Source organism: Dipodomys spectabilis, unplaced genomic scaffold (genome assembly GCF_019054845.1).
Source record: "Dipodomys spectabilis isolate Male_0828 unplaced genomic scaffold, ASM1905484v1 ptg000207l, whole genome shotgun sequence".
Classification (NCBI taxonomy): domain Eukaryota; kingdom Metazoa; phylum Chordata; class Mammalia; order Rodentia; family Heteromyidae; genus Dipodomys; species Dipodomys spectabilis.
Window position 1 is genome coordinate 8082118 of NW_024870884.1, and position 72089 is coordinate 8154206.

Below are 72089 nucleotides of genomic sequence, written 5' to 3' on the forward strand. Positions count from 1 at the left end.
TGACAAAAACAAACAAACAAACAAACAAAAAACATGTATTATACTACTCATGAGATTCCTTGGGACAAAAGTCAAATTTCCTATTTGGAAACATTTGGCAACACCATTGTTTGGATTAAGGGACCAAAAAAAAAAATCAGTAAGCACAAAAGTTGTCATGATATATCTATTATTGAAACCAGAGTTTTAGATAGAAGACCCAAACTCCAGGAGTCTACTTTAGTTCTAGCCACTCCTCCTCTCATGCCATGATAAAGGGTAGAAAGAGGAGATTCACTACCTGCTAACCATAGGAAGACAGCAATTCAGTGTTTTCAGCCCGCTTCAGTAGTAGAGACATTGGCCTCAGTTTGAACGGGGAGAAATAGGGGCAATGGATGAAAAGGGTTATGTATAATTAAAGCAGTCCCAGGTCATAATAGGCATGGCCTGGTTGAGCATTAGCTCAGTGTGTCTCTGGAGGAGTTCCAGAGTTGTTATTACTTTACCTTTGGGATAGAGTAGGAATGCATTGCCTGGTGGGTAAGCTCCTGAATTTTTGGCTATTCTCATTAAGGTGAAAAGAAGAAAACATTCATTGATTGTTAGGAGTAGTTTGTTTCCATCCAAGATATTACTGAATTTTCTTTCTCTTTCTTGGAGCCCAAGGTCATTGGAAGTGACTGCAGCAGAGAGTAGTTCAGGTCAACGGGCGCAGATACAAAATTTCAGGACTTTTAGTCCTTCTTTTAGTGAGTTATCATAGGGCTCAGTGAAAGCAACTTTTTTAGTATTATTGTGAAAATACCATACAGAGGGATTACAATTACATGGACAAGGTAATGAGTACATTTCTTATCAAGCATTGTTGCCTCCTCCTTTGTTTCCCCTTCCCATCCCTTCCCATCTCCCCTCTACCCCCCAGCTCCCCTCCCCCCTTCCCTACCACCGCCCATCCCCTGCCAAAGTTGTAAAGCTCATTTTTTTGACATAATGTCTTGTACATCTCATTGTTCCAATGGGTGTACCTGTATCCCTATTTAAACAATTTGCTTTTTCCCTTCCCCTCCACAAATTATACCAACATCAAATACAGTGAAAACAAGGGTTATACTGTGGGGGAGGGACATACAAAGCAACAAAGAAATCATCTTATAAATATGTTAGAAACAATTGCAAGAAAGAAAAAAACATTTGAATCCTTATCTTGGGGTTTAAAAATAATAAATAGTGCTATGATGTAGCTTAGTGGCAAATCTCTTGCCTAGCAAGTACAACATCCTGGGTTCGATCCCAGTACCAAAATAGAAAAAAAAACAGTTAAAAATAATAAACACCACCCATTTTGGCCACCTAGACTTCTTGACTCTAATAAGTAGATGTTGCTAGTCAACATTACCATGATATTTCCCCAGATGAGAGAATATAAAACCTATAAAGACTACCACATTTGAGTTCATCTCTGACCCCTGAACTTCAAAAGTTCGTACTTTTTCTTCTTACTTTGTTCCATTTCTCCTTACCTTATTTTGTTACACTAAAATAAATCCTTCTAACTGTAGATTTTAAGTTTTTAAAAATGATTTTGAATAGAAACTGGGGTGTTGAGAAATATGACATTCTTCATCTAGTAGCAGGATTTTCTGTAATTTTGTGGACTAACAGAGAGCCATTTGCCCAAAGATTGTAATGTTTCCCCCCCCCCCGCAAAAAAAATATTGAACCTGAGTATATCCCTAGTCAGGGTCTTTGTTAAATGCTTAACACCTTGTTACATGTATAAAGAAAACCTAGTCTCTGTCTTTACAGAAAACGTATCCAAGTAATCCTTGTTCTTTTGCAAATGAACATTCATGCGTTATTCTTCCAATATTCATCTACAGAAAGAGTATCATGTAAGCTCTTTTCATTTCCCCTAGAGGCTGCTATGGAAACGAGACCTGATGCATGACAGGGGAGGAAAGCTAGCTTGACTCTGCTGAAACAAAGAAGGGAACTTTCCAGAAGATTTCCAAGTGTACCAGAAGCCAATAAAGCAGTGAGTGGGAATTACACCACAGAGCACACATAAGGAGGAAATGGCTGATTCCTTTTGCTAGTTACATTTTCTCAAGGTGTATAATTAAAAGTAGCTTCAGAAGGGCGGTCACCAAAAGACCAGATTTGCTTTGTGCCTGAGGGGCTTATAAATTGGCTGCTTTTGCAAACAACTTTTGCTCTTTTAGGTCAAGGAGGGAAGAATTAATGTATTTGTGTGTTCGAATAAATGATCCCCTTGTGGTCGGAAAGAAGGGATTTGCTTCTCTAAAATTGCAAGGTAACTGAAAATGGAAGAATTGGCCTTGGGAAAGTTAAGGTTTGCTATGAATTTGCAGTTCTATCAGATTACAGCAGTTTGCTTTTCATTTGAGTCACCTGACTCCAGGTTTACATTTCAGGTGTATAAAAAAAATCACACTCACCCATGCAAGCTCAAAGAATGGACTTGGAGCAGAACTGTAGCAAAAGTAAGACTTCAATGGTTGCTCTTGCAAGATCCATTGTCTAATGCGGAAGTATACCCTAGGCAGTTACAGCAAGGAATTTATCACTAGTGCACAATGCCTCTCCCAAGTTCTTTATTGGTTGGAGTACTATGGGGTTTACATTATATTCCTGATGACACCTAAGTTACATTACTTTCTAGATGATTGGAAAACAGGCACCTCTTGAGATTGGTAGAATTTTAGAAGCAGGCTTTTGTCTCCTCCATCCCTACCCCTTGTATTTGTGTGGGATGGCAATTCTGGGTATATGCTTCCTGGCATATGCAAAGTTTCTATCCATTTTCTCATTTTATAACAATCCATTGTTCCCCTTGCTAATCAGCCTCCTCCTTGTAATCAGGTCTGTTTGTCTATGGACTTACCTCAGCATGAACTTGTCATATCAGCCAGCCACTATTCAATCAAGCTACTAGTAGTGTTCTACTTAGATTGAAATGCCTTGTCTTGAAAATGAACCACTGCCAGCTTTATTTCTAATGCAGGTGCCAAGGGTTTCATTCCTCTCTAATTGAGGGAAATCTCTAGCCTTAAGTACTTCTATACCTGTGCTAATAAACAATACCTGTAAATTTGCACAGAAAGTTCAAAATGAGTCTCACTAGTATTTGCTTTATGCTGATATGGGGCCTAGAATTGAAATCCTACATACCTAGCTTTCATCTTTGCTGAGAGCTACACTTATCCTTCAGAGCCTCTAGATGGCAAAGGACAGTTGAGAAGAATGTGGTGTGGTGAAACTTCATCATGACCCATACAAAAGTGAGGACAAGGTTCTTCTCTGCCTCAAATAATACTTATATACAAAGGAATGCATAGTCTTGTATGGTTGTGGCTTTTACTTTTCCTCCCTTCAGAGATCTTGGGTTAGAACGATGAAGTGCTTCCTGCTTTTGTCTAAGTCATCTTTCTGTTTTTCTGAGCTTTTTCTTTTTTCTTCTTTAACTATCATGTTATGACTTGCTCTTCTTCTCCTTATACTACCTGTCCTTTGTTTCCCTGCCTGCTCTCCTTCACAAAGCACAGAGGAAATGTAAAATCCCACAACTTTACCCAAAAGCCAAGAAGTCACTTTTTCATTTGGCAGAATTTCAGGCAATGGTGAAAAAACAGACTTTCATAAAGTTGGGAGTCATGCCTTCTGAGAATTCCTTTTCCCGATAACAATATTTGACTTAGTCTACTGTGAGCTATAAACTAGTCTAGGAGGTGGTAGAAACTTGTTAGGATAGGAAAGAGTGCCTTTACAAAACCTATGTAACTCTCTGAGGATGGTTTTGAAGAACTGCACTTCAATAATGCCAGGTAATAGAACTGGGATGAGAATCCAAATGATCAAATTCTGTATCTAGCATATTCTTCATTGAACTACTATAGTGTTACATAGTCAAGCCAAAAATTAGTGAATGATGGTATTTCTAAAAGGAAATATTATGGGGGAGATGATTACTTTTGAGCATTAAAGCAAATAATCAGGGCAAGTTCCTTTCCTTCTCCCTTTAATTAATAAATAAATAGCTGTTCACTCAGTTACTAAAGGATTATTTGCTCAAAAAAAAGAAATAACATTCTGATATGATTAGCTAGAATTGATTCAACATCCTCTTAGGAAACTTGGTCACTGTAGCTGTTCATTTTCTTACTGCTTAGAATCACACTTTAACCTACAGCTCAAAAGGCATACGTATTTTTCAAGTCAACTTTCAGTGTATGTTCTATTATTAGGGCATGCTGCGTATTAAACAATTGGGCATTTAAAAAAAAGTGAAATGTTTTGTTCTAATCAGCTTTATGCATCACCATAGATCAATTTTTAAATGTTTCCAAATTCAATTTATTTAGATGTAAAATAGCTTATACCTGTACCATATCTATGGTTGTCACATGATAACAAACGTATGAATCAGTTTGGGAGCCTTGCTAACATATGAATTCTGAGGACTTGTATATTGTTTTTGATTGTCTGATTATCTAGGTTTTTTCCCCATATATCTGCTGATAAAATATGCTTCTTAACAATAGCATCTCAAAGTGTCTAAGAGCAATGTTTCAAAAATACTGCACAAGACATTCCCAGAAAGTCTTCCCTAGCTCTAAAATGTGATTTCATTCCCCACAAAGAACAAAGCATTGAGAATGAATCAGTAATACAGTATATAATTAAAGCTTCATTGAAATTCCATTAATAAATTTCTCAATGCACCAGACTTTAGAAATATGTTTGAATTTTTTACACATTGGCATTGAAACAGTGAACTCTGGAAAGTTAGTTCTGTGTTTTAAAGTTATGTAAGAAGTTGATAATATGGACTAGCTACATTATCTCTTATCATTTAATAATGACATGTAGAAGTAACATCAGATGAACTCAGTTCAATAGATGTAATAAATTAGCTACATGTCATTTTAAATACATTTTCTGTGAACATCTGAACTACCACTAAGGAGAACCACTGTCATGTTTGGCTCAGGTATCCCTTGCTGTCACTGTACTTGATTTTGGTACCCTGAATCTTAGTGGGGAGGGGGATAAGGTGGAGTGAGGGAGATGGGGAAGGGAAGGAATAGTAGGAGAACAACAAGGGAAGGGGTAACAATGTTCGACAAGGTATGTACTCATTCCCTTACTCGAGAAACTGTAACCCCTCTGTACAGCATCCTTACAATAAATATTTATTTTTAAAAAGTAAGAATATGAGGACAGAAAGGAAAAACTGGGAGAGAGCAAGGAATTGCACTCCTTACACGACTCAAGTAACAGTAATTTCTCTGTATAGCACTTCTATTATAACAATAAAATACAAGTAAAAATGAAAAGTCCTTGAAATATTCTAAAAAATATCACCCTAGTATTTTTAAAGAAATTACATTGAGGTTACTTGTACTGATCATTGAAAAGCTAAAGTAGCTTAAAGTTTGTTAAGTTTGAAGTTTGAAACTCTCCCATGCTTTGCACAAATTTCTTCAGTGACTTTACCATGGTCTTGCTACTGAACAGACAGAGCTAATGCATACTGAAAAATCCACAGTTTAAGTTCTTTTTGCACTTGGGATGGATGATTAAATCCAGAGCCTAGTTCATACTACACAAACACTTTACCAACTCGGGCTATTCCCCAGTGTATTTTTCATTTTGTTATATTTTTTGCATATTTTTTGTTTATAGTTTGTCTTCTAATAAGGGCTTGCTAACTTTGTCCAGACAGTTTTAAACTTGACCTTCTTGTCTCTAGCAGCTGATACAATAGGGATGACCCACTGTATATGGACCCTAAAATCATTTCTCATTCTCTTGATTATATTACATAAATTGTTAAAATATCAATCTTGAAGTGGCAAAATTGTCTTTCACAACTTCCTCTTTGTCACATTTAAATATAGATCTTTTGTTCATCTGACTTTCTCGTTGTCATGCGGTCACACATGTTCATATTGTTTTACTTAAGGATGCTAAAGATACTCAGAGCTTTGTTTTAGATATTTTTGAAGTGTAAACGCCTAGGGTTTCATGTGTTGGAAGTCTGGTTCTTACAGCAGTAGTGGTGGAAGGTGGAGCAACCTTTATAGAGTGGAGACCAGTGCTTGGGTCACTCAAAACACATTATTTGGAATGGTCAGTTCCAGAATTATCTAAGTTGCTCTCATTTCTTGGTTCTATTGCTTAATTGCTTTGTTTGCTGCAGTAAGGTACATCAATAATGTTTGCTGGTTTCTCACAAATATAAAAGATATCACAATAGTCTTTATTTTTAAGCACCTCTTGATATTAAATTAATACACATAATCCTACCAGTTATAAACTTGTATCAGCTATTTCTAATATTTCTAAGTGATCGAGAGTTAAATGGACAGAATTTTCTGTCCTACAAGGTTTAATGCTTCAGGTTGCAATTTGACCTTGATGTTTTATTCATAACTTAAGTATAGGACATGGATATCTTCAGATGAAAGTTATAACAAAATTGTTAATTTTAGAGGATCACTAAAGGCATTTGTGATGTGTGAAGTAGCATATTATCAGCTCTATTCTGATCTTCAGTATCAGCTCCAAGCACTCTAAAGGAAGTTGAAGCCTTTTGTTTATCCCCTTCCCCTCCACAAATTATACCGACATCAAATACAGTGAAAACAAGTGTTATACCGTGGGGCAGGGACATACAAAGCAACAAAGAAAACATCTTATAAATATGTTAGAATCAATAGCAAGAAAGAAAACCCATTTGAGTCCTTATCTTGGGGAAGGGAAAAAACAAATTGTTTAAATAGGGATACAGGTGGGCCCATTGCAACAATGAGATGTACAAGATGTTAAGCAGAAAAGGTCAGATAAGGTGATGTTAGGGAAATGAACCCTAAGATATGTATTCAAATGTTTCTTTTCTTTCATGCGATTGTTTCTAACACATTTATAAGATTATTTCTTTGTTGCTTTGTATGTCCCTCCCCCACAGTATAACCCCTGCTTTCACTGTATTTGATGTCGGTATAATTTGTGGAGGGGAAAGGGAAAAACAAATCGTTTAAATAGGGATACAGATAGACCCATTGCAACAATGAGATGTACAAGTCGTTATGTCGAAAACGAACTTTACAACTTTGGTGCAGGGGAGGGGGGATTGGAGGGGGGGAGGATGGGAAGGGATGGGAAGGGGAAAACAAAGAGGAGGCTACAATGCTTGATAAGAAATGTACTCATTATCTTGCCCATGTAATTGTAACCTCTCTGTACAGTATTTTCACAATAAAAAAAAAAGACTTAAAGAGAAACTTCTCTGAAGAGGAAAGAAGGATGGGCAATAGACACATGAAGAAATGCTCAACCTCACTAGCCATAAAAGAAATGCAAATCAAAACAACTTTGAGATACCACCTCATCCCAGGGCTATAATCAAGAATTCTAATAACAACAGATGCTGGAGGGGATGTGGCCAGAAGGGAACATTACTGCATTGTTGGTGGGAGTGTAAACTTGTTCAACCACTTTGGAAAGTAGTATGGAGGTTCCTCAAAAGACTCCACATAGAGCTCCCCTATAATCCAGCAATCCCACTTTTGGGCATTTACCCAAATGATCACAAACAAGGCCATACTAAAGCTACCAGCACAACTATGTTTATTATAGCATTATTTACCATAGTTAAGATATGGAACCAACCCAGATGCCCCTCAATAGATGAATGGATCAAGAAAATTATATATATACAATGGAATTCTATGCCTCCATCAGAAAGAATGACATTGCCCCATTTGTTAGGAAATGGAAAGACTTAGAAAAAATTATATTAAGTGAAGTAAGCCAGGCCCAAAGAAACATAGGTCCCATGGTTTCCCTTATTTGTAATAACTAGTATATGTCTGAGACAGGCAGAAAAGGTCAGAGAAGTTGATGTTAAGTGAAATGAACCCCAAGTTAAGGACTCAAATGCTTTTTACTTTCTTGCTATTGTGTCTAACAAATTATATTTCTTTATTGCTTTGTATGTCCATCCCCCAAGGTATAATCCCTGTTTTCACTGTATTTGATGTTGCTATAATTTGTGGAGGAGAAGGGAAAAAATAAATTGTTTAAATAGGGATACAGGTGGACCCATTGCACCAATGAGATGTACAAGATGTTATGTCCAAAATGAACTATACATCCTTGGCGTGGCGGGGGCTGGGAGGGGGGTGGAGGGTGAATGGGAGGTGAGGGGGGTGGTGAGGGGGAGGGGAGATGGGAAGGGATGGGAAGTAGAAACAAAGGAGGAGGCAACAATGCTTGATAAGAAATGCACTCATTACCTTGCCCATGTAATTGTAACCCCTCTGTACGGTATTTTCACAATTTAACAAAAATGAAAAAAAAGAAAGAAAGTTGAAGGCAGCCTTTATTTTAAAAATGTTTGAAACAGTTTGCAGAAATAATTGAATGTATTGGTATAATGGGACTCTCATGACATGGCAGAATAAATGGGTGGTACAGAATACTGAAAGAATTAGGGAGCAGTGAATTTAAAACACTACCTTCAACTCCTCTCAGACATTATAAATGTAACCATTAACATATAGTTTCCTACAAAAGTACAGCATATGTGAAAGATCTTTTTTCCTCCTTTTATGATTTAGGAATGGTAGTTATAATATACTGCAAGAATAAATTTTATGTGTATGAAGCACTACAAAATCATAACAGGTAATTTTTCCTATAGTCCAAAATTACTGGTTTAATACAAGATTTTTTGCAATGGCATGTGGATGTCTAGACTTATCAGCAATGTTCTGGTATACTTCCAATATGTAATTAGTAGGCATAAAATAGAGTGCTTTGGAAAGCAGGACATTAAAACTTACCTCATAGCAATAAATTTATCAACTATAGACTGCATGTGACATCTTCCATTTTAATTTCATTTAATATCTCAATAATCATTGCTGAATTGTGCCATAAAATTGATAGCAGCAACAATGCTTCTAAGTATTGCTCTGTTTAAAACAACAACAACAACAACAACAACAAAAACTAGGAGCTGAGTTGCTCTGGTCCCTGATCAGGGCAAGACAACCGTGACAGTGAAACATTATAGATTTATGAATGCAGGAAAATCTATACTGGGATCCAAACAGGAAAAAAAAACAAACACCTATTTTTAAGGACAGATAGGACATGAGGAAAAAACATTGCCTATGCATATATATTGTACTTAATTTTTTAATCTTTTTAAATCAAAGCCTTACTAAGATATTAGTCTAAAACCAATACAGTTCATCTAGCCATATAATCATTTGATGTTTAGTTTATTCCCTGCCTGGTGCAACCAAAACTACAATCAGTTTTAGAACGGTTCATCACTCTTAAAACCAAAACAGAAGAAAAAATAAAATAAACATCCTTAACATTAACAATTGCTCCGATTTTCATTTCTACTTCCCCCAGCCAAACCTAGGCAATTTCTTTCCTTCTTCCTTTTTCCTTCCTTCCTTCCCTCCTTCCCTCCCTCCCTTCCTCCCTTCCTTCCTTCCTTCCTTTCAATCTTTCTTTCTTTCCTTCTGTCGGTTGCGGGGCTTGAACTCTGGTCTTGGAACTGTCCCTCAGCTCTTCAGCTCAAGGCTAGTGCTCAACCACTTGAGCCGCAGCGCCACTTCCAATCTTGGGCAATTTCTTACCTATTTTCTGATTCTGCATATTTCATATAAGTAGAATTAAATAATGTATGGCCTTCTGGGGTTATACTGCTTTGGAGTTCCACCTGTGTTCTACTATCTATTGCTACCTTAATGTTTTTTCTCTTTATTTATTTATTTATTCATTTATTTATTTATTCATTCATTCATTCATTTATTTTGGTCAGTAATGGGGCTTGAACTCTAGGCCTGGGCGCTGAACTTAAGCTCTTCAGCTCAAGGCTAGTGCTCTACTAATTGAGACACAGCATCATTTCTGAGTTTCTGGTGGTTAATTGGAGGTTAGAATCTCATGGGCTTTCCTGCCTGGGCTGGCTTTGAATAGTGATTCCCAGATCTCAGCCTCCTGAGTAGCTAGGATAACAAGTGTGAGCCACCAGTGTTCTGCTCTTTCTCTTTATTTTTTAAAGGAAAGTTTTAGACTCACAACTAAATTGAGAGAAGGGTAAACAAACTGCCACATACAGAGCCTCTGCTCCCACACATGTGGAGTTTCCCCTGCAATTGACAAACCTACTCTGATCTCATTATCACCATGGTTTAACAGGAGGTTCACTTGTACTTTTACACACTCTACTGGTTGTGGTCAAGGTATGATGCATGGATCAGTCATCACAGTGTCATGCAGAGTGTGTGTTCTAAAAATCCTATTTTCTACTCAAGCCTTACCCCAGCCTAATCTTGTGGCGAACACTGATCCTCTTGCCTTTTCTAGAAAGTCACATAGAATCATACCATGTTCAGCCATTTCACATTGGCTTGCTTTACTAAGTAGTATATACTTAAGATCCCTCTGTGTGCACTCATAGCTCACTTGATTTTAACAAATGAATAGATTTCTATTGTACGTGAGTGTTCCTCCATTTGCCCAGGAACCTAATGAAGGAGATTTCAGTTACTTCCAACTTTTGGCAATGATGAATAAAGCTACAATATGCATCAGATTGAAGGGTGCCTGGGTGTTGTACCTTATCTTCTTTTGCTAGCACTAAATCACTTGAACCATAGCGCCACTTCTGGCTTTTTCTGCTTATGTGGTGCTGAGGAATTGAACCCAGGGACTCATGCATGCGAGGCAAGCACTCTACCACTGAGCCACCTTCCCAGCATGATCATTGGATCTTATGGGAAAAACATGTAAATTATTTTGGAAGAAATTGTCACACAGTTTTTCAAGGTGGCTATACATTTACTCATTCTCAGCGAGGAGAGTTTCTGCAGTCCCAAGCCTTTACAATAGTCTGTGCAGAGAGTGTTCTGGTTTGGGGGTAATTCTAATAGTTATGCATCTTGTTTTGATTTGCATTTCCCTGATGACCTAAGTCTTTTTACATGCTTTTTCGGTCATCCATATTTTTCTTTCGTAAGAGGTCTGTTAAGGTCTTTGATCCATTTTTAATTGGATATTTTAATATTGCAGAATTTAAGATTCTTTGTATATTTTTTATAATAGTCCTTTATCAAAAGTGTCTTTTGTAAATATTTTCCCCATTGTAGCTTATTTTCTCATTTTCTCAACAGTATGTTTTGAGGTTTTAATTTCACTATAGTTTTAATATTTTTCTTTTGTGAGTGTGTCTTTGCTGTTGTATTTAAATGATTATCAATATACCTAAAGAAATGTAGACTACCTCTTTTGACATCTTCCAAAAGTTATACTGATTTGCCTGTAACTTTAGCTCTGTGATCTATTACAAGATATTTCTGCAAATATTATGTCTATGTCTGATTTCTTTTTTTAATGTTTTTATTGTGAAAATACTGTACAGAGGGATTACAGTTACATGAACAAGGTAATGAGTACATTTCTTATCAAACATTGTTGCCTCCTCTTCTGTTTTTCCCCTACCCTCACTTCCCTCTCACCTCCTCAATTACATTCCCCCCACTCCCCACCTAAATTGTGAAGTTCATTTTTCGACATAGCGTCTTGTACATCTCATTGATGCAATGGGTCTACCTATATCTCTATTTAAATAATGTTTTTTCCTTTCCCTCCACAAATTATACCAACATCAAATACAGTGAAAACAGGGTTTATACCATGGGGGAGGGACATGCAAAGCAACAAAAAAATAACATGGTACCTTATAACTACGTTAGAAACAACAGCAAGGAAGAAAACAAAAACAACTTGTGTCCCTATTTTGGGGTTCATTCACTTAACATCATCTTATCTGATCTTTTCTGTTTGTTCTAATATTTTTACCTAATATACATCATTTTTCTGTACCTGAAAACAATCTATATGTTTCATCAATATCATTTATTTCAACATTTATAAATCTTTTCTTCTGTATGTGTTTTTTTAGGATTCTAAAGTTTTAGGTTAAAAGCATTTGGTGATTTCCTACCTTAAATGTGATTATTTTTAATTCAACTGCAAGAAGATTGAAGAGTATGCTTTGTATGATTTCATTATCAATGTTTCACAGTATGAAGTATTTTAATATTTGACTTAAGGGCCAGTATTTAAGTTAGAAAAGACCTCATATGTGTCTGAAATGAAATATACTGCATATTTTGCAACTTTTATTATTTAAATTTTCTTGCTCTGCCACTTTTTCATCAGTGACTTGAATATGCTATCAAATAATCATTAAATACTGCCTGTCACCGTAATTATTAATTTATCTGCACTATCATAGTCCTATCTACTTGTGTTTTATATAACTTGAAGTCTTATTTGGATGTATATATAGATCTATTTGATGTGTTTTCCTGATAAACTAACCCTAGTATATTCTGTGCAATAAACCTCATTATCTCTCAATAGTTTTCATTTCTTAAAGGAAAATATAATCTAGAGCTGATCTCTTTAAACAACGTGGGATCTGACCCTCCCTCTCTTTAGGAAATTTCCTCCTCTAAACTCTATTCTATCCCAGACAGCTTCCCACAGGTAGTTATCTTCTTATGTTGCTCCTTCTCATTTTTGACACTGAGTAGAACACTTCTATGTGTTAGTAACAAAATTATTCGAAAGTAGCAAGCATGCAGGGCATACAAACCAGAGAAGCTCCTGATTTTAGGTTGTCCTTATGATTAAACCAGGGCTGAGAAATTAGTAATTAGTCTCTTGAGAATAAACATAAAAAGTTCTGTTTCATATGATGCTCAGTGATAATTTTGGAGGTGGGAGGGAAGGGAGAGTAGGGGAAAAACAAACGAGGAGGTAAAAATGCTTGGTAAGAAATGTACTCATTACCTTGCTCATGTAACTGTAACCTCTCTGTACAGTATTTTTACAATAAAATGTATTTAAAAATATCCAAATATTCAAAGATAAAAAACGTGACTGAGTGCTTGTTGTTCATGCAGACAATCCTAGCTACTCAAGAGGTTGTGATGTGAGGATCACTAATTGGAGGCAGTCTGGGCAGACAAATCTGAGAGACTGTTATTTCATTTCCAACTAAAGACAAAGATCCAGAAGTGGAGTCAAGGCTTAAGCAGTAAAGTACCAGTTATGAGTGAAAAAGCCTAGCCAAGAGTGTATGAGTTTAAGCCCAATACTATCACTATCTCTCTCTTCCTGTCTATAGGTCTGTGTGTCTGTCTGTGTGTCTGTGTATGTGTGTCTATGTGTGTGTCTGTGTGTGTGTCTGTGTGTGTCTGTTTCTCTCTCTCTCTCTCTCTCTCTCTCTCTCTCTCACACACACACACACACACACACACACACACACACACTGTTCTCCACAGATAAAAATCATGTTACTACTTGGACTGGATTTTATTACCTAATTATAAATAAACAATATCGCTGCAATTTTTAAAAAGACTCCTAGATCTACAAAATCAACTCTCTATATGTATTCAGCATGTGGATTTGCTGATGATTTTATATAGCCTGATTTTAACCTAATGGAAAAGTGTTTTTGAATGCCACTAGAATTCAAATTAAAAAAAATTACAATCAGTAACAGCTCTTGTAATTGGAAAATAAATTAGTATCACTTGCTTCTAAAAGGTGAGCTAAAAATATGAAACACACAGATATCGCCTTAATATCTTTGAGGCTTCATGAGGCAGAGCCTCCCTTTAATTTCTTTCATGCTGTAATTCTTTTATGCACTGGTAACTATTCCTCCTGCCCCCAGACTTTGTCAACACTTTTTTAAGATTTGAAATGAAGAGTTAGTGGGAGGAAATGCTGAATTTCTATGACTTGGTATTTAGCAATCACGACTCTGCCTGCTTCACTGATTTGAGGTAATTTAAATGTATATAAATCAGGATGTACAGCTGACATGAATCGGAGAAATTTTTTTAGAAACCTGCAGAGCGATCCTTATTAAGTTTAAGAATTCATAGAAAACATGAAATGTTGAAATTGTGTACATGTTGAACACAGAAATGGCCTGTGCAGATTGCATTTATCTTGTCACTGACTTGTGACATTAGTTTCTTTAAACTAATCTAAAATGTGACGCAAAATACTTCTTCAAAAATTGTTATCGCAGTGATTATATTTGTTAAAAAATACATAAAATAAAGTCACTGAAATATAAAGAAAAAAATCACTGTAAGTACTCTTGGTGATATTTTCACCTGTTTTTGTTCAGTATCTCTCCTATAGACACATACTTGGAATCACATCTGAAGCTTCAAACTTTTTCTTCTCACGGTATCAGACTTAGTGACTTTATCTGAAGTATTTTTAACAGCTCTCACAATATGTTTCCACTGTTTTGGCCATAATATATAATATTGAAATGTAGTTTTGGCTTTGTATGTACATTCTTAACTTGATGATTTTAAGTATTTCCTTTTGAATTTGTTATGAATTGCTTTACCTTCCTTTTCTAATCTAAAACCATCAAGAACTTCAGTGAAACCATAAAGATAAATCTTGTTAATAAGATATGTTTCTTTGGTAGTACAGGAATGGGAACTTGAGGCTTTGATCTTGTAACCACTCAACTCCTTGGGGCACACCCTAGCCCTATTTTGTTTTAGTTATTTTTCAGTTAGGAACTCACATATTTTTTGAATTTTCATGTAGACCAAAACACTCTCAACCGATATGTTTCACATAGTTGGGATAACAGGCAGGATCCATCATGCCTAAGTTGTTTGATGAAATAAAGTCTGGATAACTTTTTCCTCAGTACTATCCCATAACTGTGATCCTTCCAATAACTGTCTTCTGAGTAAAAGTGGGATTACAGTGCATAGCTCTATGTCTGGTGTTAATGTTCATCAGGGTGATGTCTCAGTCAGTGTGGTTTCTGGAAAAAATTGAACCAAATTTCACACACACTTCCAATATCTAGCTGTATAGTTCCATCCCTGTTTTGTAGGCTAGAATTTAATGATTTTTTTATTGTGAAAATACTGTACAGAGGGTTTACAATTACATGGGCAAGATAATGAGTACATTTCTTATCAAGCATTGTAGCCTCCTTCTTTGTTTCCCCTCCCCACCCCATCCTCCCCCCCACCCCAGTCTCCCCACCCAATCCTCCTCCCCCCAAAGTTTTCGACATAACGACTTGTATATCTCATTTATTTTTTGTTCTATCATATAGAAATAACATTTCACTTTATATGTAGATAAAATTTTTATTGACTTTTAATTAAATGTCTATTAAGGTTTGGACAGGGCACAAAAAGTACAAAGAGTAAATTATGCAGTTCTGAATCTTGTTATCAAAGGTGAATTGTGGACAGGAATAAAACAATCGCAGTGATACTAGGAATACTACAACGGGGCTCAGTGCCATGACAAACAACAAAGTAACATGAGAAATCATAAGATGAAATTTAACATCACAATATATGTGAAACTTAAGAAAGTGTGACCACCATCAGATCTAGAGATAGAATTGTTCAAGGGCACAAAATAATCGCCAAGATTTTAAACTAAGATCAATAACCAATGGATGTACGCGTCTTAGTTTATCAGAGAGGTTAGTTGATTTTTGGTACTTTCTTTTGGATATGTGTGATGTTCAGTCAGATAAGCACAGTTTCCCATATACTTCCATATTATTCAAGTAGAATGAGCTTTTTCATGTTTATAAATATTTCAAATTTCACATATGTTTCTATATTCATTTGAAGCAGAAAGTAATTAATGCTGATGAGAACAGGTCCACAAAATAATGAAAATGACTAGCTTACCATAGCCTTCAATCTCATACAAACCACGGAGTCCATTGGTACCCAGGGGTTCTTTGGCTCCAAGAAGAGCCCTGTTGAGGGTTTATGTTCAGGATATATGAAGTTTAGGTCTGTACAACAGGTGTATGATTTACTTTTCCCTAACGCTGCCCAATATCTGTTAAAGACATGCCTCCTTTCAACAAACCTAAAATTTTCACTTTATACCTAAAATTGAACACATTCACATTTATCTTGCATTTGGGTACCATTTGCCTTTTCACAAGGTATATTTTCACAGAATATAAAGGCAAGGAAACAGTCAGCAGATCACATAATTTAAACACAACTGACAGGAACTCTAGACTGACTGAGAGCTTCTCAGCAACAACTGAACTCCATAAATGTACACATGAGAATGTAACATTCTTTTGTATGTATGAAATTACTTTTGACTTATTTATTTATTTATTTATTTTCCTGTGCTTGGTCAATGCTGTGTGTAATAAATCCATGACTGAGGCTGGTTTACTGTAGGTGCTTTTTCTTTTCTTTCATAATCCAAGTATTTTTCCCAAATTCAGCACTATAGTAAAGAATAGAGCTTTGATTGTTGTATTCTATTGTTTATTATAATATCTAGGCCATGCTGTCATCAAAACTCTTAAGGACAAGGAATTCCCACAGTATATTATTTCTTTTCATGACTATAGCCTTGAAGATTCTTTTCTGAATTACTTGGAAGAAATATATCATTGAAAAGGAATATTTTTTTCTTTAAACAGTCCTAAGAGTTAGATTTGGTGGGTCAGTGGTGGCTAGGAAAGTCTTTGCAAAGTTATTATCACAGTTGCCATTGTCCACAAGACTCTAACAAGTGTTTTTTGGGAGCATTCTGTGAGTGAATCAAAACTTGAAAATAAAAACTTGCTAACAAAAGTACTCTGCTTAAGGGACAAAATTAAGGATTAAACAAAAAAACATTATGAGGTTGCTTTCTAACAATACTCATATATATATATATATATATATATATATATACACACACACACACATATATATATATACATGTATATATGTATATGTATACACATATATATGTGTGTGTATACATATACATATGAGTATATATGTATACATATACATAAATACATATATATGTGTATATATATGTATATACATATACATATATATGTATATATACACACACACATATGTGTGTGTGTGTGTGTGTGTGTGTGTGTGTGTGTGTGTCTTTCGTGGAGCTTGAACTCAGGGCCTGAGCACTTCCCTTGATCTCTTTTGCTGAAGGCTAGCATTTTACCAGTTTGAACCACAGCGTTACTTCATGTTTTAGAGTGGTTAATTGGAGATAAGAGTCTCATGGAGACTTTTCTGCCTGATTGACTCTGAACTGTGATCTTCAGATCTTAGCCTTCTGAGAGGCTAGGATTACAGGCGTGAGCCACTGGCATCCAGCTGATAGCAGAAAATTTTAATGTCAGCCTTCTCAATCGAGTGCGTTGACTAATACAAGCATTGAGAGTTCATCATGAATCTCTTAAATTAGGTTTTATGACAGTGAGTCCCAGGTGCCTAGAATTTCTTTAAAACCTCTAGAAAGACAACTTTAGCTCTGGGCACTAACTAAAAGGAAAAAAAAAATAATAACACAACATAGCCAAGAAGGCTACTTCCAACTCTTTTGTGTCATTGAAAATGACTTATTATTTCATTTAAAACATTTCTTCACAATAATTTTTCAAAGTGAGTATGAATATATAGATATTACAGTATACAATGATATATACATTCTAGCATATAATCATATATATATATATATACACACATATGCACATATGTGGGCATGGGTATGTATATGTGTTTATGTATTTTTCATCACTATAATGCTGTTTATTTTTCTGTAATTCTTTGGCAATGTCCTTGTTTATGCATTTATTTCTTCTCTTCATTTTGGTAGCAGAAGTGCTTGAGGCAATTTTAGGACTCATGTTCAATATGCTATACTCTCACCAGCAAATAGGAACACAATTTTTAATGTCCTTTCTAACTGTTCTGATTTGGGCTTTATGTTCAGTCCTGTGGCTGGGAGAATTGCAATCAATATCTTGATCAACTTTGAAAGAATAACATGCCATGTCCTTTAAGACAGGACTGAATTCAGCCTCTCTAGAACCATGAAGATGATTACAGAGGTGTCTACAGCTCCTGGGAAGGTAATGTAAACATTTAATATAAGGAAAGCAAGCACCTGTCTGCTATAATCAGTGCATGTTTCTGTTTGTTGCTTGGTCTTTTAGTGTCACAGCTAAGACTCTTGGGACGGGGGCGGGGGGGGGGGGGGAGGAATCAAGTATTCATTACATGTAACTAACCTAAAAGTTTTCCAAAATGTTCAGGTTTGATGTGAGTTTCACACTCAAAATTTCAAGATTTCACATCTATTTATGCTTGTTGAAGAAGAGCACATCTAGACACTGCTTGTTGCTGCTGGAAGCCTGCAAAGCTGTATAAAAACCACAGTAAATGCTTTGACTTTTGGATGAAATGTCTCAACATTGTGGGCTAATACTTCTTACAAGAATCGACATCAATATCGATGTAGACAAAATGCTGTCAATTTTATCCAAACTCACTGGTTTTTCTGACAAGTCTGGTCTAGTGTACTTGAGGTTGGCTCCAAATTAAATAGTTTAACCTATGGGTATTATAAGGAAATATCACTTTGTGTGACTGTTTGGGTACCACAGAGTTTATATCCAACCAGGTAAAGACTAAATCCCACATGCTGGTTTGTTTTTTTTTAATTCAATAACATTTCCTCTGTTCACTTCTCTAGAGAGCTCTTTTTCAATCAACCCAGTGAATGAGAATCTGTATCACAGCATCTAAGTAACTCTTGCCTCTTGTGTTCCTCCTGGTGCTCGAGCACCAGGAGGTTCTCAGGTAAGATCTGCTCCTCAAACATCAAAAAGTAGAACTTCCACATGCACTGAATATTTTCCCTTTAGCCACATCCTTCCCTTCCCACCAAAATTTTCCAGGTATTTCCAAATGTCTTTGTCTTTGGGTTATATATTATCATCTTATTTTTACTTTGTGTCATGTGTGGGACACAGGGAATGGTTTTTGATTTGAGAACATTTTTTTCAGAAAATTTAAAATCCAATATGCTATTTTGGGCAATTTCTATGGCATTACTATAGAAGTAGTTGTAGATATACAAATAAGACACAGATATTTACACTTGGGGATAGACTAGACTGCTGTCTTTACATTCATTAATCTTTTTTCTCCATTTATATACCACATATTTTTGTCCCTATACGGACTATAAGGGTGACATGCATCCTATATCCTTGTGTTTTATTGACAAGCTAAATTGCAAATCTTGTTATTATCTACTGCCTCATGTGTACAGGAATCCATGAAGCAAGTGAGGAGATCCATGCAATGTTCCATATGTGTGTAGGTTCACAGCACTATGAAAAATGCTTTTTTAGAGTTGGCTCTTTATGATAGTTAAACATGTATGATACTTGTTAAGTTCATAGTTTCAGTGTTTGACAATCAATAGGCAGTATACAAATGCTTTCTGAAACCATCATTAGCACTCACAGTCATCATAATTCATTATGTTACCACCGATAATAGCAAGTAGGTAAAAGTGACTACGTATGATGCTCATCTATTCAAATCCAGGGATAATGTTCTTTTCTATCTCTGAAATATTTTACAACAAAAATCTTGAAGCATATGAATCTTACTATAGATATAGTTATTATATATAGCTATGGTTACTATATAAGGCTTTATATATGCTATATATATGATTACTATATACATATAGCTGTGTATATGTATGTATGTGTATATGTATGTGTGTGTGTGTATATATATATATATATATATATATATTTATAACTTATATATTTGCTCTTGGAAATCTGGCAGTGATGCATTAGCAGTACGTTGAGATAGTAAATGCCCAGACAAAAATTCAAAATAATATCTTCAATGAGCCCTCTAGTTCAGTCCCAGAGAAATCAATAATAATGCATTAAAATAAGTTATAAAATAATATAAAATGCATTCACTCTCTACTGCAAAATTCTTTTTCTCTGTTTGCTTACTTTGGGTATTTAGACTATTAGGCTAAGATCATTCTGGAATATTCTCTCTTAGCAATGCAACTTTGGGCAGATTCACTTAAAAATATTCCCTAGTTATAAGATGATTTCTTTATTGCTTTGCATATACCTCCCCCAGAGTAGAAGCCCTGTTTTCACTGTATTTGATGTTGATATAGTTAGTGGAGGGGAAGGAAAAAACAAAATGTTTAAATTTGGTTACAGGAGGGACCCATTACAACAATGAGATGTACAGACATTATGTCGATAAATGAACTTTATAATTTAGGGAAATGTGGGGATGTGGGGGGTGGAGAGGGGAAGGGATGGTATGGGGAAACAGAGGAAGAGGCAACGATGCTTGATAAGAAATATACTCACTATCTTGCCCATGTAATTGTAACCCCTCTGTACAGTATTTTCACAATAATAAAAAAATTTTTAAAAATATTCCCTAGTTAGATACTCATCATTGACTTAATTTCTTAAACTTTCCTATAAGCATGACAAGATGCCCTCTAGTTCTCTCAGCATGCGAGCATTCTCAGATCCCATAACAATACACACTCCTCATATCAATGCCAACTATATCTATGGCAACTGCACATTCCATCCTCACAGATTCAAGTCCAAAGCTATGAATAATCCTTGCTAATTGCTCCCTTCTTTACTTGCTTTCAGATTCAAAGTTCTACTAAGAGTCTTATTGAAAGATCAGCAACTTTTCTTCCAATTTATTTAATTGAATACAAAGGAAAAGTATTGTATATTGTGTAGTGAGTACAGGGCCCATAATCACAAAGTAGAACTTATTAATACTTGTTCTTATTATGAATTAAATTTTCTCATCTTTTAACAAAACTTTAATTGGTATCTTCATAAAAGTAGCCCATAAAGCAACTTCATGGTAAAGAAGACAATGGCAAACAGGATGCCTCATTGTTAAAGATTCTTTTTAGTCATCTGAAAGGGGAAAAGGCTTAAAATACATTCATTCTTAAATGCTACTTTTGTACCTTTGAAGCCAGTTGTAAAATTAGCTTTTCATGGATGCTGCAGACCAAGAAGTCATTGACAATGTGACCTCTAATTAGCACACTAGACCTAAGTCCGAACGAGGAATGAATAAGGTTGTTTTATTCTTTTATATCTCTACTTCTTTTCCTCAGAAACTCATTTCTGTTTTAATCACATAATCAACTGTCTACTCCCATCAGTATGAGATGATTGGATGATTAAATGTACATGTTCCTTTGACTGCTTACTAGTTCTGTAACTGGCAGATAACTTTGCCTGAATAAAAGTTACATTACATTTGATGGGATATGGACATAGGCCCTAGCCATTGTCTTGTGCAGTTCCAAAGACCAGTAAATAATCTACTGAAAATACATTGCACAGAACTGAAGAGAGAGGTTCCAGTGTTTATGCAAAAACCTAGACAGTCCACTGTACACGAGGAAAAGTAGTTCAACTTCTTTGAGCTTTACAAGGACCTTTCTCCTCAAAGAAAAGCACTGGACTATTGGAAATCAGTGTGAGAAAGAAGTGTGAGGAGCCAGAAGTAGTGATAGAGTAAAATGTCTCACATGTAATGCACTCATGTGGAAAATTAACTGTTCACTCATCTAGGTCATTAGATGACTTGGGAAGGCTCAGGTAGGATTAGTGATTAGGCTGCTCGAGTAGAAATTCAGAAACCTCAATTTGGTCACCTACTTTCTACCTTTTGACCTTTTGAAAAAGTAATTTCAGATCTCATCTTCTCTGGCTCTTAAATGGAATCATACTTGTCCATAAGGCAATTTTAAGATACTCAGATGAATGATGTTACACGTGTTTAAATATAATTCCCTACGGGTTCACTATATGACCTATATTTCTTTATTTGGAGAGTGTCTTCTCTCTTTTATTAGCCTTTACCATAAAACCTTGAAATAAGCTACTCATACAATCTTCATTTTGCCATTATACAAACTGAATGATATACAAGGTAAAGAAACGAAAGTCAAATTTCAGAAATCAGAGTTACCCCTTCAAAATTGTGAAGAACAAAGAACCTTAATAAATTCCAATATGCAACCTAATAAAGTATACTAAATATAACTTGGTTAAAAGTAACAGGTAGCGTAGAGTGAGGAATTATATATATATGTATATGTAAATATATATATATATACATACATAATATTGTACTTAGACATTACATTATATAATTATATAATAATCTCACTAAAAAGTGAGATTGCTGGACCCTCTGGTAATTCTATTTTTATTTGTGAGGGACCTCCATCTTGTTTTCCACAAGGGTTATTCTAATTAACATTACCACCCAACCACACGCAAAAATTCCCTGTTTCACATAATTCTCCAGTGTTACTTTTAGTGTTTTTGATAGTAGCCATTCTTCCTGGAGTGAGAAAGTATCGCAGTCTGGTCTTGATTTGCTTTTCCCCCCTGACAATGAGTGATGCTAAATATTCTTTTCATGTACATGTTAGCCATTCCAATGGCATATTTTGAGAAATATCTATTTTGATCTATAATGCATTTTAAAGCTTCTTTTGCTTTACTAAGAGAGATCTTTTAGAGTTCCTTATATATTCCAGATATAAACAATTTTTCAGATGCAAGTTTGTAAAAAAAATTGTTTTTTGTTTTAGCCAGTCCTGAGGCTTGAACTCAGGGGCTGGCCACTGTCCCTGAGCTTTTGCGCAAGGCTAGCACTCTACTACTTGAGCCACAGCAGCACTTCTGGCTTTTTCTGTTTATATGGTACTGAGGAATCAGACCCAAGTCCTCATGCATACTAGGCAAGCACTCTACCACTAAGCCACATTCCCAGCCTACAAAATTGTTTTTAAAGGACAATATATTTAAGATAATTTATATATTTGAAATTATGCTGTTTAGATTTTTCTTATTAAAATCTTCAAGGTATAGAGAAAAAAGTTATCCTACTTACTAAACTTCACTAATTACAGGCAGTTATTTACTTGACATTATTGTCCACTCACAAGAAATAAAGTATGAACAAGATAATTAACAAAAATTATGTGGATACTTGGCTGCCAAATGCCACAATTTGTGTTTATATTAATACTTGTTCAGTTTGGACACACTTTAAACACTGAGTATCACGATTTTACGGAATTTAAGTTTCAACTTGAGACATTCACTTTCTATATTAATAATATACCATATGGTAGATGTTCAGTTAGTGTCTTACTTGAATTATAGATTATTCTATAAAGTATAATGCAGTGTAAATGAAAGGCTTTGTTTCCAGAAGATAACTCCTTCATGACACTACAGATTAGAGAGACTGAGCTCCATAATACAAAAGTAAAAATCAGATAAGTAATATCATATCTGTTTTTTTTCATAAGTACACATTTAGAGAAACAAAAGTGGCATACAATAAATACTTAGTGACCATAAATATACTAAACTAACAGCACAGGAATATTAGCCATCATAATGTAATTTTAATAGATAAGAACAGCTGCTTAGAAGACATGAGTGATTGGTTATATTTTGCAAAGAATGAATGAGAAAAACAAGTAAACAATATTGCAGCACAAAATAAAATAGCTATGGGATTTAAGTTCCCTAAAGAGACTTCCACAAATTAAATATATTTCCACTCTGTGAATAAGGACATATCAGAGCTCCAATGGTATTTCTAGGACAATTGGCATACATGTTCACTGTCATTAGAAGTTACAACTTCATGACAGTGGGACAGAGGTGCTATTCTGAGCTTCTTTCAGAAGACAGGATTTATTTTTTTCTGTAAAAACAGTAACATCAAAGTTCAAGTCATATTTTAATGATCACTGTTTCTCCTCTCACAATTCAATAATCTTTTACTTTTTAAATGAGCAATTGACGGTCATTGAAAGGCAATACACCCATATTCCTACTCTGCCCTGTGAATGGATATATTGAATAGAGTTCCACCCTGAGGGAATAAACCACCAATTTATATACACATATGATTGACTCTTTGGAAGGAGCTTGCCAATATGACCATTGATAGACCTCATGCTTCTTTGCTGCACAAGTACTGGATTTTTATATCATTTTTTGAAATTACAATAAAAGTAGCTTGTTATACTTCAACTATAGCTTCACACAGATCATGCATATACAGTACATCATGTTAATTTTTTTTTTTGGGTCCGGTCGTGGGGCCTGAATTCTGAGCCTGGGCGCTGCCCCTCAGCTCTTCAGTTCAAGGCTAGCGCACTACCACTTGAGCCACAGCGCCACTTCCGGCTTTTTTCTTTTTGCTTATGTGGTGCTGAGGAATCGAACCCAGGGCCTTAGGCATGCAAGGCAAGCACTCTACCACTGAGCCACCTTCGCAGTCCAATTTTTTTTTATTTTGATTCAGAAAAACTGCAGGAAATGGAAACATCTGTGTTCAAATCCAGTGATACCAGTTTACTGATGAAATACAGATTCACTATTCCCATTTATATAAAATAAGATATTGATATTTAAGCAGTTTGCTATAATGCTTAAGTATGATAGTCAAAAGGAAAATGCATAGCTAATTTTCAAGTCCTTTATAAACATATAAAGTTGTTATTTAGTTGTGTGTATGTACGTATGTGTCGACTCATTTATCTATCTTTAGTTAAAAATCCACAAGTGTAAACTTGTTCAACCGCTTTCTCAAAAGACGACACATAGAGCTCCCCTATGATCCAGCAATCCCACTTTTGGGCATTTACCCAAATGATCACAAACAAGACCATACTAAAGCTACCAGCACAACTATGTTTATTGCAGCATTATTTACCATAGCTAAGATATGGAACCAACCCTGATGCCCCTCAGTAGATGAATGGATCAAGAAAATGTGGTATATATACACAATGGAATTCTATGACTCCATCAGAAAGAATAACATTGCCCCATTTGTTAGGAAATGGAAAGACTTGGAAAAAATTATATTAAGTGAAGTAAGCCAGGCCCAAAAAACATAGGTCCCATGGTTTCCCATATTTTAAAAAATTCTTTGTACTGGTCTAAATTATTTTTTATATTTACTGTTGCTATTCATTTGCAAATAAAATTTCAAGAGCACTAAAGCTTAATTATTTAATATTTAACCAACACCAGATTCCTACAATTTCACTAAAATGGAAACCAATGAATTACATGAATTCATTTTTTTGGCATCAACTTTTTCTGCGAAAAAATTGTGATCTTTATCAAGATTATTTATCTGTGTCTGTCAAGGCTCAACTATTAAATGAATTGTTTTCACAGCTTCAAATGTCCTCCAAAACAGTGTCTGTAAATTGGTTTCTCCTAGAAGAAAAGAAGCAAGATTAACAAGGCAGAATCTCCTGAAACACATTCTATCACAAAGAATTAAATCTTTCATCACCTAACAACTATTAGCACCTTCAGCTCAAAGTCTTTGGCTATTTAAAGGTCCATGACAGAGTAGTCTAACAAGTGGATACAATTATTTGCTGCACTTTTTTCCTGTGTTTCAGGTAAATGAGACATTCACCACTTGAGTGTTTTTTCTTGAAACTGCAAGTAGAAACAGAGTCCATTTCCTACTCTACTCAGTGGTGGTATTAACTGTAAAAACTACCTGACTTGGAAAACAGGAATTGAACTACTCAATTAGCTAGAACTTAGTGCTTTTTCAATTTAACACTAAAGAAATTCATTCATGCAGAAAGCCAATTTAGGACTTCTAGTATCTTAACCTTAGAACTAATGGACTTATAGTTTGAAGTCAATTTCTGATTTTTTGCATTTTAACGAATACACCATAGAAACACGAATACAAAAACGTGCTGTTGTATACCTTTAACTTAGCTCTCTGACATTCTGCATACATTTAAGATTAAATTCTCAAGCAAATCAATAGTTAGAAAGCAATTATATTCTCAATTACACCTTTATTTGGTAAACAGTTTTTCTTCTCACTTTTATGCTACTTTTGACTCTTTGGGATACCTGGCTCTACTTAAAAGTTTTGGATAGTCTTCCAACAGAAATATCACTTTAGTAAAGTTTTCCTACCCTGACCATCATTGCCTCCCCAATAATTTTTATTCTTTGTATAAAAACAAAAAATAATATGGCATAAATATCTAAATAATAAATTTATTATACTATTGTAGCAGAATAGATTTTTTAAAACTTTAAAGATTTTTCCAGAAAAAAAGCAGTGTAGAATTTTGATAATATGTTAGACAAAACAAGGAGATATTCTTGAGGAAAATGATCTCTGTACTTTTTATCTTAACATATGTTTTAATATATGCAAAGAATCAGTTTAATTTCTCTTTCTCACCAAAGAATAATGAGCTATTGATGATAATTTATTCCTTCTGGAGAAAGACTTACATAAACATGATTTGTCAAATAACGTAAGCTTAGTAATTCTGAAAATCACATATTATACTTAAAATTGAGAGTAATTTTCCATCTTTTTTTTATTATTGCATTTTTTCTTACCTCTGAGACTTCTACTACTTCAGAAGATAGGAAGTTTGGTTTTATCTCACATTGACAAGTATTATCTATGACTGATTAGTTTGACAAGATTACACTGAAAATGTCCAAAAGAAATTCATGTTTTCCCTTTGTACATATATTACAATAGCATTTCTTTCCTTGTGATCTCTCCCAGACTATTTACAACTGTAAACAGTGCATGTAGAAAAACGAATATGGTAGAGATTTAAAGGGTATTTACTCTGCAGAGAAAAATTAGGAGGGATGTATTCAAGGTTGTTTCTGATACTATGATCAATTTTATTGTGTGATTTGATTCACCATTATAGGATGCAGGTGGAAAGCATGGCAGAAGAATTTAATTACTTTTAATATGATAACCTTTTAGTTATGTAAACTTATTAAAACTTATTTTAATTGTTGTGTCAACTCCAAAGCAAACCAGCTAACTTATAGTTGTTCCATTTGCAGGCCTAGAGTGAAAATTCCTTTATTATTTTTTGGAGGGGGTGGTGCTGGAGATGGAATCCAAGGTCTCACATTTTGGACAAGTGTTCTACTACTGAACTACAACCCAACTGTGTTCCTATATTTAGTAAGTCAGATGTGAGATTTGAAGCTCAGGCCTCCATAGCTAAGAATCTTTCTCCATGGCTCTGCAATATATCATTCCTAAGTAATCTGATTTTACAATGCTTTACAGAACCAGAGAGTAAGACATAGAAAGTATTTCTGGCAGATTAACTCTGGAACCAAACCAACCTAATTAATTACCTTATAACTGGCACATTTAAACAGCATTGTTATACCTACAATTCAATTTCATACCTACATTTCTGAGGGTCCCCTGAGCCAAAGCTGTTCTAAAATGACCAAGGAAAATAATGACTACGTACTTTTTCAGTGTGAATTGAGTTTTGCACATCATCACTAACAGCTTAAAAGGCAAGAGATAAGGAGCAGAGAGAAAGCCCAGGGAGACATGTGATGAAAAATGCAAACAATATCATGTCCTACCCTTCTCCTAAAAGATAATCTTTGTTGATGGTTTACTGCAATATTACCTTCAGGAAAAGGGTAGCGTTGTATGGTATCTCAGACACGTAAAACACAGTAGTCTCATTCTGACAGGTCAAACTGGAAGTCTTTACTAGAAAGCTGTCATCTGCAAGTGGACTCCTGACACAAAGACCTGTAATCCCGCAAAGACCGTTAGCACGGTCAGAGAGCAGAAGAGAGCGCAGAAAACAATACAAAAGCAAAAACAATAGCAACAAATATCAGAACAATTCCACTGGAGAATTGAAATGGGACACCATAGTTACGGAAGGAGAGCCAAGAGATCGGAAACACAGGAGACAAGAGGCATGATGTAATGGCGCTTGACTGGTTTGGGACTATAAAGTCAGGTTCAGTGGTCAGGGTCACAGGAAACTCAAATCTCCCGAGTTCAAAGCACAGGACTGACCAGTCCAGTAACCTATCTTACTAGTCCCCACCCTGACTCTTGGAATTCAGGCATGCCTATCACCTGGGAGGTGGGATTTCATTTTCCTCCACCATGAAGACAAGATGGCACCAGTTAAACCCAATTCCCACCCAGCACATGACCACGACAGCACTAGGTAGACCCAGCCTCCCCGTTTCAGAACTCCTAGAGTACTGAAAACTTAATGCAAAGGTCCAACTGCTTGTTTCAGTGTGTGTGTGTGTGTGTGTGTGTGTGTGCGCGCGCGCGCGCGCGCTCTAAAAAGCTAAACAATAATAATGTGACACGTGACAAAACCAACAGGATGGTTCACTTCTTCCTGATCTGCGTGGCAAGGCAAGGGCTCATAATTGGGGAAATCTGGAAATTCAACCCGAAGCCAAGGAAGAAAACTGGGGAGCATTTTCAATGCATAGATGGTGAAAGAAACCGCAGAGCCTGTTATTCTGTTTTTACGAGGAAACAATTGTCTTGGCAAGTTTCAGTGCCCTACAAGACAGGAAAGATGGGGCAAGATCGGGGCTTAGTGGATCAATGCTAAGAAGAGCAGGGATTCCCCACATAATATAGGTCCGAGGGAAGTTCTGTGTGTTTTCTCTGTCAGTTGTCGGAGAAGATACAGATAAGAGCTTGGTAAAATGGACACTGAAACTGCAACATGGATGTACTGCGGGGAACACCAAGCACACTTTCTTACTAATTGCATTTCAAGTCTTTGCAAAATAAGACCCCATGGATCTCCCAGAGTCAAGTATGCCTCTGAGCTTGGTCTATTGCTGCAAACAGTGGGAGTCCTGTATATGTGCTTAGATTATTATTCACCAATATTAAATACACACACACAGACACATACAAGATATGAGAAAACAGGATGACACACTCCTCCATTGTAGAGAGCTGCGAGAGGCCACACCTGGAAGACGGCGCCGGCTTCCGCCCTCCGCCTTCCCAATGGCAGTGCTCTCTGTGGTAAACAACTCCTTATATGGCTAAGGCAAAGAATCTGGCTTGCTTCCGCGCACCTGAGCCTATTGGTGGATCCCACAGTGGCATATCAGGGTTGGCTACCCAGCGGGTACTTAAGGCTGTGGGGAATTCTCCCCGGGGTTGGGGTCAGAAGATTACTCAAAGGTCCTGAATAAACTGCAGAGAGAAGAGCTCGGTGTCGGTGTCCCGTCTTCCTTGCTGGTCGAGGCAGTCGTCATCTTCCAGGTGCGGCCTCTCGCAGCTCTCTACACTCCATGGCATGTGTTCATTCGAGGTACCGCCTCATATGGAAAGTGATGGAACTTTTCTTTGCAAGTGTGCTGTGACCAGACACCTCACTTCATCAGCGCTTACTTACTCATCCCTCAGCCTTGTGCCCCAATTTCTGAAAGCAGAAAGTGGTTCTCCCTGAAGATACATGATAAGAGTTCAAGAAATAAATGGGAAGCAAAATAATAGGCATCCAATAGATGATTCTTCTAGATTGCAGATGAGTTGACTGATGTGGTTGGTTGGTTTTGCTCAATGGAAGACAACGTGGATAAGGAAACAAACGATAGAATAAAGTAGTTCTTTCTCTGTGGGCTACAGGGCCTTCTCTCCACCAAGGGCTGGTTGACATCTGGAGCATAGCTCTTTTGAATTCCAGTAACTTACACAGGGTTATTAACAACATTTGTTTTTTTCTCATCCTACTGGCATCCCTTCATGTTGTCCATTAATTTATCAAAAGTCTTTGAACATCTCAGGATGGAAAGTGGTAGAGGGCTTTGCTTGCATGCATGAGGACCTGGGTCCGATTCATCAGCACACACAAGCAGAAAAAGCTGGAAGTGACACTGTGGCTCAAATGGTAGGGCGCTAGCTTTGAGCTGACGAGCCCAGGTCCAGAGTTCAGGCCCCACAAACAACGGGGAAAAAAGTCTTTGAACATCTCTTCATTGAAGTCTGCTACTTGTTACCATGATACTAGCTAAATAGCAGGGGTTTCGACATAACAACAACAAAAAAATCAGAGAACCATGAAATAACAAGAAAAACATTTTTAATCTATCACGAAAAGTTTCTAAACATCATTACTTACATATTTTAAATTTGTCTCTGTATATTTTTTTAGTTAAAAATGAGAATGGCATACACATTGTTAATGCCACAGGATTTGAATTTATGAGGTTAAAAAGTGAAGATGGCATCTAATTACCTGCATTCTAATAACATCCAACTTCACTCTGGTAATCTTTACACTCCAGAAAAGCGTTGTTATTACAACATTTTGTGGCTTTTCTATGCTTGATTTCTGTTGCTGACTAATGCATTAGCATAAACTTAGTGGCTAAGACACCCATTTTTCAGTGTCAGACGTATAGTCTGGGGTTTCCAGTCAGGGTTTCAAATCTGTGAAAACAAGGTGTCAGCAAAGTTGCAATCTCACCCTGAGGATCAAGTAGAGGAGCATGTGACTTTCTTTGGCTATTGATAGAAATCATCTTGGAAATACAGAAATTCACAGAATCTTTCTTCTCCAAAGTTAAGGAGTGAGAGATAGGAGACAGAGCGAGAGACAGACAGACAGACAGACAGACAGAGACCCAAAGAGACACATACACAGAGAGGGAGAGAGAGGGAGAGGGAGAGGTTGTGATTTTTGCATCTACTTAAACAGTTCACAAATTATTTCAGGCCCATAAAGGATATAAAGGATGAGGATAATCCATTTTTGATTATCTTAAGGTCATGAAGAATAATTCACTTTTCATGACCTTTATTTTTCTTTTTGCGCTGGGACATGTCATTTTGTGCTTGAACTCAGGACATCCCATTCTTTCAATAGCTTTCTTAGTAGTGCTCTACCACTTTGAGCCCGAACTCTAGTTAAGAATTTTGCTAGTTAATTGGAGAAAGAATCTTGCATACTTTTCTGCCTGGGAAAGCTTTGAATGTTGATACTGCAGGTCTCAGCCTTTTGATATTTAGGATTACAGGTGTGAGCCACCAACACCCAGATATTTCTTATTATCTTAACATAGTACATAGTTAGGGTTATATTTGTTATTCAGTTATAGACTCCCTGCCTGTAAATATGAAGCCATTAGTTCAAATACCATGAATGCTAATATAAAAAGAACCTCACAGTTGGACATTTCTTTAACTTTTTATAGCACACACAGAACCAAAATGATGTAAAAAAGAAAATAATGTAACTAACATCACTATTCTAATATTCTTCATTTTATTTCATACTAGAAGCATATAAACATGTGTGCATGCAGTTATATATTCATGTGTTCATACATGTGCATACATGTGTCCATAATGTTATAACCCTGTTTGAGATTTTAATTTTGCATGTGTTCTGCATATATTTTTTGTTTCATAAGCATATAACTCATCTGTCAATATAGTCATACCTACATTGTATTATGTTCTAAATACAACTTTTTTATACCAAATAATAGTATTTTTCTGTCACTGCATATAGCACTATGCGTACATTGGATCATCATTTATATAATGCATCTACCATAGCTTATCGATCATTACAATAAGCAATAATGTCCAAATGGCAGTTATCAACCCTTGACTCCTATGTATTTATATGTGCTGCTATAATACTTTGGTAGCACCCAATTAGTAATGTTTATTTTACAAAACATCTACAAATGCAATTATCTAATAACATACAATTATGGTATTATAGTAATATAACTTTTATTATGAAGTAGTAATAATTGCTCCTTTTAAGCATCACATAATATTTTTTCAGGCCTTATATTTCACTACTTCCTATGACAAATATAAAGAAATAAAAGTTGAATAATATTATGAGATTCTTCAGATAAATTTGGAATAAGTTACTGTTCCCTCTCATTTTACAGCAACAAAAAAGAGAGCTTTTAAAAAAACCCAAGAGAACAGGAGAGAGAAAAAACCAAAGAACCAATAAGTGGGGAAGTGGGAAAGCCCACTGAAGCTTTACTCACTTGGAGGAAATGATACTGCTGAATCATGGATCACCAACAGAAAAAGCTTAAGGAAAATGCAATTTTATTGACAGATCCCTCAAATGAGTCAGAAAGGGATAGCATCTTCCTGAAGAACTGATTGTGTAATTGTGTGTGTGTGTGTGTGTGTGTGTGTGTGTGTGTGTGTAAAAATGAAGAATTTAAGAAGTCCAACTTTTTCCATGGAAACTGTCCAGTCTGATTCATGCTTGACAAGCCCCAGGGTTTTATAAAGGGAGTATCTGGAGAGATGTGATGGATATGAATAATTTAGAGTACCATACTGTTCTGAAACAGTGGCTATATGAATATTTAAATAATAACAAATGTTTGACTCTTCCTAGTTTCTTTTTCTTCAGGTTCCTAGATTTTAGGCAATTGAATCACCTAGATTCTCTAGGAAAGAAATTCTATCTTTTTTTCTGGAAATGTGAGTGAAGACAAAAGAAACAAAAATCTTAACAGCATGGGTCCCCAGTGAAACTTGAATTCTATCTTTTAGGTGTCCAGATAACTAGTCTTTTCCGCAAGAAACCAATATCAGCCTTGTAATACAGTTATTAAACCCAGTCAGTGTATTTGGACTTGTGATATTCAAGATTAAGCCATCATTCTTCTTTCTCTTTCTTCATTTTACTCATAACCCCCAAACAACCTAAAATTTACATATCCTCTCTCTATATATGAATATGTATATATTGTATGTATGAATACATTTAGGATTACACATAGTAGAGACAAGTCATCTTCTACTTCTGTGCCTGGTTTACTACATTTAACATAATGATCTCCAGTGGATGGAATGTAACCACTGGACTCCCAATATACAGTCCATAATTGTCAAGATAATGACAACTTAAATAATCTTAAAGCCTAAAATATTGTTATTAGTTGTTATATAAAATAATAAAATAATATTTTGTTATTTAGGGGGTATTGTCTTTCTAGTTAACTGAAATTATCTAGTCCTAAACTCCACATATATGTACATTTATATAGTCTTTAAATAGTTGTACGAGGAGTTGTCATTTACCAAAGTAGTTTATACATAAATTATATCTTGATCAATGTAACCCCTTTCCACATTCTCACCCATCTCTCTCCTACTCATTCCTTCTTTTATTCTTAATTCAGTAGGATCTGCATTGAATTCTTGATTGACTTCTACTCCTTTTCACCCTCTTCATTTGTTCACCCTTTCCCCCTTGACCCCACTCCATCCCTTTTTAGTACCTGCTTCCCAGAGTTTTATCTTGCTAAACTTTGCCTTTGCTCTTCTAAGAATTACAGAGTTCTCCCTTGCATGTTTCAGTTAATATAGTCATATATATTTACATTCCAGGTAATGTATTTACGTCTAAGTTTGTAAGCTAAATCTAGCTTCCACATATGATAGAAAACATCTATCCTTTGTCTGCCATAGTTCTGACTTACTTCAATTAGCACAGTCTTTCAAGGTCTTTAAAAATGGTGCAATATAATTCTTTCTAATGGATGAGCAAAATTCCATTGTGTATTATAAATTGTGGAGAAATTTATCATATCACATGCTTTATAAAAATGTGCTTTGTATTTTAATGAGGTTTTATGCTGAAAAGCCATAGATAATAGTATCAACAGCTGTCATTTTTTTGAAAATTTTTCCAATGTGTATCCTAGACAAGTCAACAGAATCACATTGAAACTAAATGTATACAATGTATTTCAGTGATCCTATACAACTTCACCTTTTGAAATGCAAATTTTTCCTAATGGATTAGCTAACAACTAATTGGGGAAGGTAAGATCTGAACAATCTGCTAGTTACAGAAGACAGGCAATGGAATGTTAAATTGAATGGCTTTTGTAGATGAACATTTTTCACCTCCATAAAAAACTAAGGAAAAGCAGGTCTGATATTTTCCCAGCAACTGGAAAAGAGACCATGAAATCCAGTATTTTAACATTGTGTATTTAACAACTGTAAACAAGGACTGAGATAAGCGGGTTGATTTATATTTATTTCATTCATGTTCCTATCACTTGTGTAACAAATGCATTTTCAAATTTTATTGCACATTTATTTGTCAAATAAGGATTTTTAGAAAAAAGAAAAGAAATATCATTGAATATACTATGAAACAAGCACAATTATATGCCTAAAATTCATATTTATTACATATTTAATAGAAATTAATTCATCAAAACTCTTAATATTAAAGCCAAAATTCATCAAATACTGTAGGCTGAGCTACACAAAGGGAAATAATGATTGTTTCCAAGTAACTTGTAAGTTAAGATTGTGACATTTTTGAAACTACAATTATGATTTAATATGACATGTTTACATTTTCACTATTTTATTTTAAATAATTTTTAAATTTCAAAAGTATACAGAGGTATCATATACCACTTACTTAGCTTTCCTTTGGTATAATCAAAATGTTGAGACTAATACTAGTACAAAATTGTTTCCTAACTATAGACCTTATATGAATTTCCCCAGGGAAATCCGTGTCTCTCAGTGCACGAAGCTAAAAAATATAGGCATACAAAAGAGAACTGTATCTATTTGTCCATCTCCCTCCCTACCTATCTCTGTTTGTCTGTCTGTCTGTATCTGTTCATCTATCATCTGTTTGTCTGTCTTTCTGTAGGCTATCCACACATGAATCTATGCATTCTTGCATGAATGCAAATACATATCCATCCATTTGTCTATTTACCTATCTCTCTATCATCTACTTACCTAGCATGAATTCACATTTATACATATGAGGACAATATGACACCACAAGGCTCAATTTTAACCTTTTTCTTTTTTATTTGTATTTTTCTCTAATACTCATAAACAATAATACATATATACACATATCCATACCTATGTTTGCAAAGTCATTTCATAATTATTTACCCTTATCCTTGAGTGAAACAATTCTACCAACCACATCATGTGCATATGAGACTTTGATTCAATAGCCCTACAGTGTCTAATCAAAATACTGTTCATCAGTGTTACCTAGGATGGTTCTTTTCTTCCCTATCATCTTATCTGTGGTTGTTTGGTAATGTAGCTAGCTTTGCTTGTTCCTGATTTATTACTTTGTTTAGTAGTAATAATAAATTTAATACTTGTATATTATAATTAATGTTTTTAATTAAATATTAAGGGATATTTATTTGGGTTTTAAATTCAAATCTCTCTATAAACCTTTAATAACAAATATCATTTTCACTTCAGATTTTGGATGAGCTTAGTCCCTAGTGGGCAAATAAAGAAATCATTAACCTTACTCAGCATGAAGATTTTGTTCTATCTTCTAGAAAGTTCCAGTTCTCTAGATGTTCAACTCAGAACAACTAAAGCTGACACTCTTGTGATTTAAAAAAAGTTAGCATTTTGCCTGAAACTTCCATAGTTCTTGAGATTTTTCTAAGACATCTGTTTCATAAACAGATTCTTACATTGCTTGTTCTGTGTAGAGAAGGCTTTCCACACTCTGATGAAATAGATAAATATACCTTCCAAAGTTTACTTTGATTCAGCAGTGGTACTTGAGCATATTTATTAAAATAGTCTTGATGTGGACAAGTTGCAGGTAACATTTTTCTGTAGAAATCACATCAAATCTTCAAATACTAACATTTCTAAAACTTTAATACATTGTAATGCAAAATAAATCTACTGTATGCTTTCATATGTATGGCATTTCTTAAAAAGTAAAATTATGTTTACCAGGGATAAGATTGACAACTTGTAGGCACATGAGCTTTCTTTTTTCTTTTTTTTTTTGCTGGAATGAAAATGGTCTGCCTCTTGATGTCAATGGCAGTTACATGAATTTTCACATATATGAAGACACATCAACAATACAGTTGATGGATTTTAATGAAAAGTTTATTTTGTTAGATATCAGGATGGCAACTCCTGCCTTCTTGCTGGGAGCATTTGCATGGTAGATCTTCCTCCATCCCTTCATTCAGAGTTTGTTCTTATCTTTGACTGTGAGATGGGTCTCTTTAAGGCAACAAATGAATGGGTCTTATTTTCTGATCCAATCTGTAGTTCTATTTCTTTTGATTGGTGAATTGAGCCCGTTAATAGTTATGGTTATCATAGAGAGATGCACTGTGTTTCCTGTCATTTTCCTGCTTTCCTAAGTTTTTCTTTTTCTGTTCTTTCCTCTTGTGCTTGCCAAGTTGGACTTCTAGTGATATCTGTCTGATGTGCATCCCTGATCTTGTTTTCTTCATGTTGTATTATCCCTCTTAATATTCTTTGAAGTGCTGGCTTATTGTTTATGAATTCATTTAGTGTTTATTTACTATTAAAAAGTTTAGTTTCTCCATCGAATGTGAATGCTAGCTTCACTAGGTATGCCAGTCTGAGTTGGCAGTTATTGGTTCTCAAGGATCGGCTGGTATTTTCCCAGGCTTATTTGCATTCAGTGTCTGTGGAGAGATCTACAGTGATTCTGATTTTTTTCCCCATTATAATATAGCTCCTTCTTTGTTTTGTTGCGTGAAAGATTGCTTCTTTATTATTCAGATCTATCATTTTTACTATAATGTGCTTAGAAGTGTTCCTCCTGGGATCCTACTTGTTAGGTATTCTGGATGCTACTGTTATGTAGGTAAGATTTTTCTCTTTTAAGATTAGTGAAATTGCCAGGCTCTGGTTGCTCATGCCTGTAATCCTAGCTACTCAGGAGGCTAAGAACTGAGCATCACCGTTCAAAGCCAGCCTGGGCAAGAAAGTCTGTGAGATTCTTTTTTTTATTATTATTATTATTTTTTTTATTGTGAAAATACCATACAGAGGGGTTACAATTACATGAGTAAGGTAATGAGTAAGTTTCTTATCAAGCATTGTTGCCTCCTCCTTTTTCCCCCTTACTATCCATTCCCATCTCCCCTCCACACCCACCAGTCCCCATTCTCCCCCCTCCCATGCCAAAGTTGTAAAGTTCGTTTTCCGACATAATGTCTTGTACGTCCGTGAGATTCTTATCTCAAAAAAAAAAACACTCATAAAACCGGAAGTGACACAGTGGTTCAAGTGGTAGAACACTAGCCTTGAGCTAAAAGAGGTAAGGGACAGCGTTCATGCCCAGAGTTCAAGCCCAACAACAACAAACAATTAGGGAAATTTTAGGTGATAATCTTATTGAATAGGTTTTGTATTCCTTTATTCTGGTATTCCTCATATTCATCCACCCCAAATATCTGAAGGTTAAATTTCTTTGTACTGTGTGCTTGTTCTTGGACTTCCCTTTGGCATAGTTTGTGTTTTTTTTTTTTCCATATCTGTGGCTTTTTTTCTAGTTGCTGCAGTTTTTCTTCTGTACCTGATATTCTATTTTCCATTTCATTCACTCTGTTAACTATGGCTTCCATTGTGGTTTGCATGGAGGAACTTGAACCATTTATGACTTCTATGCTGGTTCTCAGAGTATTAATCTCATCTCTTAGTGAGATGTATACTGAATTTATTTTTGAATACATCTTCTGTTTGAAACCCTGTATCTCTTTTGATCATTCATTTCTTTGTTCTTTAAATTTCTGATCTATTTCTCACTTTAATTCTTTTTTTTTTTTTTTTTCCGTCGTGGGGCTTGAACTCTGGGCCTAGGCGTTTTCCCTCAGCTCTTCAGCTCAAGGCGAGCGCTCTACCACTTGAGCTACAGCGCCACTTCCGGTTTTCTGGTGGTTTATTGGAGATAGGAGTCTCACGGTCTCTCCTGCCCAGGCTGGCTTTGAACCGCGATCCTCAGATCTCAGCCTCCTGAGTAGCTAGGATTACAGGCGTGAGCCACCAGCGCCCAGCTTCTCACTTTAATTCTTGAATCATTGCCTCTAGCATCTCTTGGATATAGCATTTGTCTTTCATTTCTATTTTGCTTTCATTGGGGCTCTTCCCTGGGTGGCTGCTGGCCTTTCGGGGTGGCTTGCTATCTTGGTTATTGATGAATCTTGTAATTTTTTGTTGTGATTTTCACATGAGGATTCAGGGATTCTTGGAGACCATTCCCAATCTCTGACTGTTTTGGTCAATAGATTGCTCTTTGCTTGGTTCTGGTTTGCTTGCTAAACCAATTGATGAAACTTGCTCTTGGCCCTGGGTTGGCTGAGATAGTCTTTATCTGCTCTCAGCTCTGTTGGGGTAGAGGCCAACCTCCTCCAGCTGCTGGTCTGACCCAGGTAGGACTCTCAGCTGTATGCTGGAGATCACAGGCAGTTCTTGCCTTAAGCCAAGGACTAAGCAGCCTAGAGTGCTCAGGCTTTTTTTTTTTTTTTTTTTTGTGCTGGCCTCCTATGGACCACTGTGGTTCTGGGGGGCCAAGTGGCTTTGGCAAGATGGAGCAGAGCTGCTCCAACGTGAGGGATTGGGGAGGGGGAGGGATTAGGGAGGGGAGGGATTGGGGATGGGTCTTCTGTACAGGTTCCTAGCTCTGGGGTTTCTCTGTTTGCAATCACTAGGTCCAGCACTGCCACCTTGGGAGTCTTCTGCCCTGGCATTCTGCAGATGACCCACTGTGGCTGTGGGGTCTCTGGCAGCCCCAGGCCGTGGTTGGGCACGAAGTTGGGTGGCCAGCATGGGGTGGGGGAAGTGTCTTCTCGCTTTTCTGTTCTGAATTTTTTCTTTTCTTTTCTTTTCCCCTCCTGTTTTGCTCTGGGATTGCCTTTGTCCTGTCATCGGTCTCTTGGGGAAACTGAGTGTTGAACTCGAATTCTCTATTTGGTTGGAGAGAGCTGTGGTGGTTCCCTAGTCTTCCAATGCCATCTTTGCTGCCCCCATCTTGACATGCATTTTGAGAATCAAAATGTGTGCATTGCTTGTTAGTAGCAAAGTTAGAAATTTTAAAAGGGATAAAGCATCATCCTTGTGAGACTACATTTGAGACCCATCTGATTTGGCTTATATTTTAGGTGAGAGTTTTGGAGTTCTTCACCCTAAAGGTTACAGTTCTTAGGGAACAGCTCAAATTAGTAAAACTGCAGAACAGAGCTCCTGTACTGAGATATGTCTAAAGTTTGGTTAACTTGGGTTCCTTGGCTACTTATAGAAACAACAGAGCTAAAGGATGGAAGGCAGAAATATTGGACTGAGCTGTATGATCTATGCTAATGACAATGGCATCAGTACAGACCACAAATGATCAGTGCTTACCCAATCACAGAAGTTTCCCTGGTGCAAGAAGTCTTGGGTCCTCTAGCACCATAGCATCTGAAAAAGGACTGATAACAGACTAGGCTTCTTGCAGGTGCAATACACCAACGACCCCAGACATGTCTCCATTTTGTATTAATGAGACCTCGATAGTTGTGTCAAACTTAATAGAGTGTTCTTTTTGTGCCATAAGGCATAATGGAAGCTAGGTAGGAAAGGTGACATCTAGGAGTTTGTGGGCATCTCTATTTTCTGGGCCATCCAGCTTATGGCCAACAATTTCCACTTGTTTGCAATTTCTGGCATCAGAAACCCTCAAGAAACATACAATCAAGAGAGAATGTCAAGTGCATGCGTGTCCAAACAATTTCTACAGAGAAGCGGCTGATTTTAGTTGAGATAGATTATAGAGTTTTGTTGTAAAAGCCTAAATATTCTGGTTAGGAGTTTCACATGATTTAAAGAACTGTCATTTTATCACTTACATGTAAATGTGCAGGGTAAGATATTGAATCTCATGTCCCAAAGGACTCCTTTGATTAAATATAGACTTCTAGTCTCCATGAGTATCAGCAAATACACTCGAGATGGTGGTTGGCAGGGAGATAGATGACAATAGAAGCACAAAACTGGGTAGCACAGCCCATTTCAGCCCACGGATGTTGGAAATGAAAGGGTATAAACTGACCTCTACTTTGACTTTAAAAACTTGGAGATGTCATTTAAAATAAGCAAATGTATGAAAACCAACTTACAGGCTGCACTTAGGTCTACTGAATACAGAATCTGCATTTTTCCAGTACCTCCAAAAAGACCACACACATTCAAATTTGGCAGACCTGCTTCAATTGAAGAAAGTGCTAAAACACTGGAAATGGTAGATTTTGGGAAGAAGAAACTAGAGGAAATAGGAAACTGTGTCAGAATACACTTTTTGTCTAAATTAATGAACTTGATATCTTTTATGGTATGATATGTTTGGTTCTTTAAAAATGAATAAGATATATTAATCATAGGCTTATGAAGATATATTTTATTGAAATCATAGCCACCAATTTTATTATTTAGTGAATCTTCCTTGTGAAAGAATACATAACCTCATTCTGCTTAGACATAACTGCTGTCCCATGATATGTGAAATAAAAAGGCATTTATTATCATCAGGCAGAAAGTTTAGGAAGCAGTGAATGTTTTGACATTTTTCCTTTCCTTGAGTATGAAATATCAGTGAAGCATTATCTTGATCAAATATCTAACAACTTATTTTATATCTTTCGGAGATGGTAGTAAAAATGTCTGCAGTAGATATATAGTGTAAACCTAATTAATTTTGCTTCAAGAGCATTTGTGGTGTTTGTGTGTGTGTGTGTGTGTGTGTGTGTGTGTGTGTGTGTGTGTTTATTCTGTGAAATTTGAAGGTTATTTGTCACTGGTATCACATAACCCAAGGTGACAACAGGAGAAAGACTTTTCTGAAGTACGAGTTTACAAAAATATGTGTTTTTTCCCCTCAGAAATGCAGCTCTTCATTCAATTTGACATACATGTAAATTCCAGTTCTGTTTAAATCCCATGGATGTGTGGCAAATGTTTTTCTTCTTACATCAAATAGTCTTCTGGAACTCCACATTTTTATAATGTGCCTAAGGGATCAGGACTTACTTGAGTGAATGTTAAGGGTACTGAGCCCCAGGTCTGTAGTCGACAACTCAACCCTTACAATCCTATTTGAATATTTTTTTCTGTGTAATGGTGACATGTACAGTTGGTGACTGAAAACACCCAAACAGTCATGGATGGTATCTCGTCTATAGATAATTCCTAGTAGCTGGAAATGTTCCACCTGTACCAACTTCACTGTTAAGTGCAGTGGAGTACAACTCAACTGTGGTGGAAATGCATCATAGCCTTCCAAGGCAGTCTTGATAATGTAATGGTAGTTCCATTTTTACTCTCCAAAGTTATCCAAATTTGAATCATAATTTATGTAGTCACTCTAATAAATGTGGAAAATAATTCCAATGTAAATTATGATAACAATAAAACATTAAAAAAAACTATGCCAAACATTACAATACAGACACTTTTACCAGAAATGGCAGGGATGGACAGATCATGGGACCAAATATGATCCTGGAATCATTTTGTAAATGACAATACAGACAAAGCATGTTTCTTGGTTGCCCATGGCCATCTACCTACACTGATACTTTTGTGTGGGGCAAATTATGTGGTAAATATCTAAGTTTTCCTTGGAAGAAAAAGTGTTCCCAACTGCTTAAGCAGTTTTTTTTTCTCTCTGATGTGTGAGAGGTACCCTTTAAAATACACTCCAATTTTGAAATTGCTTTATGATAGATAGATAGATAGAGATAGATAGATAGATAGATAGATAGATAGATAGATAGATAGATAGATAGATAGATAGATAGATACTTGAAATAACCTGGAGGTAATCCTCTCTTTTCAAAGAATGAGGAATTTATCATTGTTAAGAAAGATCTGTTTTGCTAATTCTAAGTGTGAAGAACCCACAAAAAAATCCAATTGGATATCCTTTCAAAATTTGAAAGCATTATGAATTTCTAAGAAATAAAATATGTATGAAAAGAGTGCAGGCTTCCATCAACTTCAAAGACCTTTAGACTTACCAGTAAAGATCAATTGCCACACTTAAGAGGGATATGCATAATATTCAGCCAAAACCCAAAGCCATCAGGTACCAGGTACAATAATTTGATATAAAATATAGGTATGAAATCAAAAGTACATCGTCAACATCATCACTTCTGTCCTTTTTGGAACAGTGAATAATAATCAGAAATAGTATTTATTTAGATAATCAGTCAGTGGAGAATTCAACTGGGTCTTTGATATCAACTAAGGTGAATGGAAATATTATTTCCAATTTTTTTACATTTTTTATTGTAAAAATGCTGTGCAGAGGGGTTACAGTTATATGAGTAAAGTAATGAGTACATTGCCTATTGAGCATTGTTGCCTCCTCCCTTGCTTTCCCCCTAACATCCCTTCCCTCCCACCTCCACATTATTGATATTTTTTAAAGTGATGCACAGAGGGGTTAAGGTTATATCAGTTGGATAATGAGTACATTTCTTTTTGAACAGTGTCACTCCTTACCTCATTTTCTTCCACGATTTCCCTCTAGACCCCCTCCTCTACAAGTTGTATAGTTCATTTTCAACATAGTGTCTAGTATCACTGCTGCATTTGTTCATCCTTTGTACTACCATTTCTGCGGTATCCTTACTCTCCCCAAACAGATAAAGTTACATACAAGAGAAAAAGTAAAACAATCAGAAATAGAACAAAGCAGTCCATAAAAAAGCAAAATAACAAAAATCCTCATTTCCATTTCTTGGAGTTCATTTTTCACTTACTTTTATTTTGTTGTAAAGATGAAGAACAGAGGGATTAAAGTTATATATGTAAGGTTATGAACAAACATTGTTATCCCCTCCCTTGTTTCTCTCCCACTTTGCCTTCATAGATTCCCTCTACTCCAAGTTATACAGTTCATTTCCAAACTTGCATCTTGTAGGTATTGCTGTTGCATTGGTTCACCCTTTGTTCTGTGATCCTCCATTTTGGTATTCCCCTTCCCTTACACAAATCAGGTAAACATATATACAAGACACAGGGTACTAGATTTAACCACAGTGACTACAAGGGATAAATGAAAGAGGGGAAAAAGAAAAACAGAAAGAATTGCATACTGTGCATTAAAAACAACAAAAACCTCTTGTTCTATATCTTGGACTTCATTTTGATTTGCATACTATATGGTCATATGAACATATATATTGAGCTATAGTGATCCTCTGCTAGGACTGTCCTACACATATATTAATTGTTACAAATAAGGGAAATCATGGTGACTATGTTTCTTTGAGTCTGGCTTACTTCACAATATGATTTTTTTTCCAAGTCTTTCCATTTCCTTATGAATGGGGTGATGTCACACAATGAAATTCTATGCTTCCCAGAAAGAATGATAACACCCCATTCATTCTTTTTTTTGTAAAGATGACATATAGAAGGGATATAGTTACATAAGTCAGGTAATGAGTACATTATTTTTGAACAGTGTTACCCCTCCCTCACTTTTCCCACTGTTCTCCCTCCCAACCACCTTCTCCCTAGATTGTAAAGTTAATTTACAACATAGAGTCTAGTGAGTATCATTGATTAATTGGTTCACACTTTGTCCCACCATTTCTGTGATTTTCCTTACCTTCCCCAATTCAGATAAATTTATAAACAGGACAAAGGGTATAGAAATTTAAAGAAAAAAACAATGACAAAAACGAATAAGTCAAAGGAAAAAAGATTTAAAAAGAAATAACTGCAAACAAAACAATTAAAAACACCCCTTTTCCATTTCTTGGAGTTAATTTCCATAAGCATAATTTTATATGGTCATATGCACATAGCTATTAAGCCATTGTGATCCTCTGTTAAGAATATCCTCTCTTTGCATTGTGTGAATGCTTAGAGTACTGTTTAATTAATCATGTCCAAGGGTAATTATTTGTCTTTTACTATCCATTAGATTAACTTGTAGTTTTGCAGACATATTATAGTTGTTACAAATGAGGGAAACCACCCAGCCTATGTTTCTCTGGGTCTGGCTTACTTCTCTTAATATAACTTTTACCACATCTTTCCATTTCCTTAGAGATTGGGCAACGTCATTCTTTCTGATAGAAGCATAAGACTGCATTATTGGCAAGAATGTAAACTTGTTCAACCACTCTGGAAAGCAGTGTAGAGTTTCCTCAAAAGACTAAATATAGGGCTGGGAATGTGGCTTAGAGGTAGAGTGTTTGCCTAGTATACATGAGGCTCTGGATTCAATTCCTCAGTACCACATAAACAGAAAAGACTAGAAGTGGCACTCTGGCTCAAGTGGTAGTGTGCTAGCCTTGAGTAAAGAAGCTCAGGGACAGCACCCAGGCCCTGAATTCTAGGCCCAGAACTGGCAAAAAAAAAAAACTGAAAAGATTGAACATAAAGCTTCTATATGACACAGCAATCCCACACCTGGCCATTTACCAAAATGACCAGAAACAAGTCTGTACTAAAGCCACCAGCACAACCATGTTCACTGCAGCATTATTTACCATAGCTTAGATACAGAATCAACCCAGATGCCCCTCAGTAGATGAATGGATTAAGAAAATATGGTATATATACACATTGAAGTTCCTTCTGATACACATGATTTTATATGATCATATGCACTTAGAAAATATTCTTAAGTACTCAGAAAGGCAAAAGGGCATCTCCAAAAATGTCTCTGTACAAAAGCAGTCCTTCAATTTATTGGTGCTTAGGTAAATGAGATTTTTTTTGTTGTAAATATTTAAGAAATTACAAAAGTTTAAAACTACTTTCATAATGTATCATTCAGTTCATGATATTATTATTTCACATTAGTAGATATTATCATTAGCTTCTATTTTAGATATTTTTAACTCCATAGTAATTTGACCTTTTACCTTACAAAATTTGATGTAGAATTTAGAATTTAGATTTTTTTGAGTATCTAAAATAAATAAGGGAGAGTTACTATAACTTACATGCACTTATGATAAAGGTCTAAAATGTTAGAATTTCAAGAATTATCTGAGTTCTTGCCAAAGTATCTCCTGCAGATAATAGAGGGAACTTAATAAAGACACAGAATATTGCAGAGGATCTGATTAGTGGAGAACAAACTCACATTCTAACATGGGGTTTATTTAAGTACCTTGCAAGGCCATTTAATTTGTATTGCTAATAGATACCAAATTTAGAAAATTCCTTCTCTCTTACGCATTTTTCTTTTGGTTACTGTGGGGGGAGTAACCCCAAAATAGTTTGAGCACTAATAAACATTTCCTAACTAGTTACATATCAACCCTGTTTCCTGATAGCTGCAGCCTAAGTTTTCAGATGTGTAAATAAAGGCATGCGGTCACATAATGAAGTTTAAGTAATAAATATAATACTGCATTGGATAAAAGGCTGGCCTTTCATAAGCAGTGGGGATTTGGGAGTAAATCTAATCTTCTCCATGATAACACATTATCTCCATGTTTTATTAATGGAAACAGGCAATTTTCAAGAATTTCCAGGCCACAAATGCAAGACAGTATGAAAAGTCTAAAGCTCAGACCTTGATTTCTCAGCTGATAGAAAGTTTAATCATAAAATCAATATTTTGTGAACAAAAAATTCTATCAGGCTGTGTGTGCCTAGGGAGAATATTTCATGGCTCAGTGATGCTACTTAGTAAGTGAAAATCATTGAGGCATAACCTCAGAAGGAAGTTTATGAAATAAAACATTCAACTGTTTTTACAAGTTATTGGGCAATGCAAATTATTTTGTCTAACTACTGTGTTTTTTTTCTAAAGCATGGATGCTTGCATAATGGCTCATCGGAGTAATATAACTTGTAATTGCATACAGTTTTTATCTTTTGAAGTTTATAAATACCTAATTCAATTTCATTAACATCTAAGATCAAATTAAAGTTTCTAAAAGAAAAACATTGAGATGGATAAAAGAATGGTATATCATTTCTGATGTTTCTCTTTTCCTTTCTTTTCATTTTGTTTAAGGACAGATATTGTAAGAAGAATCTCATGTGCTATTATGAAAAACCCAGAGAATTCTGGGACAGGAGTATTCACATTTAAACTTCTCCAGTCTTCCACAAAGACCTTCTGCATTGATCATAATCAGACTCTTTACCAGTTGTAACAGTCTTCAGAATAAAGCATCTTCATTACACTCGAAATACTCTTAAAGAATTACATTCTCTTCTCTAGAAAACAGTGATATAATCAACAGGTATTATATTATTTAACAATAAAAAGAGCAAGGTTAAAAAGAAAGATACAGTTGATGTCAGGTAAAGCCTGATCAGACAAGATACAATTTAACTGAGGGAAAAGACTAATGTATTGAGAACTTGGTTGCCTCTTTCTAAGTAAATATGTGACAATATTGACTAGAAGTACAGAAAATGCATACAACACCTCAAATCTTTCCTTTTGGGCTCCTTGATTTTTCTCTTGGTATTCTCACTGTTCTTGCTCTTTGAATACAAAGATCTATGCTTTACTAATAAGGTAACAAGATCATATATGTAATGCAATTGGACAAAATAAGTTATCTGTCTCAAGTTCTTTAGAAAATCGTATTTGTCTGTTAGTGTCTCCTTGAATCCAGGCCAAATTTACTTCGTAAAAAACTAGTTAATCAGGGCTGGGAAGGTGGCTCAGTGGTAGAGCACTTGCCTTGCATGCCTGAGGCCCTGGGCTTGATTCCTCAGCACAACGTAAGGCCAGAAGTGGTGCTGTGGCTCAAGTGGTAGAGCACTAGCCTTGAGCTGAAGAGCTGAGGGACAGCGCCCAGGCCCAGAGTGCAGGCCGACAACTGATTTAAAAAAACCTAATTAATCTAAGTGTGGTCAGCGTGGGTATATGTACCACACATTGGAGGGAGAAGGTCCTGGTATAAGAGTGGACTCAGTAGAAAACCTCCAACAATCAACTTCTTATGAGGAAGCTCAGTTGCAGCCAGCCTCTATGGCAGGATTCATGATGTTTTCTGCACAGCCAAGACTAAATGAACAGAGAGTCTAATATTTTCCTCCTCTCCTCCAAGTTATCTGAGTCTGTGAAATCTCTCCCAGCCCTGAACATTTCCCAGTTCTGTTTCCTCTTTTTTCCTCTCACAAATATTGATCCCTAATATGTAATTTGCAAACAGAATTTCATCTTAATGTACGCTGATACAGCTTCCAAGTTGTGAGGAAGTATTATTAGAAAATAGTGATGAGTGTACTTCTCAGTGTATGGCACTTTAAAAGACTCCTCAACATGTTGCCTTTATTTAGAAAACAATATTTATTTTAAAAATACTTACTTACAAAAAGATGCTAGGATGTTCATAACATTGTAGGCTAGGGATTTACACAAATATTTGCTATGATTTCAAGGCAAATATTTGTGTAGATTTTTCTCAAGATGGTTTTAGTTTGCCTCACTAGGAAGATAATTATTCTTTCTCAATCATTTCATTAGCATAGATAGAGAAAACAGTTTATATAAAAAGTAATTTCTTTCCATTTGAGAGTATATATGATTATTTTAAAGGCAACAATATGGCAGTCACTGTGTTAAATACTATATGTTTATTATTATAGACCCATTCTGGAAGCAATTCTTATCTAACTATAGAAAGAAAATTTGCAAAAGGTAAACAATAAATAATAAATGGAAGTGAATAAAAAGCAAACAATGAATATTAATAAAAATAAACAAATAGTAAAATAATAGCAAAACATAAAGGGAATATTCTTAATTTCAACGTCTACTGTTCTTACTTCCTAGAAAATTGGAAGCATGGAAATTGCGAAGGGAACTAATGCTGATATTATTTCAAGTAGTCTGAAAGTTAGGAGTGGATTCAGTAGAGAGAAAAACTAGAGTTCTGAGATTGTTTAAAAATATTTTCTTTAGGCTTTCTCAAACACTGGTGTAAAGTGCTCCAATTTTTTTTCTTTGGAAACTAAAATTTACAACAAGTATAGTAAATAAAGTATTGTATTTTTTTCACTGCAAATGATAACTTTAGGAATGTTTTAAATATCAGTACATTACCATGAAAAGCTATGCACAGAGCTCAGCATTATGACATAGTCATGGAGTCTTGACACTCAAAAATACCACATGTAGCAGCCCAATAACACACCTTCCTCTTTAAATGCTGTTGTTTGTATGCAGCCAGGGTTTCCAGATGTCTAATGATAAACTCCTAAAGGCAACACACATCAGGATGGTGACCTTGGCAACCAAAACTAATCAATCACACATATATGTCCGTAGACTGTAGTAACCAATCCCAGGTTGATAAATAAGCTAAAAGAAGAATACTGTGTATCAGCAAGACAGGAACATATTCAAAATAGGTAAGGAAAAATGCTGCAACAAAATATGCCCTGAAATACTGCTTGAAACAAAAATCAGCACCCACCAAATAACAATGTTAGCTATGAGATAACATTAGTTTGATACTGTCTTGTACACTGAACTGTCACAAGGTAGAGGCTTCACTTGATCTGCCACAATATTTATCATAATATTGGATGGTCACACTCAACTGACTATGGATACACAGATGATAGTTCAAATGCAGTTAGCTTTGAGAGCACTGGAAAACTTTTTAGTGATGTTCTCTTCAAATGCCTTTTAAATAAACAGAGACAGAAAATAGCACAAAAAATTACACTGACGTCATTTGTTAGGTACATGTAGAGAACTAATGAAGTGAGAAATTCGAAGGCGTTGGCCATATCACACAATGATATTTCCAGTTCCCTTGATATGGAAGTCTGAGTTCACGTTGTTGGTCTTCCAGAAAAGATAACTGACATGTAATTTTTATAACATGCCACACTAATGTCATTTCTATTGCCATCAGCTCTGTGGGATATGATAATAGGTACATAAACAGTGTACACAGCCTCTGAGGTAGAATCTGTCATTATTTCTCTATGTCCAGACAGCTAGATTGCAATCGCCACACTATAATTATTATTGTGTTTGCACAATAATATTTGTATAGGAAGAACAGAAGCAGGAAAATATTACTCAAGAATAATAATGAATTAAAGAATATTATGAAAAGTGAGGAAAGTTCATGTATCTCACATAGCACGGACCTCCTTTAGTTTTACCTTTCACAGAATGTCTGGTCTGGAATCAAATGCACACTGAGAAAAACTAACATTTGCAAAAGATCTAGAACTATCATGTATTAATTTGCAAAAGAATGTTGTTGGCAATCAGAGGGACTTTTGAAATTCTTAAATTAAGGATATTGTTATGATGTGGCAAGAATTCTGGGTGAAAGCAGGAAACCAGGAATTGAATCATCTTTGAGTACCTGGTTGACATTGGGAAAATTTACTTCCTTTACTCTAAAATGTGACAAATCATTATCTCACCATTAAGAGGTTTTAGAAGTACCAAGTGTGTAAAGCGAAATAATTCAGTTGTATTAGTTCTGTATAAAGTAGTAAATGACTATGTATCATTTATAAAATGTTGTGCAATTTTAAATGCATTAGAATTCCTCAGCATTTAAAGAATCTTAGGGGAGATCCTTTTGCAAAGCAAATAACTATCTCATATACCATGTACTTTTAAAATACCTGTAACATTTTGTTTCATAGTAACAATGCAAGTTAAAACAACAACAACAACAATAATAATAATATGCATTTCTTGTGTCATTAGGCCTTCCTAGATACAATAGCACTTTCAGTGGAATTTCCTTTGGCCTGAACTTCAAGACTGAGTTAAGTAATATTTTTTCTGGTTAAGTAATATTATTAAATAATAATGTTATATTATTATCCATTTTTATATACTGGGTTCTTTTTTTACTGATATTCTTCAAGAATATATATGTGGTTTATATGTATATAATCACATATGTGTATGTGTATGTCTGTATATACTTGTGTTTATGTATGTGGGATGGGGTTATTTTGTATTCTGGCTCAGATTAAGTATAAATGTTTCTTGACTAAATAAGCAAAAAATAATAGAGACTCTGCCTGAATTGTGATTTCTCCTACTGATGGAACTCCCATTGTTGCTATTCTTCCCCCTGGTGCCCATATCTCATCATTATGCTTGACAAATTATGTGATGAGTGAAATAATCTGAGAGTGAGTGAGCACCATCCACTTCTTCACTTTTTTTTTTCATTGACACAACACAAAATTGCCATTTTTCTATTAATTGGCATAACATACATTTTGTGACTTTTTTCCCCTGCCTTTAACATTTCTAGGACTTAAGTCTAAGAATACTAACAGAGTCTGTGTTCCTTGTCTAAGAAGTGGCCATCTGAGCCCCACCCTGGCTGATTCATCTTAACCCTTTAATGGTGTTTTAGCCCAAGTGAGATTTGCTTTTGACATTCATGTGACTGACAAGATGTTTTCCTCTTAAATTTTGTTGGTTATTTTTCCAGGGAATGTCAAGAAATGAGCGTCCAGAAACACCTGCCAATCATCTGTTTGGAAACAAAATATAGATGCAGACTACTCCATCTTTTATTCCTCTTTTTCCGAGAGAAATAGTTGCAAGAAAGGTGTCATTTGGTCTTTATTATAAAAGCCCCTTGGTTCTCAGGACAAATATTACACCCCCACTTTAGATAAGCAAGTCAAAGAGCTCTGGAGTTGTATGTGAACCAGCTGAGTAGAAAGGCTACCCCAAACCCTGGTTACTTTATCCTTGAGTCTCCTCAAAGAAACTTCAAATGACAACCCATCTTATCAATTTTATTTATTCTGCTTCAGTCACAAGAAAAGACTCTGCTGTTCAAGTTGTTTTTGAATAAGAAGTTGTTTGATGATTTGAGAGGATTTATATATAATATAATAACAATATAGTAGGTTCCTGATAAGAAATGTAGGCTTTTGTCTAGAATTTGTCAACCTATTGTGACATGAAAAAAAATGGAAAAGATTTTTTAACATGTTTATTTTTTTAAGTATGGCATATACCTTTGTCTTTGTGATTTTTATTGGCATAATTTGTGTATGCTTTTTCATGCCTAGAAACCTTACAGTTCATCGTAGGTCATTTTCAGTATGGAAAATTTATATTTTTATTTACTATGCCATTTCGTCCAGAAATCTGAGCAGTCTCATTACTATGAATACATCTTATTATTTCATGAGCCCAGAAGCTAAATCTTAATAGACCTTTGATAGACAGACAAGATAAACATTTATTTAAACTGATGTCCTAGAAACAAAACAAATGTCATCTTTAAAAAAAAATTACCAGCTGACCTTTTGAAACAAGGCTAACAATCTCATACCAGAGTGCGTATGTGATATGGGACCAGTGACTTTTCATTTGTCCTGATGTACAACCTCACACATGACATTTGTATTTGAAAAGGTCAAGATAAATGGCTTGAGTGCTCACTCAGATCAACACTCTCTAAAATTCAAATGAGCTATTTGACCAGTTCATTCTTGTTTATATTTCTTAGTGGTCTGGGGTCTGGGGTCCATTGATAGTACATGTGAAATTTTCCCAAACTATGTATGATAGAAGGTATGATAAAAAAATTTTCTTTCCAGAAATACCTCCTGCAGTCCACTCCTGCAGTCTGTACATAGCCTATGCTTTACTTGTTCATCTTATAAAATACTACGTAAGACTAATCTTCTGGTCAGTAAATTGTTGAAAATCTCTGAATCGGAGATGAGACAATGTGTTTTCTATTTTTTCTACAAAGCACCAGTAAGAGTGCATATTTTGGACTCTTCGTTTCTCAAACTGTTAGAGCATAAAAGTAGGCATGGGAATGACATAAGCAGAAATATGTGGCTGTGTTCCCATCGGACTTTGTTTAGAGAGCCAGATGGTGGTGGCTGAGCTGAACCTGCACTCTTAAGAGGATAATAGCATTCTACAGTTTCCAGAGATGAAAATACTTCTGAAACCCAGGAATCAATTGTGAACCATGTGATTCATGCGTTTTACTTGAAGCAAAGACAGGCCATCCTTTTATCTCCCCCAGGTTCTTATTTACCCACGCCTTTCAGTAATAACAGTATTCCATGCAATATTCTTAAATTGCTTTTTAATACTTGTTTATTGTAAAAAATACTGCAGAGAGGCGTTACAGTTACATGGGTATGGTAATGAGTGCTTTTTTTTTTTATCAATCATTGCTGCCTCCACCTTTGTTTTTCCCCTACTATCCCTTCTCCACCTCCCCAACTACTACCCTTGTCCCCCCACCCCCACCGCAAAGTTGTAAAGTTAGTTTTAAACAAAGTGTCTTATACATCTCGTTGTTACAATGGGTCAACCTGTATCCCTATTTTGTTTTTTCCCTTCCCCTCCCCAAATTAGAAAAAAATATATATATATATACAAGATACAGGGTATTGGAATCAAATACAGTGAAAACAGAAGTTAAACCGTGGGGGAGGAACATATCAAAGAAACAAAAAAAAAAATCAAATAGTACATTATAAATATATTTAAAAAATTGCAGGTAAGAAAAAAAAACATTGTGTCCCCATCTTGGGGTTCATTTCATCTTATATGTACATAGTTTTTGACCTTTTCTGCTAATCCTAAACTTATACTTGTTCTCGCAAATAAAGAAAATCATGGGACCTATTTTTCTTAGGGTCTGGCTTACTTCACTTATTATAAATTATTAAAAATGGGTTTCAAAAATACTAAGATTATAAAACCAACATATCAGGTTTTTTTGGATCAAGAATTATTATAATTTTAAAGACAATTAAAATGGACCATGACTCTTCAGAGGGGGAAAGGAAAATGTTTCTGAATTTTCTCTTTGCTTTTTATTTTTTATATAAAAAACATTTCTCCTCTGTAGAGTATTTTTACAATAAAAAAGTATAAAAAAGACATTTTTTTCTCCCCATGAAACACAGTTTGCAAGAAACCCACCTTTGTAGTTTAATTTGAGAAGAAGTAGATAATGATTTGCTTAATAATTGAAAACATTAATTTTCTCATTCCTATTTGTTTCTTTATAGAGTTGGCAAAAATCCACATTAAATTCTAAGAGAATTGTGAGTTACCTCATACAGCAGTGGGCACAGAAAAAAATTGCTTCTCGAGGAAGTTTGGAAATAACAGAACAAAGTTAAGCGTATATTATTGTCATCATATCCTTCATGATAATGTTATAGATAGAAATTTATCTGTCCTAATTGTCAAAGATCTCTCACAAAGGGGAGATGGTTTTCCATATGTTAATGGTTTGTATAACTCAAAGTATTATTGAGGTTAAAGTTAGAATATATACCCAAAGCTATCAAATCATACTTCCTTTTTCACTCCCAACTGGAATATAACTGGACAAGTTAAAATTAGTTTCTTAACCCCTAAAATTATACATCCTTTGATTTAGTCTTTGGTGTTTTCTGACAATATGCTGTTCTCTTCTTTTGTTCTCTTCGGTTTGCACAATTCCATGTAAATTAATCTGGTTACTGTCAACAATCTGATATTTAAGTTCCATTACCTTAAGTTTTGGGGTCAGTTTTATATATACATTTGTATATATATATATATATATATATATATATATATATAACCTTAAAATTTACTACATTCTTATTGTAGTTTTTTTTTTTTTTTTTGGTCAGTTGTGGAGCTTGAACTCTGGGCCTGGGTGCTGTCCCTCAGCTCTTCAGCTCAAGCCTAGGGCTCTACCACTTGAGCCACAGAACCACTTTTGGTTTTCTGAGTGATTTATTGGAGATAAGAATCTCATGGACTTTACATGGCTGGCTTGAAAACGTGATCCTCAGATCTCAGCCTCCTGAGTAGCTAGGATTATAGGTGTGAGCCACTGGCACCCAGTTCTTATTCTATTTTTAATCCTAATTTTTTAAAGATTATTTGTTAAGCTCTGGAGACTCACACTTGTTAATTCTAACTTCTAGGGAGACTGAGATTGAGAGGATGGGAGTTATTTTGATATTTCTCTTGTGAAAGTTCTCTATCAATGGAGAAGATTTCTACAATGTTTTTGCATTATTTCCTGTAAAAAACATGGATGAGATATGAGTGGAAAAGCAGCTCATATGCAACCATTAGATAACACAGGGGAAAAATAAATGATATTTCAAGGGGATTGAGCAGAAATGTTTAATAACATAATGTGACTGACTGGCTCTATTTCCATACACTATTTTAGATTCAGATCAACAACTTTATAGATGAGAAAATCAGAACAAGTTGAGGTAAGTTCACTGGTTCAATTTTCTGTTGCAGTTAAGTAAGTTATTATTCCTAAATAAATAGTAATACATAACTTGACTTACTTTATTTACGTTTTTAAGCATAATTATCAACTACCATCTTCCGTGTCATCACCGGCATTGTTAGTTTGCTACAAATCATGTACCAAATCTTTCTGGTAAATCAGGAAAAGACTTGTGAGTTTGGTCTCCCTGCAGTTTCAAGACAAACCTAGAATTTTCTTGGCAATATTGCTTTGAGAAAAGATAAAATCATGCAAATATTTTACAGTGTATAAGGATCCTTCCTTCACCTATCTTTTTTAGAGCTAGAAATAATAACTGTTATTTCATCTATTCTGCTAAAACTTATTCCCAGCAATAATTCAGCTGAACCAGTATTGCATAGTTAACTTTAGTTGCAAGTAGATTTGTCTTGTATTTTTTTTCTTTTTCCTACAATGAACACATATCCAAAGAAAGTCATTTTCAAAAAGTTTTGTACAGTAATTTTCCTCTGGCTTTAGGAATGGTGGCAGTAATTAAGAGAATCAGAGACAGTAAGTTATTGGATATTTCTCCATAAAAGCAGTCCTTACTGGGGAAAAAAAGCTACAAAAAAAGTCTAGCCTGGTAACTGTCCAACTCAAGATACAGTTCATAACTCTGTCCGACTTTGTTCTATTTCTTTTGTTTCATCCAGAAAAATAATTAATGTCATAATATTACACAAGTCCTATATCTTCTGAAAACATTAAAGCTAAAAACAGTGAGAAAAACGATTTGTTTACCTGGATCCCTGGTAAAACTGCTTAAATTTTTCCAGCTGTGTAGCTGCAGTCATTGATAAGCCTGAGCACCTCTCTCAGTATCATCAAAACTGGAATTCAAACACAACCTATTCAAACCCTATCACAAAGCAGTCAATGAAATACTGAGACGGTTGAGGTTTTGAGAATTGGTTAAGTCTTATGAACTAATTTATTTTTATCACGGATAATTATATGAATAATGAATTGATGATTTGTTTAATCAAGGGAAACAGTTCAGCTAGATTTACCATGTGAGAGATTATTTTATTTTACTTCAAGACTAATACACAGATACAATCCAAAAAAGAGGACCTGGGCTGGGAAAGTGGCTCAGTGGTAGAGGCCTTGCATGCCGGAGGCCCTGGGTTCGATTCCTCAGCACCACATAAGCAAAAAGAAAAAAAAAAAAGAAGAACTGTTATTTCATAAGTTTACCAGAAATCCATGTGCCTGCTAAATGGGGCATTAAGGTTCCATTCGTTTAGAGCATGCCATTTCTATGTAGAGGGGTTTTCAATTGAATTACTTGGCACTGAAGAGAGATCATCATAGTTTGCAAAACTTTTATTTTGAATATTCAAAGTAGTCTGTTAGGTATTTTTATTTTGTCTTACAAGTATGAGTGTGGACAATGATCTGCCACAGCATTACTGGACAGCCTTAACCAGTTCCAGGTTAAGTGAGAATTCCATGGGGGACATCCTCCCCCCCCTCCCTCCCCACCACGGGAGACTAGCGCTGGTGGTAACCCCCAGAGCTTGACCTGGACCCCTACCCTTCCCGCCCGGGCTACTGGTTCCACTGAAGCTGGGAATTGTGCATGCACCCCAGCAACTGGCGGAGTACACCTAGCCCATCAGGTTTAAGCAAGAGTGCCCCTGGGAGGGAGCTCAAACAGGCTATACTGCCCTTCCTTGGTTACAGTAGGGAACTACATGCGAGCTCCAGCAGCCAGCTCCAGCAGCCGTTGTGTACACCCAGCCTGTCACATTTGGCCCAGGGTACCCTTGGGAAGGAGCTTGAGCAACCTAGGTTACTGGTCCCTAGCTGAAGTCCGGAAATACAATCGGGCTGCAACAGCCTGTGAAACAAGCCCTACCTGTACGCACCAATCAGGAGTTCGGCAGCTTAGGCTGCCAGTCTGCAGGTTCCTGGCTGGAGTCTGGAATTTCCTATGGGCTCCAGCAGGTGGCTCAATGAGCCCCACCTGTGTGTCCCTGGCAGGAGTCTGAGCTGCCTAAACCACCCACCCCTGACTGATATCAGGAACTGTGCCCACACCCCAGCAGCAGGTAGAGTGTGTCCGCTCACCAGAATCTATCTAGATTAAGCCCTATATGGGTCAGACTAGCAGCTGGAGGTTGCACTTTCCCTCTGACAGAACGGAGACCAGGCAAAGTCCTTCTCCGTCAGTCCAGGGTTGAGAGTAGTCTTCAACAATTGACCTAGGAACCAACTCAGAACTAAGCAAAGACAGCCACCTATTGATCAAAACAATCAGAGTTCAGGATTTGACTCTGAAAATTCCCTGAATCCTCATGTGAAAATCACAGCAAAAAAAAAAAAAAAATTACAAGATTCATCAGTAGCCAAGACATCAAACCATTCCCGAAGGCCAACAGTCACTCAGGGAAAAACTCCAGTGAAAGTGAAAAAGAAATGGAAGACAAACATTACATCCAAGAATTCATAGAAGCAATAACCCAAGAATTGAAGCAAGAAATGGGTCAGCAATGTAAAGAACAAAGAAATGAATTATCAAAAGAGATCCAGGATTTTAAAAAGAGTTGCACTCAAGAGTAGACACAGGGGAAGCCAGGTGCTGGATAACTCCTGTTGTCCTAGCTACTCAGGAGTCTGAGATCTGAGGATCGTGGTTCAAAGCCAGCCCAGGCAGGAAAAGTCCGTGAGACTCTTTTCTCCAACTCAGAAAACCAGAAGTGGCACTGTGGCTCAAGTGGTAGAGCACTAGCCTTGAGCTGAAAAGCTGAGGGACAGCACCCAGGCCCACAGTTCAAACCCCACGACCGACAAAAATAAAAATTAAAAGAGTAGATACAGAGGCTGGGAAGATAGCTCGGTGGTAGAGTGCTTGCCTTACATGCATGAGGCCCTGGGTTCAGTTCCTCAGCACCACATAAGCAGAAAAAGCCGGAAGTGGAGCTGTGGCTCAAGTGGTAGAGCACTAACCTTGAGCTGAAGAGCTGAGGGACAGCACGCAGGCCCAAAGCTTAGCCCCCATGACCGATCTTGCATGCAGCAAAAGCAAAGAAGGAGCTACAATAGGAAAAAAAAAATCAGAATCACTACAAGGAGGGCCTTGGAGAGTAGAATCCAAGACCTGAGAACCAATAACTACCAACACAGACTGGGATATCCAGCGAAGATATGATTCACAATCGAGGAGAAGCTAAATGAATTCATAAACAAATCGCCAGCCCTACAAAATATATTAAGAGGGGAATACAATCATAAGAAAACAATCAAGATCAGGGGTCCACATCCGACAGATATCACTAGGAAACTAACAGCACAGGAAGAATGGAAATAGGAAAAACTTAGGAAAGCAGAAAAATGATAGGAAACACAATATAATATAATAATCACAAATATTATGAACTCAATTCATCAATCAAAAGAAAAAGAACTACAGATTGGATCAGAAAATAAAACCCATCCATTTTTTGTCTTCAAGAGACCCATCTCAGAGCTAAAGATAAAAACAAATTCTGAGTGAAGGGATGGAGGAAGATCTACTATACAAATGCTCCCAGCAAGAAGTCAGGAGTTGCCATCCTGATATCTGACAAGATAAACTTTTCATTAAAATCAATATAAAAAGACAAAGAAAGACACTACATTTTTGAGGCTGTGTTTTAATACAGGGAACAATCGAAGAAGAGGATATCACCATTACCAATTTATACTCTCCAAACATTGGAGCACCTAAATATGTTAAGCAAATACTCTGAGTTACAGAAAAAATTTGATTCAAATACAATATTAGTAGACTTTAATACTCCACTCTCACCAAAGTACAGTTCTACCAACCAGAGTATTAGCAAAGTAGCCTCCAAATTAAATGATACCATATCTCAAATAGATTAATAGACACCTACAGTTTTCCTCCCAACAAAAACCCAGTACACATTCTTCTCAGCAGCCCATGGAACTTTCTCCAAAAGGTCACATCATAGTTCATACCAAGAACTTAAGTAATACAAAAGGATCAACATAATCCCTTGTGTTTTATTCAACCACAATACAATCAAGCTAGTTCTCAATAATAAAGCATACTGTAGAAATTACTCATAGAAATTACATGGCAATTGAACAGCAGACTTGTGAACAACACCTGGATCACAGAAGAAATTAAAGAAGGAATTCAAAAGTTCCTACAACTCAATGAAAATGAATAGACATCACAAAGAAATCTATGGGACATGGTAAAAACAAATGTGAGGGGCAATTTTATTGCTCTCAGTGCACACATCAAGAAAATAGGGACAAATGGCGAGGAAGGGATGGTAGGGGAAAAACAAAGGAGGGGGTAATAATGCTGGACAGGAAATGCACTCATTACTTTACTCATATAACTGTAACCATATATATATATATATATATACACATATATATATATATATATATAAAGAAAATAGGGACAGACCAAGTAAATATCACATGATGCTAGGAAAGCAAGAAAAATTGAACCCTAAGCTACTAGATGGAGCGAGATAACAAAAATAAGAGCTGAAATTAATGAGCTAGAGTTTAAGAAAACTCTAAAATTAATAAAAACAAAGGCTGTTTCTTTGAAAAACTTAATAAAATTTTTGGACCTCCGGCAAGATTAACAAAAATAAGAAGAGAGGAGATTCCAATCAATAAGTGATGCCACAGGAAAAATTATAACAAATATCCAAGACCTCCAAGCGATCATAAAGCAGTTCCAGAATCTATACTCACTAAAGAAGGAAAAACCTAGCAGAAATGGATGAATTTTTAGAGAAATACAATCTGACCAAACTGAACGAAGAAAAAATAAAGCAATTAAATAAGGCAATCTTGCAATGAGACAGAGGAAGCCATCAGAAGTCTTCCAATAAGGAAAAGCCCACGTTCAGATGGATTCATTATGGAAATCTATAAGACATTTAGAGAGGAACTGATACTCTGCAAGCTCTTCTGTGAAATAGAAGCAGAGGGAGAAGTCCCTAACTTATTCTATGAAGCCAATAGCACAGTCATCCCCAAACCAAGCAACGATCCAACATAAAAAGAGAACTACAGACCAATCTCTGATGAACACAGATGCAAAGCTCCTCAATAAAAATATAGCCAACAGAATCCAGAAATGTATCAAAATAATCATCCCTTAGGATAAAGTAGGCTTCATCTCAGAGATACAGGGATGATTTAACATATGTAAATTAATTAATATAATCCATTATATCAACAGATCCAAGGTAAAGAACCTCATGATTATCTCATTGAGGTGTAAAAGGCTTTTGATAAAATATAATGCCCATTCATGTAAAAAGCTCTGGAGAGAATAGGAATTGAAGGAACATTTCTTAAAACAATAAAAGCCATATATGGCAAACCAATAGCCAATATTATACTAAATAAGGAAAAAATACAACCAATTCTCCTACAATCAGTAATAAGGCAAGGATGCACACTTTGTCCACTCTTCTTTAATATAATTCTGGAATCCTTAGCCAAGGTAATAAGGTAAGAAAAGGACATTAAAGGGATCCACAAAGGGAAGAAAAACTTAAACTATCTCTATTTGCAGATGATGTGATATTACACCTCAATGATCCCAAAAACTACCTCCAAACGCCTAGAACTTATAAACCACTTCAGCAAAATAGCAGGATACAAAATTAACCCACAAAAATCAATTGCCTTTCTGTACACCAACAATGTACAAGCAGAAAGGGAAATCGGGAAACAACCCCATTCACAATAACCTCAACAAAATATCTAAGAATTAATCTAACAAAAGATGTTAACGACCTATTTAGTAAAAACTATAAAAGCCTAAAGAAAGAAATTAAGAAGACTCCAGGAAATGGAAAAATCCTCCATGTTCTTGGATAGGAGAATCAATATTGTGAAAATGGCCATACTGCCAAAAATGATATACAAATTCAATGCAATTCCCATAAAAATCCCAGTGACATTCTCTACTGAAATAGAGAAAACAATCCAAAAATTCATATGGAATAACAAAAGAATAGCGAAAGCAATTTTAGGCAAAAGAAACAACACAAGAGGGATCACAATACCAGATTTCAAGCTCTACTATAGAGACACAATACCAAAACATCTTGGTACTACCACAAAAACAGACCTGGAGACCAATGGAATAGATTAGAAGATCTAGAAATAAAATCACATACCTAGTCAGCTGATATTTGACAAAGAAGCCAAAGACATACAGTGGAAGAAGCATTGCCTTTTCAACTATTGGTGCTGGGAAAACTGGATGGCCAGAAAACTAAAAGTGGACTCCAGCCTGTCACCAGAAACTAACACCAACACTAACTGGATTAAAGACCTCATCGTCAAACCTGAAACTCTGAAACTACTGCAGGATAGAGTAGGAGAGCCATTTGAACTCATAGGTACAGACAGGAATTTCCAAGGGTCACAACAAATGAGAGAGATTTGACACATGGGACTACCTTAATATGAAAAGTTTCTGCACAGCTAAAGACATAGCAACCAAAGTAGAAAGTAGAAAGACAACTAACCAACTGGGAAAAGATATAAACCAGCAATATATCAAACAAGGCCCAATATCCATTATATATACATATATATATATATATATATATATAACATATACATATACATATATATATATATGTATATATATATTTACATATAGGGAACTCAAATCTCTCCAAAATCTAAAAAACCAATTACTAAGTGGGAAAGAGAACAAAAGAAAGTCTTTTCAGGAAAAGATAAACATGGCAAAGAAACACATGAGGAAATATTCATCATCCCTACCTGTAAATGCAAATAAAAACAACCCTGACATATCACAATACCATAGCCAGAATGGCCCATATCAAAATTCAGCCAACAACAAATGCTGGTGGGGATATGGAGAAAGAGGAACTCTACTGCATTGCTGGTGGGAATGTACACTAATACAACCACTCTGGAAAGCAATTTGGAGGTATCTCAGCAAGTTAAATATAGACGACCTCCCCTATGACCCACCCATACTACTCCTAGGCATCTACCTTGAGCAACAGGAACAGGATACAAGGACACATGCACCTCTATGTTCATTGCAGCACTGTTCTCAATAGCCAAGATATGGAAACAACCCAGATGCCCTACTAAAGATGAAGGGATACAAAAATTTTGGTACCTATATACAATGCAGCCATTATAAAAGACAAAATAATGGCATTTGCAGGGAAATGGATGGAACCAACAAAAATCATTTTGAGTGAGGTAAGCCAAGAACAGAAAAAAAGATACATGTCTTCCCAATATGTGGATGTTAAATTCAACTTGCAAGGAGATATGACAAAGTAAACAAGATTCAATAAGCAAAAGACCTCTACTAATTTGTCATATCATTTCTAAATGACCCCAGATTCTTGACCTCATACATGGTATATACACGTGCACATCCAAGGGAAGGAGAAGAGCACAGCATCAGAGGAAAATGGGAAAAAATACAACAGAGGGGCCCACCAGCTGCATTGGACATTGATGAAAACAAACTAAGCAACTCAAGGGCAGAGATAGGAGGGAAGGAATAAGAGGGAGAGAGGGAACAGTTTGCACTAAGCAAAAGGAAAGAAATGTACATACCACCTGATTGGAAGGAATAGTTGTACTATCAAAGCTTGTAGAATTCACAAGCTTTATAGACCATGATAATGACAATTTGCCTTGTGAAGGTTAAAATGTGTTTGTGACTTTAAGTATCACTATACTTAGTGATACTGTGAAATTTGTGTAATCACTTAATCTCAATAAAAATTATTTTAAAAACAAAACAAGTGTGAATGTGTGTGTGTGTGTTGGGCTGTCATTCTTTTTCAATACTTTATCAATGATTTCACTATTGGTTGCTATATTATTGACCTAGTTATCATTTTTTACACCATAATCTTATCCTCATATAACATATAGTAAGAAAAATATCATAATTGTTATGTAATAATATTTCAAGATTGTCAACTCCAGAATTTAGTACATGGAATCATCCAATGACTAGGACCGTTATGCTGACCTCTAGCTTGTTTGTGTGAGTGTGTATGTGTGTGTCTCTGTGTATATGTTTGTGTGAGTATGTGTGTGTACTCTCATCAGTACTCAGCTGTCTACCTAGTAGAAAGGGTAATTTTGAATATGTTGTTGCCTACACCTTTCCTTACTTTCAATACTCAACTAGCTTTTATCTCATTGGAAAATTTATGGTACTCAGGATTCATAGACTTGTGCAGGATCTGACATTCTACCTGGCACCTCATTTCATTTATTCTGCCAGGTTACTTTGGCTTTGTTGTTTTTCTTGGGACACTTAATTGTACTTCTTCCTCTCTACACAAAATGCTGCTTGGATTTCTCAACCTTTTTATGTTTCTGTGATGATTTCAATCTTAATTGAAAATCCTATAGCAGCTTCTTTCCAACACTAAATGCACTAAATTTTGTAAAACACTTTTTCATTTTCCCAACAAGATTACAGATGGACTTTGATAAAAAAAAAAATGGGGGTTTTCCTAAGATGGAAAGAAAACTCATAATCAAGCTGCCTGAATTCTAAGCACCTGGTCCAAAATGCTCATATACTACTATATTCTAGGAGATTTTTGGAATAATTTCCTGCTAACTCGTTGACTATCTGGTAACACCCCAAAGTATCTATCACCACAAACATCTTGAGGGAAATTAGGTATAGACATTTCTAACCCTCAATTGTGTTGCAGCAAAGAACTATGATGAAAACACATCAACTAGACATAGCCAGTCTGTTCTGGCGATGGATTCTAGTGGAACACACAGAAGTCATTAGCTAGTACAAACACCTAGAATTTTGTTTTTCTTATTAATCTTTCAAACAGCCTAAGGACACAAAAAGGAGGAAGTATCAGGCTTTGTTCACAGATGAAAAAGTGTAACAAAGAAATCTTTTATGTATGAAAAACACTTTTATGCTAAGTATAAATTTTCTCTGGCAAAACCTCAGCTTTTAAGAAACATGAATGGGTATCTTTTATTGCAATTAACCTTTATTCCAGCAGAAGAAAGTAACTTGTTCTGAAACAAGTAGCTTGTGTTTAGTATAACTGAAAATTCATCTCCAGGAGGTATCATCTTCTAGAAATCAAACCTGGTTTCCTGGAGAGTGAGGCTTATGTAGAAGGTAGTTAGTTTCTCATCGTTGCTCATGATGGCACTGGCTGGACATCAAACTTAGCATCAATTCTCAGTTCACAAGGCCCATGCAGATTACAACCGTACTCTATTGACATTAACTACATCGTCTCTTTAGATCTTACACTTGCTCAAATACTTTGATACCCAACTAGAGGAATGTAGAATCATTTCTTAGTTTTATTCACATCTCTGGGGCTTTGATGAGACTTAGAATCCTCAGTCACTATGTTACACATAGTGTGTCATCTTCTCTGAACATGGGAACTTGATAATAAATTTAATGCAGATTACTTTGCATAACTACCTATGGATTGAATTCATTAATTCACTTATTTCCACCTTATGAATTATACCTGATAGAACAAGTTGGTAGCCTATTTCTCAAGAAAATATACACATGACTTTCATTTTTTTCTATATATTCTCTGTGTGGATAAGAAAATGAGTTTTAGTTGTAAGGTATTCCTCTATGATTAATGTACATTTATGAATTGTGTTTGGGTCCATAGAGCTTATTAACTGTGGATTTTATAATAGAAAATATTTTCTATCAGAAGCCATACACCTTTCATGATTTTCAAATTCCCATTGTGAAACTCTAAAGCCAATACTTAATATATTGTTCCATGTAATTTTATACTATACCCTCCATTGTACTAGCCAATTAATGCTTTCTCTGTCTCTGTCTCTCTGTCTCTGTCTCTGTCTCTCTGCCTGTCTGTCTCTCTCTCAGTAGTACTGAGTGTGAACTCTGGGACTTGCTTACTAGACTGGTGTTGTACCACTATAGCTGCTTTATGTTGTTTTCTGAGTAGGATCTTGTGCTTTTTGTCTATGCTGGCCTCATTTTGTGATCTTCCCTCTTATGCCTCCCATATGTGGAATTGCAGGCATATCCAACCATGCCCAATTTATTTGTTCACAAGAGTTTCTCAATAACTTTTTTCCCAAATTGTACCTCTTGAAAAGTTAGGAAATTAATCCTTCTTACTAAATAGGAAAGGATAAACCACAATCATATGATTGTAAATGAAAAATTGTGTCACTGTATAATCTATTCTAATTTTTAAATGAAAGAGCTAAAAAAATATCAAGAGAAAAATCTTACTCCTATTTTTCCAGCAAATAATATAGCAATTAATGATACCAAAGACATAGAACCAATAGGAGGGATTTATTATGAGAAACTCTGTCATAAAAGAAGGCTGAAAAGCTCCAGGATCTGTTGTCTACAAAGTAGGGAACCAGGAGGCAAGATGGTATAGTTCTTTCCATATCAAAGGTCAGCAGAAAGAAACATTTTGCTAGTGGGTCCCTAGAGGTAATAGTGGCAGGTCTTCATTCTCATTTCTTCCCTTTAATTCTTGGACCTGTCAATCCCAGGATCAAAGCATGGCCTAGTGATTCAAAGCAGATCCAGCCTTTGGTCATCTTGCAAGGTACTGCTTCCTAGAGTGCACTGTAAGAAATGTTCCAAAAGCTGTTCTCATGCTATTTGCATAAAGGTGTGCAACATGACAGAAACAATCAATGTTCTAAGCCAGGGTCCACCATTGCTCTTCCATTATGGAAGTATGTCCCTGCTCCTCAGTCAGAAGCAAGGCTGTGTGAAATACCATGGTAGTAGGTATCTAAGGCAGTCTCTATGTCCATTGTGTAATTGATGCAGAAGCAGTATTTGGGAAGAGGGAAATCCCTACCCAAAGCAAATGTTTACTCCAATAACAACAGAACACTGTCCCTTCCATGATGGAAGTGCTTTGGTGAAATCAGCCTGCCACCTGGTAGCAGGTTAAATCCTCCAGAAAATAGTGCCATAGCAATCACTGAGCATTGGCATCTATCAGGCAGGTCTGGATGTCTGGAAGTCCATGTTACAGGCTCCATGCGTAATCTAAGCCTTCTCACCACGGTTATTTTTTCAGAAGCTCATTGGGCAATGATTCCCAGGGAAAGAAGCAACCAGAGAGCAGAACATTGTGTTCACATGGTTACTAAAATCTTCCTTTGTGAATGTGAGCATTCAAGTGAGACTCTACTGTCTTCCCTTCACTTTGTCTTTTCAGAGAAGTCTAGTCTCATACTACCTTTTCCAGATTTTCATACTGCTAATATTCCATGTATATTCCTCCAAATCAATCATCTGTCCAAACATTGGCAATAGCTCACAAACTGGAAGGTCATCACAGCTCTGGTTATTTCTCCTTTCAACCACTTCCCAAGTGCTTGAGATGAACTTCCCAAGTACCAAGTAGAAAGTTTTCCCTCCACCACTCACCTTTCACAGATGTTTCATTTTGAGGTAGTAGTGCTACATCTGTGAACATCTGGGTAATTTCTCAGAATCAGGTAGGTCCATCTGTAACCAGGCTAGGATGTCCTCTCTTTGTCTATCCTTTGGTCCTAAATAAGTCTTCCATGCAGATTTGGAGAAAGGAATCAGAATAACTGGAGTGGGCATCTTGACAATTGAAGCAAATTTTTAAATAAAAATAGATACTGTGTTTTCAGAACCTGTTTGGACCTAGCCATACAGTGTACATTTTCACTGGATGATGGAGTCCAACCTTATGGCTCAATGGGTAAGATAACACTCAATTCTCAGTAGACAGTTCAGATTTTACTCTAACTCCATGGCCCATGATGAGACATTGCTAAGGCCTAGTAAAAAGGTTAAGAGCTATTTTTAAAGAATGGAGGGGCTCCATTGCAACAGTGAGATGTACAAGTCGTTGTGTGGAAACACGAACTTTACAACTTTGGTGGGGGCAGGGAGGAGGATTGAGTGGGGGGGGGTGAGGATGGGAAGGGATGGGAAGGGGAAACAAAGGAGGAGGCTACAATGCTTGATAAGAAATGTACTCATTATCTTGCCCATGTAATTGTAACACCTCTGTACAGTATTTTCGCACACACACACACACACACACACACACACAAAGAATGGAGGGGCTTTCTTCTAACGTTGTAATGGCCTATGGTGTAATGCACCTTTGGGTCTGCCAAAGGCTAAATCCAGTATTATCTACCCACCATCATCATGATTTCCTGGATCATGTTCCCCAGAGATAGAACCACTTACACAGCAGCCTGAACTTATTGGGAACTTTCTGTTATCCTGGGCCTTATTCACAATCATCAGTTCACTCATTGCCACTATACTTGGAACTGATATGTGTATCAGGCCCATTCAAAATGCTGTCGAATCAAATACCTGGGCACCCAATGACAGAGTCAGGTTGACCTCTAAAATTGTGAAAACTGAGTAGAATTACATGTATTTCACTGGAATCTGAAGACATACCATATCCAGAGATGGTTATTCTATTTGCCTTTTGAACTTGACTATCTAAATAAGGAACATACTGATATGAAACTAACACAATAGCTACAATTCAGGTGAAAAAGGGGATCACTATAAGGAACATTTCGATCTCAAATGTTCTTTGATGTCCGACTTCTTCCTTCTATATCAGAATTTTAAGTTTTTTTTTGTATATCTACCACTATTCAAAAGTTTAATTGCAAGTAGATATATTTTAATACAAGATATAAATATACATTATGTATTTTGGATTTTACATTCATGACATGCTACAGGGATTATAGTATGTTATTCCATAAGGGTTTTTTAATTACAAAACTAATTCTTCCAATAAATAGATATTTCATAATTTTTTATTACATTATTGTTATTATAGAGGTGATGTACAGAGGATTACAATTACACAAGTAAGGCAATGAGTACATTTCCTTTTGTACAGTGTCTTCTGTTTCCTCATTCTCTCCTAGTCTCTCCCTCCCTCCCATTTCCACCCATGAATTGTTTAGTTCACTTACTTCCACATCCAGTGAGCGCCGCTGCTCCACCTTTTCATCCTTTTCCCCTCGAGTACATGCAATGCAAAAATTATGCTTTTAAACATTTTTCTATTTACTTTGTTTCTTCCTTTTTAACTTTTACTTTTCTTCACTTTTTTGTGGATTGTTGGGTTTGAACTCATGGTCTACGGCACTGTCCCTGAGCTCTTTTGCTCTATCATTTTGAGCCACAGCTTTACTTCTGGATTTCTGATGGTTAATTGGAAATAAGAATCTCATGGAGATTTTTCAGCCTGGCTGGCTTTGAACCGTGATCCTCATATCGCAGCTTCCTGAGTTGCTAGGGTTACAGGCATGAACCACCAGTGCCCAGCTTTAATTTTCTTATTTTTGTTCTTTACTTTCTGAGTTGATTTATTGTTGTTTTGGCTATCTTTCCTTTGGATAATTTAGAAAAGCAAAGAAACTTTTTTAAATTGGGATCACAAAGGGATGGCAATCTTAATTCATTTGGTACTTTAAAAATGAAATGAAATGGGCTAATTCATCAGATAAAATATGGCAGAAATCTCTTGAAACCTGAGAGAAATAATTAGTGCTATTCAAAGATAATTGGTCAGAGCTAAGATAATTTCTAATTAATAATTGACATTTAGGAAGAAGCAGATATAATGAATATACAAATTCTGAAATAAGTGGTATTCACAATAAGCATATTTTGACCTTCAAAAGCTAAATTCTGTCAAGATTTTTATCACTAAATGAACCAACAAATGAATTCCATTTCTAATTTAAAGAAAATTATTGCAGAAGGGTAGAACTAGTTCTTGATGAATCTACTTCTCAAAAGCCTTGCTCTACACTAGTTAACTTATGTTTGCCTAAGGATTGTGTTTAAATGCCATCACAGTCATCTGGTTTATTCTTATATTTATACCCACAATAATTCATTCATGTGTGTTGATGCTATGAATGAAATAAACTGTATCATTGCTAAAGGCAAAATTGTGTGAACAAAAGAAATCTCAGAGGAGACATTTACAAATCACATTAATATCTTCTTGTGTCTGCTTCATTCTCCCATTGTCTGTAGGAAAATAGCAAAAACTGTTACTTTGCAGGTGGTTTCACTCCTCAGAGACTGATTTTTCCCAAATATTCTGACATCAGATGTTATGAAAATCCATATTTATTTCTTGTTTTTGCTAACCTTCCCTGTATTTACATATTTCTCCTTTGTGAAAAATTTCATATCACGTGTGATTGTAGTTGCTTAGTGTACTCACACTATATTTTATTCCATTATCCAATAAAACTAGTTTTGGAGCTTGTATTATTTAATATTAGTGTCCACTTTTGCCTTTTGATGTTTTGTGATATTTGCACTGGGAACTAACATAAACCAAGAGTTAAAGACATTTTACAGATGATATTTAAGTTTACAAGATTAATTTCTTTGATCATAAGGTCTAATTATGTAGTCAGCAACATTGTTCACTGAGATGAAGTAAACATAATGATTAGAAACTCGCATATTTAAACCCAAGACTGTGTTCCAACGAAAATATTGTCATAGTTAATGTAAAGTTCAGTGCATACGTCAAACACATCTTTCTGAATTATAATTGAAACTTTAAAATGGGAAGGACTGATATAGTTTCATATTAATGGATGTTTTCTTGAAAATTTAATATGAAAATACATATATAATTTTATTATGGATATTTAGTTCAGTTCCTTATGCTATGTCAAATTATTACTGCTATATAGATTTATAGGAATTTTTGAAATCAGAAAGTAAATCTCCCAATATTACTGTTTAAAATGATCTTTGTGCTACTTGACACCCCTTATACTATCATATAGAATTTAGGATAGATGTTTCTATTTCTGTACCACTTTAAAGGTATTAGAGATTTTAATGGAAAGTACACTCTCTCTCTATATGTATATATATACACACACATACACACAATTGTTTGTTTATATACACATACAAACATATGTATGTATGTATATATACATATACACACATATATAGCATTACTTTCTTTACAATGCTTGGTTTGCAATCTAAAACATTCTTCCATTTATTCAAGTATTTAAATTTTGCTAACAATATTTTGAATTTTTTTAGTATATACATATGCACATCAGTTGTTAGATTTCTCCTAAGTATTTTCTTTTGATATTACATATAAGTGAAATTGTTTTATTTTACTGCAATTGTACAAAAATATACCTAATCTCTGCAGGTTGATTTTATACTTGACAGTTCTGTTAAATTGTTCCATTAGCTCTAATTTATTCTTGGTGGATTTTTCTAAAGATAAGAAAATGTCTCCTAAAAGTAAGGAAATTTCGCTTATTCTTTAGATATAGATGTTATTTATTTACTTAGCATGCCCAATTTCTTTCGCTGGAAGTTTCTATTGTAAGTAGAAAGCAGACCACTGGTGAAGAATGGAAAAAATGGATTGATGGCTCCTTCCTGATCATGACAGAACAGCTTTCAATCTTTCACCCTGGAGCTGAGCTGCGCTACTTACAAATGCTCTTTATCACTGTGAGGAAATTCATTTAGTTCTACTTTGCTCAGTGATTTTTTTTAATCATGAGAGGGTGCTGCATTTAATCAAAGGATTCTATTTACTTGGGCTTTTCTCTCCTTCTTTAAAAGTAATATATTAAACAAATTGCTTTATATCCTTGAGTAAATTCTATTTGACTAGGGTGAACAAAAAGTTTCTTTTTAATGTTTTATGGACTTACATTCTTGCATATGATACAAGGTTTTTACATCTATATAAGGCATACAGTTTTTTTTAATTATATACTTACAATGGACCTTAACTTATCATGCTTCAGGAGCTACTAACTTGAGCTACACTCCTGGTATTTTTATTTCATGTTAGGTATTTAGTTATTTCCTTCCTTCCTTCCTTCCTTCCTTCCTTCCTTCCTTCCTTCCTTCCTTCCTTCCTTTTGAGATAGAGTTTTCCTAACTGCTCAGGTTGAACTCAAATTTCTCTGCCTTTTGAGTAGCTTGGATTAGATTTATGCACCATCATACCAGGTCTATTGATTTTTTTTGTTGTTGTTGCTAAGTTAGATAATACTGACCTTCAAGAATGAGTTGGAAAATGCTCAATTGTTTCATTTGTTGGAAGAATTTTAAAAGCATTACTGCTAAGACTTTTAAAAAATCTCTGACATAATTCACCTGCCTATTTTTCTCTTGGTATGGTTTTGATTAATGAATCATTCATTACCTTTGATTTTTATAATTTCCTTTCTTTTTTTTAAACTTTTGAGACAATGTCTCACAATGAAGCTTTGAATAAGAGTTTCTATTTACTCTTTTGGTAGTTTATTAAGTTATAGGTAATCAAGAATTTCCCACTTTCATCTAAGTATTCTAACTTATTGTCATACAATTGTTGGTGTTCATTAAAAAATTTCCATTTTCCTTCTTTATTTTTCCTTCCTTCTTTCCTTCCTTCCTTCTTTCCTTCTTTCCTTCCTTCCTTCCTTTCCTTCTCTTTCTTTCTTTCTTTCTTTCCTCCTCCTCCTGCTCTCCCTGCCCCTCTACTCTCTTCTACACCTCTTTCTGCTTCTTTTTTATATGTTCAGTACCAATAATTCCAATTTTATTTCTGACTTTAGTTATTTTCTCCCATCTTGCTTTTTTAGGCATTTGCTAATTTTGTTGATCTTTCCAAAAACTGGTGAATTTCATCATTGCTATTGTGTTTATTTTTTTCTGATTAATCTTTGTTTTAGATTACCTCTATGTATGTGGTATTACTTGCTCAAGTGCATTTTTTTCCTTGTAACTTTCCTTCTATCCATTTGAGGGGAGATGGAAAACTTGGAGCTGGGTAAACTTAGCCCTTGTTTTCTCTCTGGTCTTGATTCCATAATGAGATTTTTACTACAAAGGTGTTTATGGCTCTCATGAAACCGACTATTTCCTTCAGTCTGAGTGCTCTGAGTCTCTTGTGCTACAGCTAAAACACACCAAAAATTCTCTAAAGAACGGTATTGTCCTAAAAACAAAAAGAAGAAAGAAAGGAAAGAAGGAAGGAAGGAAAGAAAGAAAGAGAAAAAAGAAAGAAAGAAAACAGAAAGGAAGGAAAGAAGGAAGGAAGGAAGGAAGGAAGGAAGGAAGGAAGGAAGGAAGGAAGGAAGGAAGGAAGGAAGGAAGGAAGGAAGGAAGGAAGGAAGGAAGAAAAAAGACAATTTTAGAAAAGAAGAAATTTCAGTATTGGCAAATATAACTGAAACAGAAAATTGTGTTCAGGAGAATGGGTCTCTGACAAGCACACACACACATGCGCACACACACACACACACACACACACACACACACACACACACACACAGAATGGACACCTTGGGAGAGAGAATTGTGCTAGAAACACACAACTTGCTCCTGATGCTTGTTTAGTTTGAGGATAAAAACAACAAAAAAGAGAGGGAAGGGATAGTAGGAGAACTACAAAGGAGGAGGAAACAATGCTTGATAAGAAATGTACTCATTACCTTGCTCATGTAATTGTAACCTCTCTGTACAGTATTTTCACAATAAAAAACATATTTTAAGAAAAATAACAAAAAAGTCTGCTGAATAAAGAAAGGTTCTAGGTGTAAAAAACTTACTCTTCTACACATTTGAATATACATATATGCACTTTTTATTTGAAAGCAGAACTAAAAGAAGATATGCCCCTACTCCTCCCCCAAACAAGTTTCATAGGGAGAAAAGAACCCTATCATAATGAAAAAATAAGTGACTACAATCGCGTTCATCATTCAAACAAGTTACAAAAGACTTGTAAAAATGATATCTTTGCAATGAAAAATGATTTTCCTCATTTTTAAAAATTAGAAACAGCACAAGTTCAAATGAGAATATGCAATGGAACCTGTGTAAACACAGTTAAGATGCATTTTACAGAAATTTTACTCAAATACCAATGCCTAAGATATTAAATTCCACTTCTCTTTAGTCAGGGCACATTTTTAAACCTTTACAGATGCCCATAAACTTAATCTCATACTTATTCTTTCAATGTCACAAATTGAAAGACTATGCTAAAAGAAATTGTAAAAAACACCACAATTTATT